Source organism: Rhagoletis zephyria, unplaced genomic scaffold (genome assembly GCF_001687245.7).
Source record: "Rhagoletis zephyria isolate East Lansing unplaced genomic scaffold, Rhagoletis_zephyria_1.1 Rzeph_scaffold_00439, whole genome shotgun sequence".
Classification (NCBI taxonomy): domain Eukaryota; kingdom Metazoa; phylum Arthropoda; class Insecta; order Diptera; family Tephritidae; genus Rhagoletis; species Rhagoletis zephyria.
Genome location: NW_016157523.1, coordinates 67,888 through 139,976, shown reverse-complemented (window position 1 = coordinate 139,976; position 72,089 = coordinate 67,888). Strand labels below are relative to the sequence as shown.

Here is a 72,089-nt window from a genome sequence, read left to right as displayed (position 1 = left end):
CGTTGAGAGTGTTTTCCAGGAAATTTTACTGATAACTGGAAGCTGATATACATTTCTTCTCTCTCTTTAAAAGTGGTCTTAGAAACGACGTCTGCAATCATAGCCCCTTTTCGAAGCTCTCGGCTGTCTCCAAACTGTTTGGCAGCATTGTCAAAGAGATTTTTTTGCGACTAAGCGTCGCTTATTCAATATCTGTGTTTGGGGGCGACTGCTAACACCAGGCGCCTAAATGCATGCTATGTACTGCTGCATGTGCAAAAATTTCCTTCATTAAATTAATAAAAATTTTGCACATGCACTTCTCAACTGCCATGTAATTGAACTTTCTTAAGTTTTAATTATATGGCAGTTCAATTATGCTCGGCCTAGTCTGATGCATCCTCTGGACACTGCTTCCGGAGCGTTTTGCGGACTCTGCATGGCTTACAACCGTACAGAGGTGGTAAACGAACTTTACCAGTAGCCACCGTGCCTACCCACCATTTTTGAACCAATAAATATTTTTTTTTTTATAAATACATATGTATCTACATTCAAACATACTGGTCTCCCCTCTCACTGAGTTATTCAGTCAGGTTAACGCTAACTGCAGGTCAAACATCGTTATCGACTCCCTATTATATATCGATAACATGTTTAACCTGCAGTTAGTGTTAACCAGATAATGAGAAGAAAAAAATTGCCGAATGTAAAAATGCCAAAAACATCTTTTTCCAAATTATCTTGCAAAAATACTATAGACTCGGGCGAACTTTTTCTTTTGTTAGCTTGTAATATGGTACGGTCTAATGGACCTATATATGTACATATGTATAAGTATTTTAATAAATTTTTTTATTTTTATTTTTTTCATACAAAGAGAAAGCATCGAAAGCCTCAACCCGGTAGTGTGGAACTTTAGTCCGAACTTAAACTCCCTGTATGATGGCTGTACCGTATCTCCCGGTACCACCGTAAAGTATTTCGTCGGAGGGCGATTGAGCCTAAGCTTGATCGTACGTGGTATATATGTATGTATGTATGTAAATTCAGACCGATTTATCCACTCGCGCTACGTTAGAACCAATGCTTAAATATTTTAGCAAAATGTTATGATTCAGTTAAAAACTACGATTACGATTAATACTCTCTGGATTAAACACTCAAAAAACTTACCCGACAAAAGGACTCACGTGCGTGTACACTAATTTACCTACAAACATACATACATATACATATGTATACTCATATATTCACATTCACACCATTCAGCCGACTATTAAGTATAGAACTACATACCTTATTATTTATTTATATTGCCAACTAAGTGCTTGAATGTTTAGTTCTCCGAATATGGTCGTAAAATCCTTCGCATTTGCCGAAAATGTTCAAATCGTCACAATTACCAGGACCGTACAAATTGAGCCGTTTTCAGCCAAGAAAATTGATCCTACATACATACATACATATGTATACATTGAACTTAAGCGACAATAACTTCTACAAACAGAATGATCTTGACAAAAACTTACAGTTTATATCGAAAGGGATGCCATGCCGCCTGCCGAGCGATTGTCCACTGGCCATGCCGGTAGGAGAGCGGCTAGTAAATTTGAAGAATCACGCAACTAACATGCATAACGACTCATTTACGACACATCAAATCGACGATCAAACAGAAATATGCCCCAACTGCCGCAATGCAAACATAACACAAAATACAAAAACAACAACCATCGAGCAACGAAGTTGCATTTTTCGCCTAATTGAGTGGAGTAGTACAGCAGCCATTGGCCATACGACTTAGCGGCTTAAGGTCCCTTTACGACATACATATGTATGTATGTGTTTAGGGTTGTCAACATTTTCTAAGAAATGTATAGTACTTTTTAAAAAAAAATCTGAAAAAATATAGTACACTTCGAATATACTATATAGTACTTTTTTAAAGAAAAAGTAAAAATGCTTTTTAATTGTACATCTTTTTTCTTTCTTATGCATTTCTTCTATAAAAAGATATATTTCTTTGGAAGTAGTATATGCTTAATCGCAATAAATATTTAAATTAATATAAATCAAAAGTTAATGTTTTATTAGTGAGATAGTCGCTTTATTTCTCTCATCTCACCATTTCACAATCTCAATAGAAACAACTCTTTCTGTGAATGCCGAGGTTGCAGGAATAGAGAGCATAAGCGAAATAATTTTAAGTAAATTTGGTAAATCTTTCTAAGGGCCAAGTTCACAGTGCGTAGTTAACTGCAGATTTTTGTACTGAAAACTGCCGATTCTGAGTTAACTGCGCACTGTGAATTTGGCCCTAAGTATTTTTAAAAATGTTGCCATTTTTGATCTGTGTGCCCTTTGTTTTAAGGTATATTTCTTTTAGTATTGTTATTTCAGTATAAATATCATCCATTTTAAAACATTTCTTCCTTGAAAACTACTGAAATATATTTATATTTACATATAACTGAAGAAATATACTATTTTTGCATACTATATATTTTTCCAACAGTATATAGTACGCAGTCCCGAGAAATAGTACAATACTATATATTATAGTACGGTTGGCAACCCTAGATATGCACTCTGCCAGCCAACTGACAATCTTGCTGCTCTCAATCATTAGATGTGTCATAAAACGAAGAGGATAAATAAAACCTCTTAAAACCCTTTAAACTGCCGATAACAAAAACATCAAATGTGCTACTTACATACATACATATGTATGTACATATATATGTACATGCAAGCACTGGTATCCGCGCCCCTCTCTCTGTGGCCTCCACAACTGGTAACTGCAACTGCGTTCACATCGGACATGCTGCTGCTAACGATTTGTTTTTGTTTTTTTGTTTTATCACCGGACAGTGCAAATGGAATTTTAACTCCTTTTCATCGGCAGCGCTGATGTGGATTCCGATTCTATTCTATTTAGTGCGACTTATCCGCAGGGTTCTGCGGGCCGACACCGCATCTATGAGCTGACGGCGTTGCGATGCCACATTCGGCGACATGTTGTGCAAACATGCTACCGTATTTTCAATTTTACGACTCTCGCCGATCGGCAATCAAAGGAAAATGCCGCTCTGTTGCATGCCATGCCATGTTGCAAGAAGTGTTATATGTATGTATGTGCGCGCGTAGCTGCAACGAAGAGTGCAGCATCGCAGCCGGCCGGCTTGCTGCGACTCGGGGGGAAAGGATCGATTTCAAGGAAAAACATTGACACGAATAATTAACACATTTTCACCAAACGGGTCAAACACACACACAAGCAAACATACGGCACACCAACTCAGAAGAAATACAACCCTGCAAAAAATGGGACTAATCCGGGATGACTCCGGGATCAATCGCAAAGGAGCATGCGACTAATACCACTTTTGATCTCTTTATATGGAATGAACTGATCGCTTTTGTTCGAGCATGTCCTATGAAGAGACTAATTGTTCACCTTTATACTCGAACGGGTATAAAAAGCGACTAGTCACTTCTAAAAAATAAAAATAAAAATTTGCGCCAGCCGCGATTCGAACCGGGGTGCTCAGTTTTGTTAGGCGAATACTCTCTCTGTGTGCCAACGCCGCACATGAAATTTCATTGACTAAGTGCGCACATATCATTAAATCGTTAAAAAGTACCCCTTAGGGATGAGTCGGGGACTAATTGATCTCCAATTATACCCGCAAGGGATGAGTCGAGACTAATTGACCTCCAATAGTACCCGTATGAGACTAGTTGCGACTAATTAATGCCCAATTGTACCCGATTGAGAGGAATCTCGGAATACTCTCTTTAGAGATTAGTCGCACAATTTTTTGCAGGGAAATACAAGCACATATGTATGTATGTACGTACAGGCTCAGGCGGTAAAAAAGCGAGCCCAGAGTTGACATTTAGTCCTTGAGCATCAAGAATCTGTCGGCTTCGATGAGCGAAATTTTTGGTTGTTACGTAAACAAAAAAGACAAACAATATTTCTTAACTCCCAAAAAAGGGACCTGCATTTTACGGTGCTTCCAGAAGTTTTTGACAACCCCGCATAAAAATCGACTGGCCCTTCCTCGTTTGGGCATTCAATCCAGGGATCCAGGATTCCGGGATCCCGGACACTTTTCCATGTCCCGAAATCCCGGAATTACAGCTCCTGGAGCCCGAGAATTTTACTGAGTCATTTACGGAATAAAAGAGATGTTGAAAAGGAAAAAATTAGTTCATTTTACATGAAAAAGGAGATATACAGAACACCGAAATTTTGATGCAAAGTGAACTTGGGCCATTTGCTCTCGGACGTGAGTTTCAGAACCTGCCTGTACTTGTTCAAACATTTTTTGCAAGAACTGCGTAATAACGAAAAATCTGGTAGCAATTGAAAACACAACAAGATTTTATAGTTTGGAAGGGTTGTTCCCCATTTGATGTTGTTGGCGTTTTGTGGAAAATTAATTTCTGAAGATATTAGTAAGGGGTATTTACAATTAATATAGATATTTAAGAATACTATACAAATATTTAGACATTAAACTACGGACTCTTTAACTAAGGTGCATTATGCTTCTTTTAAGACCAAAAACGGTGACAATGAAACTGTGTGGTTTAAAAAGACGAAACTAATGCGATAGCGTTGAAAATTTAAATTTCTCAACGATATTAAAAATTATCAAAAAATATCAAAATTATATGCATGTCTGCCCGCCAAAAAAAAAGGCCAAGGCGATAATTAGTTATTTCCCATAAGGTCTCATCGTATGCAGAGATAAATAGTGCATACGTACTCAACATTTTGACTCCAAATATTCAATATGAACGATTGTGTTCTACAATAAAAAAAGCTCATTTCATTTAATAAGTTAAAGGTAATATTACGCCCACAACACTACAAAATAACTTGGAAATGGAAGAAATCGGCTAAACACTTCTGTGAGCACCATATATATGTATATATATATTTTTTTGTTTTATTGTTATCAATGGCTTCGTGCAAGACGAAAACTGTCGAAAAATATCCTGTAGCAGCTATACCAATGAATCGTGGGTAAACATGCACTTACGTACATATATGTATAGACATGCCACGTTTCCCATTTGCTGAGAACTTAGCAACTTAACAAACCCGTATTACTAGTTCTGATACTATTTCTACCTACTAATTTCACTACTGGGAATCCACAAAAAGGCAATTAGACCTGTAGTTAGGTGCTAATTTCTATGCAAGTTCCTTTGGTGTGCTCAATTTTGTGGCAGGCATTTGCTTTGCAGAGGGTATTTGACGAACACTTTGTCGGATTTTGTACAAATTTGTATAAAAATTCGTAAATATGTATGTATAGATATATGACGATACATGTTTTCATGTATAAGCATACTATCATAACTACATATGTACATATGTATGCATTTAACATCCATTTGTGTCTTTATAATAATTCATCTATCTGCAAACAGAATGAATACCGGTGACATTCCTTGCGTGGCTTTTTCAAAGAGTGCTTCTTTTACCATCGGTGTTGTTCGTAAAATTGTTTGGACCACAGAACAATCCATTGGAAACATCGTTTTTTCTTTCAAACAGATTGACGAGATAAAAGACTGTTGGTCTAGTACAGTGCCAAAATAGTTACATATCCCTATGAATTAGATAAAGTACGCATTTCTTAATGCTGGTATGATCCAAAACACTTAAGGGTCTGTAAAAATAGGTGATCCTCTTTCTTACTGTGACTTTCATAATTAAAAAGAAAAGGAAAAATTTCGCCCTATTCGTGGCTAGTTTCAAAGGATACTCGACTCTGGGAATTCGCGCTTTCGGGCTGGAACTGGAACTCAACAGCTCTTCCTGAATACATATCGAACATAGAAACTGGTACAAAAATGTCGGTGGATGTGCCAAGTTTGCCACTGAGGAATTTTCTTCGTTTGAACGACCAACTTTGATTGCGGGTGGAAGTACGTGGCAGCGTGGATTCTATATAAATTATCAACTCTAATCGCAGCAAAATCGACCATCGTAGTTGTTATTTATTACACTCTCCAGCCTCATTTCACTACAAAAGACTAAACAAAACAAAGCAAAGTAAACTTCCTGCAACGAAAACATCGAAATGTTCAAACATTTGTACCGATGTACATTTGTGAATGCAACGGTTTTCATGAAGCTATTAACTCTTTTACTGCAGGCGTTTCAAAAGCTTTTGTATACGAATTACAATGTAATGCTATATTTCAAGCAACAACTGCTAACATTTCAAAGACTGCCAACCCTAGGCCTCGCAGCCTAGAGACACCTTTATTTTCGATCGGCACATGGCTGCTAATTATTTACCTTAAGTATTTTGTTATAAGCATAAATTGTAATAATATTTCCTTTGCATAGAAAGCGAAAATTGTTTACATGCTCATCCTAACACACCTACATACATACACCTACATACATACATATGTAAAAAAACATACTTGGTAACTATAAATATATGTAAATAGCAAAAACAAAGCGCAAAGCACTTTTTAACAAACTCCATTTAGGCGCTGCTATTCGGTTGATATCCAACGATGCACGTTAACACAAAGTTATGTTACCACTCAATTATTCCCCGCTCATCGATGCAAATTTTTATGTTTTTTTTTTTTTGCCCAGACGAAATGCTGCCTATACCCACTTCCAGTGATTCAATTGATCAATCCGTAAATGCCTAATCACTTCGTTGATCAATAAAGTCTCAAACGTTGCATTTTGTTTGAACTTTTCCATCTCCATACGCGCCTCAACCGCCTGCGCTCCCGTCGTATACCGCCATTCAGTGTTACGACAGTGGCACTTAACGATTTCGTTTAGCTCATTAAGTTTTTAGCACATTAATACAAATTGAGCACAAAATGCTCACAACACCGCCAACACAATTCCAGCCCGCCGCCCGCCACCCCCGTCGCCCCGATAAACGCCATCCACCGCTCAATCCTCACTTGGCCGCATGCAATAGCGAATTATCCGCCAATAACGAGAATGGAGCCGAACCGCAAAAAAGGCTACCAAAGCCATAAACTATAAAGCCAGCCGCACAACAAAGAAAACAAACAAACAAACAAACAAACAGCAACTCGACCATCAACCGAACAGCAGCCAAACGGCCAAACAAACAGCAGCGAAATTGAATAAAAACAAAAAAAACTTAAAATCAAAATCAGCAAAGGCCACTACAAAAACTGGATGCCTCGTTGTTGTTGCAATTGTAGTTCGCACTGCTGTTGTTGTTGTTGTTGTTGTTGTTGATTTTGCTTTGCTGTATTGCGTGGGTGCCCTGACGTGCCTCAGTTCGTCCGACGCACCAGATTTCTAGTGGCCATTCAGATGCAGCAAAGCCGACAGCAGCGAAATAAAATCACAGGGAAATCTGCAAATCAAACTCGATTTCCGCACGCCTCAATTGATAAAGCGGCAACGTGGTGGTGGTGGCATAGAATCGATGCTGCAAACCAGCGAAAACGAAAACGAAAACAACCCGCATGCCCGCCCGCCAATACAAGCGGGTTCATTTAGTGCCTATTTGGCTGGGTAAATTGTTGCGTCGATACCTGAATGAACCTATATTGAGGAGCCTGATAGGCGGCGAGCAGCTGGTGGAGAGGAGTGGAAAAAGGTGTTATAATAAATTATGCCACAGCTTAACGCTGCTCCAGAAAGCGGAGATCGTTCCACGAATCCCTTTTTCTGCAACAAAGTTGACGCTGTTGCAGCATTGCTTAGGCGGTTTATTGTTGCGGAGCCTCGTCTTATTTACTTCGTTTGGTGTGTGGGAGCAAACACCACCTGCTTTTTTGCTGCTTTGCGTGCACTTTTTTAACTTGCGGTTAATAACTAAATCATGCGATTCCACCAAGCCGAATTTGGAGAGCTCGGAATGCGTTGAGACAGCTTGGCAAAGATGTATAAGGGGGGGAAAAATTTCATCAATTTGCGTTCATTTTGAGCGACTCACACTTTTTAAATGATCATTATTCGAATTTTTCCGAGCAGAGCGCAAGTGCATCGCCCACAGACCGCAACGGCAACGGCAACGACTATGGCAACGCCTCGGCTAATGTGTGCTCACCCAGACCAACAAAACGTTGTTAAAAAGCACTCGGCCATTGTCTCTAAGAAGGCGCTAATCACTGTCTTAAGTTTCATTTTCAGCCGACACTCGATCGTTCCGTTCACACCGATCCTGCCTATGAACATTGCCCACGCCGCACACACCACACACATGCACACTTTTATTGGCTAACAACTGCACTCGCATGAGCGGTGGTTGGTTTCCATGGTAGCTTTGCGTTTGTTTAGCGCCTCTGGGCTTTTCACAGCCTTGCTGGCCGCCTCTCTGCCTTCCGCCCATTCGCCGCGCACACAGCAAATATTTTCTACTTCTACGGAAAAATTGTGCACATGTCCGCCCGCTGTCCGCAGAGCAAATATGATGATATGTACATACATATGTATGTACGTACGTAGCGTTGGCCAGCTCATTTACGCATACGCGCATGCGCAAATCCTCGCATAAGTGTTTTGGTCATTTACTTGTGTAATTTATCTTACGCTTATTTTAATTTTAACACCAACTTTTTCATAGACCATTTTTTCCCGCCGCTTTTGCAGTTTTCGCCCTCTCTTGCAGTAGGGGCATCAATTCTTTCCACAAACCATCAACGAGCCGACGCGTCGTCGTCGTCTTGCCTGACTGCATTGCGCATTTGTGCTGCTGCTGTTGCTGCTGGTGTCCAAAGGGTCCAGCCGCTGCGCTGACTGGGGCTGTCCACGTCCAGTAGAGTCGCGTCAAGTAAAGTCATAGTTGGCATGGCACACCAGACCAGACCAATATCAAGTGTCATTCATTCATCCATTCACGTGTCGTTGTCCACGCCATAGTTGGTTGTTGGCGTTATTGTTGTTGTGCTCATAGTGTCGTTCGTCGTTGGCTTTGTTCGCAGACGTTGTTAATTAGTTTTTGTTGCCTGCTATTTGTTGGGAGTTGTTGTCATTTGTTGTTTTTATTAACAACCGCACAGCATATTTGTTGCCTAAGTTAACGAGTTAAAGAGGCGTGAATTAGACTTTCCGGCCCTTTTGCCATCGATAAGAAGTGCACTCTGACGAAGCGCAAATACATACATACATACATATGTATGTAAATATGTAGAAAAAAAATTCATTCTCATGAGATGATGGATATCTTGTACACTTTACTGCAAATGCCTGCAGAGGGGCACATTTCGAAGCAGTTTATTAAGGATAAGGTCGACAATTGAGAAGATATTCCTTAAAAGAATTATTATTTAATTGTCACCACCAACGGATCAGCAACGTTCTGAAAAGTTGATTCAAAAAGTTTGTGGATGAAAAACTACTCGAAGAAGGCCAATAAAATAAATTTAAAAAAATGAGCGGCAAAGTCAGATACCTATTCGACTATGAAACAAATGCAGAAGCTTGGTTCCAACTAAAGCTGATATGTAGAAGCCGAGCATTGGAAAAAACTTACAGCCTTATTATGTATCACGAACGATCGGCAACACGAACGATTCGTCTGCAAACGACAACGTCTCAGACTGCGATTTTATTACGTTGCGCCGTGCCGGTTGCCGGTTTAAACCGGCTAGAATGATGCCGCCGGACTAATTTTTGAAGCATTCCTTTGCAGACGAATCTTTCGTGTTGCCGATCGTTCGTGATACATAATAAGACTGTTAAAGAAAATATAAAACATTATTGATTCTTCAGCCTGGCAACTCTCGTCCAAATTTTTTATATGTTGTTTTTAAAAAACACTTATGTAAATTAAGCTTAGCCCAACATATTAACAATGAAATGTTCGATTATTATATTATATTTGATCATTCACCGCTACAGTATAAAGAGCTTAGTTTCCATATAAAAAAAAAAACGCTGAAAAAGCAAGAAATTCTTGTGTGTCAAATATTCTTCAGGCAGACTCTGTTAATCAATTTTCTCTGCTTTCTACTACGGTTTTCTAAAGTGTTTTGTGAAAAAAGTCCACAAGCCAATCCATATTTGCAACATAAATATATGCCTGTTCCATTATTTGGGGAGGAAATATTGAGACGACGGGCTGTGAAATATAAGATGTCAAAATTGCTTGGACACCACTTATTCATACAAAGGAAATAATGGCAATTTTTTCTGAACGGTTTCCTTAATGAAGAACAAAACTTTTGAGAAGAAATTAATAATTGAATAATATACTTCTAAGACTCGTGGCCAGTTACATGGCGTTTTAAAAGCACAAGTCGCAATTTAACCTAAGGAGAGGCAATGAGAAACGAGAAAAAAAGAGAATGAAATTAAGAAACCTCCCATTCCAATAGATCCATCCAGTGGAGCTCCGAAACTAACTAAGCTGGAAGTAATTTTTGGCTATCTAAAAAATAGCGATGTTTGCTTTGAGTCGATATGTAGGCGATTCTATTATACTTGTACATGCCTCGCCGATAAAAAATAACCTTAGGCTCGAAAACAATTGCTGAATCTGGAAACCGCATAGTTATAAAATCTTATATATGAAGGTCCCTCGAAAAGATTCCCGCTCCCACGCTGCAAATGTTTTTGAACAGTCCGTATAAATAGACATTCTGAGGCATTCAGCAAAACAGTGCCCTTCCTGTCCCTGTCCTCCCTGGAAGTCGAAGTGTGTATCGAAAGAAATGTTACTCAATATTGTACAGAAACCTTTCGTCTCAGAGGCTTACCGCCAACAGCGATCACTGTGCATAATCGGATGGATCGCCGCCTTGGCATGAATTAAGCGTAGGGTCTTCGGACGACTTATGCTAGGCTCACAGTTATATGCCCAAGAATTCAGCACTGCTGTTAGTACACAACCTAGAGGCCATCGAATCTTCGTAAACCAACTTTGCATTCGAATACTCAAAAACGCCCGCTCACGAAGAAGCAACATTTAAAAGCGCAGTTAAGGCAGCGTTCAAAGTGTTAATAAATATTAAATTATCAACAGCTTACAAACTTATTTATTAGGTAATTGTTCGCTTGTTTAGGGCCTTGCAACACCAACTCACACACGCACACGCACGAGTGCAGTACGCGATGTTGCACGCCCTTGCTACAAATGGCTGGAACAGTAACCGACAACGGCTTTAATTTTTCTCCATTCATCCGACATCACCGCTCAAACAGTCAATCATTGATTGTGGCATGCAACATGGACCACTAGTTTGCGAACACGTTCATGTGTGCGCACATGAGTGCACGAGAGGCCTACCAACAAGTAGGAGGTAGGCGAAATAACAACACTTTATAAATCAAATGGCTGTGTTGCAAGCACCTTATTCATAATGCGGGAACAGCAAAAGCAACTGCATAACAACAGCAACAACAGCAGGCTGGCACAATGTCAGTAAGGTGCGCGGTGCGCGGCAAAGGGCCATGGCAAGATGCTCATCGCAGGGAGCACATGTTTGAGCGCACCTACTGCAGACACACACAGATGCCTGCGCTTCTTGAAGCGCACATCGAGAGGCCTAGTGGCTGCGCAAGAACAAAACAAGTGCATCTGGAAGGCCATAAAAGACGTGGCCGGCCAGCTGAAGCGCATTGCGTCGAAGACTCAGCGCAGCGAACATAACTCACAGCTGCAGGGAATAGTTGGGTGGCGCGGGCCATTGCGACGGGTGCGGCGGCCTCGTCAAAGTCTGCGGGCGTACAAGGCGAAAGAGGCGAGCGCAAAGCATAGGCACTTGGCGCTGAAAGAGGGCCTTTGACAGAAGTTGTTCGCCTGGTTCGCCTTTGAAGCATGGCAAATGGGGGTTGCTTTCGCTTTGAGTGAGCTACAGATTCCAAACACAAGCACAATCGCAGGCACTTGCTGGAAAATCAATTTCAATCATACGAGCTTGATTTAGTGCCTGAGTGAATTCGAAAACCCTTTATTGCCAATGGAGCAAAGCGAACCCCTCACTGCTGCCGCTCCACACCGCACTTCACTTTGTCCGCTCTCGACTAAGCGTCTTCCACTTACTTACTCTCGCTTGACTTCACTAAAACGCACCTGAGGCGAGCGATTCTTCAAACACACAATTATGCATATAAACATCGTATGTATGTATTTCTATGTACGTTCGGGTGACCCCTCCCGCTTGGCTAAATATCAAGCATTAAGCTCATTAGCTAATGTCAACTTCGGCTGCGTGCAATTATCCGTTTCCTCAAAGGACTCCACCACCATCGCTTTAATGTAACAAATAAGCGCCAGCGGCTACTGTCACCATCAAATCTAACCCTTTCCCAACTGGCGTTGTTCCTTGCCGCTCGCTGCCTGTTTGAGCCAGCCACCGCTGACCGTTATGGGTAAGTAAGTAAGTCGCATTCCGCTTGAGTAAATTTGCACAATAAATTGCAAATAAATGCAATTAACTAAAGTAAATAAGCGGACGGTAACCGCAACCGTAAATTTAATGAGGAAATTTCCAATTTGCCTAAAACGAAAAATCTATTAAATGTTAGCCTCCTACCATTTTCATGGGCGAGTGGTGCCCCACTAAGCGCGGCAACATCAAAGTGCCCAAAGAGGAAAAATCAGAAAAAAAGCAATGATACACAAAAAATATTTGCAAAAAATGTAAAACATGGAAAAATCCCTGTGTCGTCCTTCCTGCGAAAAAAAGGAACTTTGAAAAACATCAATAGTGCGTTCGAGTCATAAAGCTCAAACAAATGTATGTAGAAATGTACCTTTGTTAACAAACATCAGCTCAACATCGCCAGCCATCCATGCGAATAAGGTGGCCACTTCCCATTTCCCGTCGCAGCTCACCTTTTCGCATTTTTATGCGAACTTTCTGTTTTAGCAAATTTCCCTCCACTCTTTTTTCTGCTTTAAATATCAATTGCAATTACAATAAAGCGAACGGCTTGCACATTGAACAAATTTAATCAGCCTAATCGTTGCAAACGGTACTTTGAAAAAAGAGAATATCCTAAAAAAAAATATCCAACGGTGTGGGTTGGGGAGCTGAGCGGTCATTCTTTTATACAATTCTATGCAAATGATAATTGCGCCACTTCGACAATCCGATTGGTTTTGGATTTCGAGAGTAGAATGGAAGGTATTTGCTGTTATCGAATCGGACTGGGTGTGTTTTTGATGGAAAGTAAAGTCTAATCATTAACGCTTTGCCACAATACGGAGAAAAAATGCAAGATCAATTTAATTTAACTTCCAAGTTCTTAACCTTCACTCTGTGCAAGGTTTTTACAATTCGTCTTCGTACTTAGCGCTGTAGGCGCTTCAGCGATTTTGAACGACTTCAACAAAGAACGCCAGTATTTTCTATTCTAGATAAGCCCCGTCTTGGTCTTTCCATCGCAGAAGATGCCTCCCTCTGCCGCCATCAGCGGTTGCCGATTTGAATACTTTCAGGGCTGAAGCGTAATTGCTTACTCAGTCCGATGTAGCACTTGAAGGCAATGAGGCTAATGGAAAAGTAGTAGACGCGAGAGATTTTATAAAAATTTATCGAGTTATTGCTATTTTTCAAAAGTGAGATGTGCCGCGGCATACAGAATGCCTCAACCCATAACGCTATTTCCATATTCCTCCATCCGAATTTTTAATAAGGGGTTCAGAAGCGTTTTGCCAACTGTGCTACGCGAAAAGATTTCCAGTGGAGTAAAAAACCAGAGACAAGCACAATTAATTTCAATTACTTCATTTATTTTACTGATCATAGCCTCCCTCTATCCGACGGCGTTGTTACCTTACCCTAATCTCAGTCATTGTCAAAGCTTTTACATCGTTTCCATTTGCGAAAAAATAAGGGCATGTAAATAATATATGCTCGGCAGTTTCCGGTACACTTCCACATGAACCACATGCCATTGTGTCATCATGACCATACACTCACAAGTACAGTCTGAAACAACCATATTAACTCAGAAGTTGGGTCATATAAAAATCTACTTCCCCATGTGATCTGTTTAACTAGGCTTCAATGCTCGGGATGAGTGCGCAAGTCACGACGAAGACGCGTCCCACCGTTGTTGCCATTGGGCGAGGCTGTTATGACGTTCGGCCGTGATCTTGTGCTTAGAGAGGGCTCTGCCCGTGGATCGGTAGGTCAAATAGGTGCGCAGGATCTCGCTAGTAGTTAGATCAAAAAGCATTATATCAACAATCACACAGGCCGATCATGCGAAACTGTCCGGAAAGCACTACACATACATACGAAAATCGAGTTTAATTTATTAGCGTACGATTTATGTTTGAGTGTAGACCCCCAAACTGTGGCCACATACATAACTACCGATTGTGGCACCTTACTCAAGAGTTTCGTGCAATTCTGGCTAGGACCTCCCTCCTACTTTTGCCATTAATCTAACTGAAGCACTATTAACTGTAGCCGTATTTTTACTAAATATTTCCATGTGTATTTTGTATGATAACCTAGCCTCTATTACATCTAGGTGGCTTACTGTTGGGATGGTGTCAAATACACTCAAAGTCGTACTTTATTTCTTCTTCCTGCTTGCTATAAGCACACCTTTAGTTTTCTCGATAGCTAGCTGCAAACCTTTATCCTTAAACTATTCGTCAACCAAATTAGCAGCACTTCAGGTGGCCGTCTGCATGCTTATAATATCCTTCGCTACGACAACTGGCGCAATATCAGCCGTATAGCCAATTATTTGAACACCTCTTGGAACAGGCAGGCGTAAGACTCCATGAAAAGCAATGATCCACAGGAACGGACCGAAGACGGACCGAGGACGGAACCTTGAGGAACACCTCTGGTAAAGACATATTCCTTCATGCCTTCAGCAATACTATAAGAAAGTTTTTAATTACATAGATCGATTTCACTGCACTAATAAGCCAACCTAGTGAGTTGATCGCCGTTTTTCGAACGTTTACTTTGTATTGATTCTTAGACGTTCAGTGGCTCTGCGTATTGCGTCGACTGTTTACCTACCTTTTCGAAAACCATACTGTGCATCAGACAAACAATGAGTAGAGTGAATATGCTCCCATCGACGGACACAGATGATACTCTGCAACAACTACCTAAAGCATCAATCAAAGACAGGGGTCTGTAAGAACTTGTTTGCCCCTGTGGTTTGCCAAACCTTGGGAGTAGCACCAGCCTCTGCCTTTTCCATCTACTCGAGAATTACCGTCTTGAAGAAATATATTAAACACTTTTGAAAATGCTGATGGGCTTGTATCCACTGCCGCTTGAACTGGGGTTGCCAACTTTTTCGAAGATATGTATAGTACTTTTTCAAAATAATTTGGAAAAAATATAGTACACTTCGAATATATATAGTATTTTATTGAAAAGAAACAGTAAAAACGATTTTTAAGTGATGGAAAAGGTTCCCCTGTGAATGCCCAAGTTGTTGGAATAGAGAGTAGAAATTAAATAATTTTAAGTTAATTTTTTAATTCTTTCTCAGTGTTTTTAAAAATATGGTACCTTTTTTGATTATAAACTCACAATGACCTCTTACTTTAAAGAATATTTCATTTAATATTGTTATTTCAAAATTAAGGTCATCCATTTTAATACACATTTTTCGTGCAAATTACTGAAATATATTTATATTTATATTTATATTTATATTTATATTTATATTTATATTTAAAATTATAATTATATTTATATTTATATTTGAAGAAATATAGTATTATTGCGTACTATATTTTTTTCCAACAGTATATAGTTAGTACGCCGACCGGAAAAATAGTACAATACTATATGTATATTATAGTACGGTTGGCAACCCTAGCTTGAATGTCTATATTTGGGATAGCATCTGTACCGGGCGCCTTGAAGTTTTTTAAACGTTTGGACGCACTTTCAATTTCTTCTTGCTTTACAGGAGGATAACAGGCATTTGCCAGAGCATCTAATGGAGAACGCCTATGGAGAAAGAGCCTCTACCACTTCTTAAGCAACGTATGTATGTATGTATTTAGCCTTCTGCATTTACATATGTACATAAGTAGATATGTAGATTTGTATGCATGTAAATTTGTACCTTCATATCAAATTTAAATGTCGTCTTTCATCTATGAAATATGACACAACCTCTTCGCAACAAAGGATACCCACAATAGACGCAAGAGTAAAAAATTCAAAATTCAAAATTGCAAACACAAAAAGAGCGTAACGGACCGATCAAACAACGTCTACTAAATACTTGACAATGCCACTGACAACTTCACAAAACGTGCAAAACTGTCAAATTTTGCGCCATTTCAATTGAAACGAGCGTGAACGACATGCAATGGCATCCGAAATGAGGACAATGATGGTGGCAGCGGCGACGAACTGCCATAAGCCACACGAAAATGGGAAGCGCCGCGCCGCGCTGCGGTCACAAAAGATGTGGCAAATAGAATTTTATAATCCAATTTTTCATGGCAGTTTCATGAACTTGTTGTGCTCTTGAGTGGCAGAAATGTTTGCAACCACACACACGCATACATGCATGCATAATCGTTTATGCACATACATATAAATGTGGATAGATACTCTTGCACGAATTTAGCTTGTTTTTGGCGTAAAACCGCAAACTGCAAGATGCCAGACACGACAAAGGCAGCGTGGAAATGTCAAGTGATGTGATGCGTTGTTTGGCTGTTGACTAGCAAGCAAGAGTAGGGGGAGCAAGACAACAACACTAAACGAGCAAGGATATGAGTGCCCATACATACATATACATACATACAAACACACACGTGACAATTTGTGTGCTCAGAGGCGCTCTCTGGCGCATATCATAACGTGTCATGCATTATGAAATTATCCTTTATGCCGCTTTGTGTGTCATGCGAGACAATCGACTCCCGTGGGATCTATTTGGTTTTGTAATTTTTATTATGGGCTCAAACGGCTTACTGCCTCAGACTGTCAGGCAGTTACTTACATGTGTACGTATGTATGTACATTGCCACCAACGCTAGGCGAATTGGATGAAATGCCTGCGGGCTTGCAATTTTCAAAATTTCAATTGAAAATTTTCCTCTGCCGCTAGAGTGAAATTTTGGGAACTTGAAGTGTCGTGGCTACATGTGTATATACATACATATATATGTATGTACGTATGAATGTATGCACATAAATTTGCATGTATGGGTAGTGCTTGTGAAAGGCTTTCTCAACTAGAAAAATAAGAATTGATATGCACTTGAGTGCGTTTGACAGACACAGCCACTAGCGCCTGACAAGTGAAGTGGCGCAGTAAATGCCACATGTACGTACGTATGTATGTATGTATGTGGCAATGTTGCCGCACTGCCTCATTGGGGCTTAGTTTGACAATTTAATCTACATATGTGGAGATCCGCATATCTACGTAAATGTGCATGGTTTCAAATGAACCTTGGTTTACTTGCATTATGCGCTGCAAGACGCTTGCATTTGTAAGTGTTTTCAAATATAGCTGCCACTCCTCCAACTAACGCTGAATGTAAGAAATAAATATCTATGTATGGAAATTCCGCACATTATAAACAAAGTAAATACATACATATATGAGGTTAGATATATACTACATGCATACATACTTATCACTACTTATCTTTCATTGAGGAAATGTTATTGATAACGCTTGAATTTTTAAAAGAAACTAAGATATGAACACCAAAACCGGTTTGTCTTCAAACCAAACTTGATAAGAGATGACGGAAATTCGCCCCGAAATAAATCATATGAAAGTTCCTAACTGCACACTTATGGACATGTCCACTTTCCTTGTAGGAGAAAACGTTAAATGACATCCAATTTTGTGAAATTTAGGGCAAGCATACATACTTGGAAAACTACCAATCCGAAAAATTTGGAAGAGTTGGTTTCTGGCCACGCCCAAAACCGTTTTCATTCGCAAAGTATGTATATACATAAAACGACAAAAATGTCCTTTGAAAGAAAGATTGATTTTATATGGATTACATACAAATATAAAAGTATTAATATTTAAGATTAAAGGTAATACTAATCAGCTATTTCGATAGTGCGATTGATAGCAGAAAAATATTTTGAGATTTTTCTTACAGAAACGCCGACAATGAAGAGTCAAGCTGAACAGTTTTTCGCATACATGTAGGCTGACTTAAAAATCACTCCTCCTGTATTTCTGCTAAAAAGGTGGTTGCTGTTGAAGACATCGACACGTTTTTCTAGCGATTTCCTCGAACCAATGACGATGCATTTAAAATGTTCGACAAATGTTATATCGTTGTCAAGCCTTTGGATAAATCTTGTGGATCAGTGTGGATTCTACACACATACTTATCAGTGTTGCCACCCACATATTTTTCCCCTACCAAAAAACGTACCAAAACGCTTTTGAGAGTAGCAAAAAGATTTTTTAGCAGTAATAACAAATGTCTTCTTCTCATTTAGATAATATTGAAGAAAAAATCTATAAAAAAAATTAAACATAAATTAACTTCACTAAAGGAATGGTTGACTTAAAAAAAATTAAACATAAATTAACTTCACTAAATGAATATTTGACAAATTTATTTAAAAACTAAAGCTTTAAATCACAAAAGCTAAGAGAAATACATCCATGACACACCATGTCGATGTGCAAAATTTTTTATTTAAATTTTGTATAAAATTTTAGTTCATACGATAACAAACAAGCATACTTTCTAAACACTGTTCACAAGTAAGAAAAATTCAATAAATTCTCACGCAAATTTAAAATTGTTTAATAAGATTTTTTAGATGCAGTTTAGTAGTTCTCTGGGGCATTATTGCAAGCCTCACCAAAGGCTGAACCATCCTTGGAAAGCTATGCAAAATTGGTGTGCCACCAGCTCTAAACATTCTTTTGTTTTTAACACTGAATAATATGTACATATGTATGTACATAGTTCAAAATAGAAAATTGCAGATATTTAAAAAAAAAGAAAACATTTACGTCTCTGTCACGCCTTCTTCGTTTGGGGTTTCTAGAGTTGAATTAATGTAATTCGCCCTTTTTTTTGTTAGGAAATCTGCAAACAACTACAAATTTACTAAATTTATTGCCCTTCAAATTAGTTTAACTTTCTTACTTTTCCATCACTCCAGAATTGTAGGAATCTGCACTGTTAGATCGACGGCTTTGCGATAACTTTCACGTATTGGCGATTTAATTGTAATGAAGATCGTTTAACTTATTGAATTTTTAATTGGCGAATTAGATGAATCTAGAAAATTTAAAAAAAATATATATATGGAAATAAATAAATATTATTTTTATGGAAAAAATACCAAAATCAAAATCATCGTACCAAAGTACCAAATCATTTTCAAAGTACCAGTTTTGGTACGAAAGTTCCGAAATTGGCAACACTGATACTAATCTCCTTCAGTGACATTCAGAGACTTGAGCTACCGAAGTAGCAACTAATTAAACAACATAAAATTTTTATGGCGGCTTTACAAAATGTTGCGCCAGAACGTTGAAGCTAAGAATGGAGCAAAATTCATCAAAAATAAACGGGCCATCCTTTTGTGTAATTCTATACAGCAACAACGTACTGATGTTGCGTCCTCTCTTCCTCAGGCATTATTCAGATGCGCCAGCGGACATTAGCGAGCAACGTGGATGCTTGATATGAATTTATCAAATGTGTTCACACTTCGTAGCAGATCACACCTTTGATTTCTTAAGCTGTTTGTTGTTTTTATTGCTTTTCGATGAAATCGAAATCGTTTTATTTTTTCACGAAACGAACACAAAAACATTAATAGCGGATGAATAAAAAAAAAATCATTAAAAACTACGAATTCAAATGTGTTCACATGAACATATGTAAATGCATGCACACACATACACACATACATATGTACATGTGTACCAGAAATAGAAAAGTTATAAAATACGTCCCATATGTACATACATCCGATAGTTCGCTTAGCACTTTTTAGTGAAATCACTTTAAAGCGAAAAGCATTAAAAATCAAAGAATTAAAAATAAACAGTAGAAAGATAGACAAATAATAAGACAAACACACTGTGGAGATTGTGATACGCACATTGCCAACTGCATACGAAGCGTCAGAGTGGTAAACGGCTAACAGAAGCCAAAAGGATTTTTTAATGATGGATAAATACACTAAATCAACAACGTCAACTAAGAACGTCCAAAAAGAACACCGGGTACGCGCGCGATAGCTATGTATTTACATACAGGGTACTCGATTTTTTTTTTTTCGTTTTTTATTTAGGACGCCAGCCGGTGGCACTTTAGGTGTACCCCGAACTCGCGCCCATATGTATGTATGTACCTGCATATATACTACCTGTGTCTGTTTTCATCTATACATACATACGCTTTGCTTAGAAATCTTTAAAAAGTTTTGATAACGACGCGCGGACCGTCGAGAAAAAAACGCATCGAATTTCATAGACCTTACAAAAGTGTGGTCGCTAAGAGGAAAACAAATTAAACGCAAAGCTGATACGATCGCTAATCAGTAGTCTATCGGGCGGTGTCACATTGGAACAGCTTCTACTATCTAAAACATAGCTAAATAACACACAGCCTAGTAGACTCAGAGGTAAGTTTGAATAGAATTCGTGTCGGTAGCAGAAGCAGAAACAAGTTTGCCACCGAATTTCATCGACTGCTGGCCGTGGGGCCGACCAACCGACCAACCGCCTGATCGGCGACCACCAATGCACGGCGACAAAGAGCTAACACGAACAAGAGAATGCTTAGTGCGGCAATTAATTTAAAGAGTTTTTAATCGAAAATAAATCAAGCGCGTCACGACCCGTCACATCATTGGGCGTTTTGTGTGTTGTTTGTATGGACACATCGCGGCAGAAGTTCGTCTCCCTCCTCCCTCGGCGGGCGGTGACGTCACCACGTCGTAAGCGTGTGAACATTTTGACAGTTTGACGATTTTTACTTTACTGCGTTTAATTTTATTTACAGAAAATATTTATTAATTAATAAATTTTTATTTTCAATATTTGGGATTGGCTGTGTAGCCGGCGTTTAGAGACAGCGATTTGGTGTATCGTCATGGTGATGTTCGATAATAGAAATGCTGGCTTCAAGTTGAGTTAACAATTTAGATACATAATTAAGACCAGCTTCATTTTTTTTTTTAATTCCAACTAAGAACCAGCATTAGAAAAGCTTCTACATCTCTCTCTTTTCATGTTTAGAGCTTTTCCTCATATCCACGAAAATTTTAAACTTTTGATTGGAAAATAATCCTTATTCAGGGTTTGCACGCTGAATTTCAAGGACAAGGCATATTTTGCTTATTTTAATCTATAAAGGATTGCTATTGTTACGATGATCATAGAACTCTCGACGATGCCCTACAACCTTCGCGCTCGTTTCACTGGATTATTAAATAAACACGCTCAAATGACTGAGTAGCTTTGCACAACATACAAATTTATAGCACAAAACTATAGCTTTACTCGTGGCTTCCTAATTCACAAAGGATCTCTCTGCACTTGGTTTGACTCAGCTGAATATTACTTATTACAATAAGTTTAATCAAACGCGAACAGGAATTATAAAACTCAGCGATGAAGATTCCGATGCTATAGCCACGTCAGAATGAGTACTTTGGAACGTGGCGTTCAAGTATGAAACTGGCAGGACGTAAGGAACGTAGAACGGCGCCATAATGGAGGTGTTGCGTTTGCAAACAAAAATCAGTTGTTATTTACTTGGGGGTTTTAATAATAATAAGGGCAATCAATACATCACACTTTTTTACTTATATATTCACACTTCTCTCATTGCCTTCGTCACTGTCTACAAATTTTCGAAGAGAGTTTATTGTCAGGATGCCTACTTTACTCAAACAATGTGCCAACTAATACATATCAACAACTACCAGCCTACCTAACGGACCTAAATACTTGCGCCAAAAGTTGAGCGTTGGCCAACGTAACCTCCTCCTTTTTGTGAAGTCGGTTAAAAACGAGAACTAAAAAAGTAAAGTATAAATAACATGGAATGCATTGCAGAAACAGTAAAAGGAATTGCCCAAAAGTGGCCGATGCCTAAGCCGACTAATCGATCGGACTCTACTACTGGGACGAACAAAAATTACGCTTCAAAAAACTTTCGTCCTGCCCGTCTTTTTACACTGAAACATGGACGAAGTCGACCAAAAAACAAGAAAGCTTTGGGAGCTTTCGAGAGAACTACTTAGGTAAAGAAGGAATTGGAATTACTAACTTCATGAGCTTTGTAATGGCATGGGTTTGTGTATTTGATTTCGGTGGCTCGCACCTGTCGTACATGGGAATGGACCTTTGACTCGGCACCCATATATATGGCTGTGTTTTCTATGTTTCCTTACAAAACTGAACCATTTTAGATTTCTTATAAAATTTGTTCTTTGTTTTAGTTTGAATTCGATGGCATTTAAATGATTCTGCAAATGAATTCTTATTTTAACTTTGATTTTATTCATAAAAAAAGGCGTTGCATACGGACATTCATATGTACAAATGCATGCTTAGATACATATGTATGTATGTGTGAGTGAGGGCCCATGTATCTCAGAAGGCCCATGAAATTCCATTGCTTTTTGCATCCCACTAAGGCGCCCCAACTCCTTCAGTCACACCAGCGCACGGAGGGCGTTAAAAGCGCAACGGATGCGTATGCAAATACACTTACAGGCTGTACACTTTTATGTACATATGTATATGTAAATATGTAACAATTTTTGTATGTAGCCATGTAGTATGTACCTGCTGTGCTGTGTAAATATTTACTTAATACATCCATACATGAATTGCGTAACGCCTGTTGTCATCAACATGATCGGCAACAAGCAATAATAATCGCACGCACACGCACGCATGTTTATATGCAAATACACAGCGCATTGTAACGCCAGCCGATGCGGTGGGAGATGCAGCCGCCAACTATGTATGTATGTATGTATGTAAAAACGCGTAGTGCGTGAGTGCGTGTGTATTCGCATGTGGCCAAACAGTGGCAACAACACGCAGTGGCAACATCGCCATTACCACGTCTCGCAATCAACAGCAGCAGGGCAGGAGATGAATACAAGCGCCGCAACACCAGCAAAAACAACAACTCCACCTTAACATCATCGTCATCCGAGCCGTAATAATAGCGTGAGCGTGTGTGTGTGTGTGTGCGTGTGTGTGTGTGTGTGTGTGTGCATGTGTATTGTATGTGCGTTTGGTGGGATAAGCATCATACGCAGAGCGTGCGTCATAGCCGCAGACAATTTACATATTTATTTCACCATTAATTAAATTACATTGTGCAAATTGCAGTGCGCAAAGGATGCCAAAGGATGCACAAGCATACTACGCTCACCAAGCCACAAATAGAAACACACACAAACATATGCCAGCATTTGCACCCACACGCACTTCGACGCAAGTCCGTGCCTGCAACCACTAGTGAGGCATATTGCAAGTTTGTTCGCCCAATGCATTTGCATGCAAATATGTACATATGTATGTGTGTATGTGTGAGCTCCTACATATGTATGAATGCATGTAGGTAGATACATTCGACCGGAATATGCATGCAGCACAGTCGAATAGTTTGAGTTGCTATGTTGCAAGGAAGCAGGATTATTAAAGGATTAAACTGTGTGCAGTGGAATGTTCAGCATAGACATGCAGGTGCTCAAATGCAAAACTGCATGCCTGGCTGTCAGTGTATGTATATATGTTTGTGTATGTAAATTTCTCTGTGAAGTTATTTGTGACATTTACGTGAAATTCCATTCAAATCAATGGCGTATGCATTTACGACAAAGCAGAATCAACAACAATGGCAATGAAATGCTTCACCACTGGAAAACTTATTGCCAAGGTACCGTACATACATATGTACATAGGTTTGTAGGTGTGTTTGCATGCTAGGGCTAGGGCTGTTTGGTGGCAAAAGTAGATAAATTGTCAAACAGGGCATTGCCTATCCAATTACAAATATATCAAATTCTGTATATCGATATCTGGGCACCCTGAAATTGTACATATGGAAACTGTGCATACGAAATAATGCGTATGAAAAAACCGAAATAATGCATATATGCACACTTTCGTTTGAAAACCGAAATAGTTTCGACTCAAAACCGAAATAGTGCATACATGAAAACGAACTTCGAATTTCTCTCGGCCGCGCTTAGCGATTATAACCTTTACTAAGTAGAAGTACTAATTCATATTAGAAAAAACGAAGTTGTCCATATGCACACTTTCGTTAGAAAACGGTTTTTTTCTTTTTACGGACGTTGGGATAGCGCACTATCCATCAAGTGGCCCGTATGAAACTCCGATGAAGCCACCTCCCCGGGACTGCTTTCGCATTTCATCAGAGAGGGGCCATGGCATACAGAATGCCTCACTCCATAACGCCATTTCCGTATTACCCCATTCACATTTGTGATAAGGGGTTCAGGAGCGTTTTGTCGTCTGTGCTTCGTGGAGATATTCCCTGCGGAGTAAAAAACAAGAGTGAAACACAATTAATGGTAATTACTTCATTTATTTCACTGATTAAAGCCTCTCTCTATCCGGCGGCGTTGTTCCCTTGCTCTAAGCTCAGTCATTATTTCTTTCCTGACAGATTTCACTCCGTCCCAGACCTTAATGTCATTTATCATGTATGATAGCAAGTTTTCAGGACTCGGACTAGTCAGATCCAAATCTTTTAATTTGTATCTTTTAGCGGAAAGGATGGGCATACAAAGAAACCGTAATAACGCATATGTGAAAAACGAAGAAATGCATACATGCACAGCTTCGGTTGAAAACCGAAATAATGTCTAAATTCACAGTTTCCACATGCCCAATTTCGGTGCCCCCGTTATCTTAATATAGAAAGACTTATAATTCGATCAAAGCATCAAAAAGGGAATTTTAGATTTTGACTTAGTTACGGCCTTTTGTATTTCAGCGACGATGTCAGATAGGGCCTTTCTATATTGAGGTAACTGGTCAGAAATGCGTCTTAACTCGCTGATGCATCTAGTTTTTGCGAACAAGCTCTAGATTTTGAAATATTGCGATATTTGTATATACATATTTCAGTTGCATAATGCTACAACGATATTAGCCGTCATCGATTCGCCATCAGTTAGCGAGTGGCGAAACGAACGAACTCAATGAGGTACAACCAAACTCGCTATCGTCTATCCGTGCTAGCTAACTTTGTTGTTGCTTTCCCATGCAAATTTCTTCTTTAAGCGACCGGAACTCAAACATAGCGAGCGAGAAGTGGCGAATCGATGACGGCTATTATACGGTTGACTAACGAGCTCGCTTATTTGCATAAACAGCCTTTATTTGTTTTAACTCATGCATTTTCCTCTTTCAAATGTGCATAAGCAGCCGAACAAGTGCACGAAATGTTTAGGAATTAACGGCCAGTTTTTGTCTTTTGTATATACAAGTAAGCAAACAAAGAAGCGAGCTTGGCGTCCGCGGTAGCCGAGTGGGGAGAGTTGCTTGATTTAAGCCTGTAAATGCCAGGTTCGATCCTCGGTTGGAGCGATTGCCTAAAAATTATTTGTTTTTACTATTTTTTTTATTTTTTTTTGATTTTTTTTTATTTATATATTTAATTTTACTTTATTTTATTTTAATTTGCTCTATTTTATATCACATTTTTTATTTTACTATTAGTTAATTTAAATTTTTAGAGTTGAGTTTTATTAAAAAGTCAACAACTAACTGAAAGCAAGGTTAGAAAAATGTAGAGCTTATAAAAAAACGAATAAAAATAAAATGAATGAAAATTCTACTGGCCGTGGACTCGGCTCGTTAATCCGTAATACTGCCGTCTGTTTGGGCAAAATTATTATGCGCATTAGTGTGCTAGTTTATCTGCATAAGCATCTCCGTCTATCTCGTGTTTTAGACGCTTTATGAGGGCTCTTTTCCGGTAAAAAATTTGGAGCATATTCGTCGATTTTGGCCGGGTTCTAAGAGCGTACACAGCATATGTTGACATCCATCTATGCTTCTGCTCCATACATCAGGTCGGATTTGATGAGCTGCAGAGAACTTTACTTCTCAATTGCTTGCTCAGTTCAAAGCATCACTTGTTACCAAGAGCGATTCCCCTTTGGATTTAAACGCTGCCATTATTATCGGTGTTAATTCTGGTTCCCAAGTTGACAAGGCACTCTATCACTTCGTCTTGTCCTGTTTCATCAACAGATCCATGCGCTTTGCTTTCGTATGCAGCTTGGAAAAGTCGGAACAAGCAGTGCGGTTTTGAAGCCGAATTCTACGCAACTTTTAATTCTGTCACTGAGCGATTCAGTTCTGCAGCTCCCCTTGTCTTCTCCAGCATTGTCGGAAACCTCGTTTGGATATCAAACGAGTCGCCGAGGTCCTTCCTAATTTTGACTGAACTGGTGATGTTGCTCAGGCTCATTTTCCACATAATTCATAATTCCAGACGTTGCGTATTTTTGAGTTCCAGGCCAGTATTTGCTTTTTCTTTGGCCAATATTTCGACTTCAATCTGAAGTCATCTTCAGGGACTTAAGTATGATTATGCTGAGTCCCAATCCGCAAAGTTACTTATATATCGATTTGCTAATATACTTTAATGGAATAATCTTTGTCTAATCTTATTCAATGTTCAGGGTTGTTGCTGCTTTGAGAAACAGCAACTTTATCCCAAAGTAATGTAGTCCCAAAATTTTTAATTAATAGTATACGAGTATGTAGTCATACTATAATCTTACTTGAAGCCGGGGAGCTCTCAGAAAAGCAATATGGCTTCGGAAAAGAACGTTCAACCATAGATGCAATCAATCGCGTAATTAACACAGCCGAGGCAGTACAGCAGGCCAATCACTATTCCAGAAAAGTCTCGCTGCTAGCGTTTAATTCGGCACGATGGAGCGACATACTGGCGGCTCCCAAACACAGATACAACATGCCAGCTTATTTATTGCGCATGATGGAGAGTTACTTGAGTGACCGCAAACTTGAGTGTGAAATCCAGAGGGACTACGATGGGCCGAAGAAACCTCGGCGGCTGCGCAAGGCTCAATACTCGGTCCTGACCTGTGGAAAATTCAGTACGACAGCCTACTAGGATTGAAAATTCTACAAGATGTTGAACTTGTATGCTATGCCGATGATGTATCAGTACCCAACATTAGCAGCTCGCGATCTCACGACGTCTCAGTGGAAGCTCAATCAGGCTAGGAAAAGAATTAAAACATGGATGGAGGACCACAGCCTCACATTAGCTTACTGGAAAACGTAGATGGTTCTGCTGACTAGGAGTAGGATAAAGAAAATCGTCCCAATATTTATCGAGCAAAAAGAAATCTCCACCTCGCCATGCATCAAATACCTCGGGCTTGTATTGGATAGTAAGCTCACATTATGGGACCACATCCAGAATGTGTCGAAAAGAGCGTAGAAAAAGACAACAATGCTGAGCAGACTAATGGCCCCAAGCCATGAATACGGCGCTTCTTGATGAAGACAACGGAGCCAAGTTTGCTTTACGGAGCAGAAATCTGGGCTGGAGTTTTAACGGTAGACAAATACCGCAGACGTCTCTCCAACATTCAACGACAAGGAGCTTTAAGAGGCAGCCGTACTCGTACTCGCGTCAACAGCGCCGATCGACCTTTTAGATAAAGAGTGGCAGTCGAAAGAACGGATTGGAAGAACGCAGGCAGCAGAGGAAGCCAAAAGCAGATTACTGAGCAGATGGCAGCAAAAATGGAGTGCTCAAATGAGGAGTTGGACAGGGAAACTAAACCCGCACCTGGACTGCTGGCTAGACCGCTCACACAGAGAGGTGAGCGTTTACTGCGTACATATAGATGATGCAGAACATAAATTATTTTTCTGCGACAAGCAGCGATTGGAGAGAAAACTCTGCCCCGTTACACCCGAAAATATCGTTCCTAAAATACTGACTGATCCAAAATTATGGGATACAGTCGCGACTCTCACCGAGATCATACTGTGGCGCAAGAAAATTGATCCGGACAATGGGGAGATTGAAAGCAGAGGAGCCCAAGACGATCACAATTTATAGTGGCTGATAAAGTAGAAAGCGGGACTTCAACTAGGAAAAGAGCAGACTAGCCAATAGCTGGATGCTGGCTTCAAATGTGGCAGCCCTGGACGCAGGGCGAGTTGAATCTTACCCCTCTGAGTCCCTCTTGGATTCCCTATCCCGAAGTAATGCCAAAGTGGTTCCAGGGTAGGGGAATATCCAGGCTAGGAGTAGGGATCGTTTTAGTGACTACACCACACACGTAGCAGTGACGGCTCCTATATGGGGTTTTAAACCCTATCCTCACCGCCAAAAAAAAAAAACTATAGTCTTACTCACGAAAATGTTTAATATGAATACTTAACTGCATATTTTGGTTTCTTAACTAATTTTCGAACAATTTTGAATTTTAATTTGCCAAACTTCCTTGCTGCTAGCAGAGAAAATTCAGTGGTAAATCCTCTTTGCTTTGTTTATAATTTGCTTCTAAACTCTTTGGCCAACAAGTCCGCATGGAATGCATCACATGGCAGCCCATTTTAGACATCACCGAAACGGATCATAGCGATCTCAGTGTAATCACACCGCATCACAGCAGTGGTCCGACGCCAAAGACACTTAGCTCTCAAAATTCTAATTTTGGAAAATGTTTCGAAAACAATTCAACAACAACAGGGCGCGTAAAGCCAAAGACTACGCCAGCGGAATAGGGTGGGTGAACGAAGGGGCTGTCGATGGCAGTGTAATTATTAAAATCAAACATTTGTTCGTGATAAAAGAAAAAAACAACAAATTTAATACAAGTGCGGAATTGCGTATTTGTGTGATTCGTACACAATGAAATGTTCACCAAAATTCATACTTATATGTATGTATGTATGTATGTGTGCGTGTGGCGTAGGTGGCATGTGTAGCGTATTTACCCATCGATTGGCCCACCGATTGTTCGTTTGTCGCAGGGAGGCGACGCTGGAGCCGCAGGCATTTTTGGACATGTGGAATTCATTTCATAATTTCGCTTGACATCGAAATGTGATGGAAACGATTTCTGGCATTTATTCAACGAACGCCCCTGTTGTTGCTGTACTTTTATCGATCTATAGATATTTTTCACAAAGACTTTCTTGGTGTTTTGATGGGATTGAAGCTGTGACGCTTCGGCTGTGAGTGGAGGGCCTCCGCTTTTGTTTACATGCGCACATTTGGCCGAATATTATTAGAAATAATAAATTAATTATTTATGAGCGTTTGGTTGAGAAATCCATGAAATGTTTGTGTGATTTACGACACAGTGTTGAATTAGCTTCCTTTGCTTGGCTGTGAGTTTTGAGTGAAATCGTTTGGCTTTGATGCCTGACACATCAAGGAAATATTAAGTTGTAATTAAATCGCACATAGCCGACTGCTGCAGAATTCAAAACAAAATATACATCGAGCCGATCTGAATGAGTTACGAGTAAATAAGTGTCTAAAGGCGATTTTTCAAAAGTGAGTAGTAAAATTCATCGGTTATTTGCTTACAATTGCGTGCAGTGCAGTACGGGCATACGTAGTTACGGGCTGGACGGCGGACGCTTTCTTCCTAAACATAAAATAAATTGTAACAGAAAATGTTATGATTTTTACTCAATCATATCGGTCGTTACTTCAAGAAAATGGTAAAATAATTATTATCTTTTAATATTTTCTACTTAGTTTGTACTTGTAATTTAGGTTTACGTATGCTTAGCGTTTATAGAGGCTTTGTAGAAAAAAAACAAAAATGAAATCATCACAAAACAATTTATTGACTTGCAGAAGACCCTCGAAGACTATTGTTTAGCAAAAACACAACCGACTTCAATTATCACATAAAACTATAGAAGTACCGTTAATTTCTTCATGATCCAATGATCGGCTCTAAATCAAATTAGTATGGGATCAGCCATACATAAAATATATTCCGTTGAATTGATAACCTCCTCCTTCGTTGAAGTCGGTTAAAAAGAGAAAAATTATATTATAAATTTTTTAATAGCCTTATTTTAACATTTGTAATTAAATTTACATAACAAATAATCTCAGGCCCCCCGCCCCTCCCAAAATTATGCTCTGCGTACGCCCATGCTGCAGTGAGAAAAAATGTGTTATTTAATAATGTTTAGAAAGCTATGTATTTCTGTACTAGAAACTGATAGCCTGTTACATATGTATGTATTGACAATGTACGGTACGCAATGATATCGGTGCAAATACTGCGGGGCATGGTATATATATATCTATGCGGTTTTGTTGAAATCCAAACTGTATAAGGCACTCACCATGCCCGACTTAGAATATAGCACAAAATCATGGACAATGACAGCATCCGAAGAGGCGGCCTTTGGACTGTCCAAGAGAAAGAGGGAGAAATTCGAAAAATTAAGATGGTCGAAAATTACATACATATATTTGCAAAGTCGCATTCTCAAAAACATGCGGCTATAGCAGGACCTGACGAACCGGTGTTCTCACACTGTTTTTCTAATAATCTTTAGCATCTACATTTCCGAGTAAATTGTTTGATAAAAAAAGGAAAATACCAAATAAGTGATAAAAAAAGCTTCACCTGGCACTTAAGGAATTGGTTACAGTTGGCAAAGAAACATTTGCTTCATTTAATGCGTCCAGCGTCAAAGTCAGCTAAACTGATTACTCGGTATCGCTCAGAATTTTTTTTTTTGGAAATGTACCGTTCCTAGAGAGCTCACCTTCTCTGATGTGAAATTTTATTTTTATTTATAACTTTTACTTTTCCCTCTCTAAGTCCAACCGTATTTTTTTTTATCGACTATCACCAGGACATTTTCTATTCCAAATGCTCATATCGATCATATTCGTTGTCGATCAGCCGACCAATTAAAGCACTAAAATTAGATAATTGTCTTTAAATGAAAAATATACAGCAAATATGAATGATATTACATTTCTTTTACAACTTTTGCTTTAATTTGTCCACTTTTCTAAAACAAATTGCACTTCGGTGTCCATTGTAACCGAAAAATGCAACTCGAGCACAATTGTGACCTTCAGTTCTACCGTTACTTCAAACATGTTTCGTGTTTTCGCAATTTGTTCAGACCACTGGCGACATACGTAATTTGTGTTCGTACCCGATTCGAGCGCTGAGCTCTATCGCTCGTAGCTCGATTTGCAATCATTAAAAGCTTGCAGCATTTTCCTACGTTTTTAGAGGTAAATAGCTCAAGGAAAGTGTACAGTCGAGCTATCATAGTGCCGGATTTAGGACGTATGGGCCCCCTAGGCTCCTTCCGTGGTGCGGGCCCCCCTGGGAGTACTAAGACAAACGGCGGGCGCGGTGGTCCTCCAGATTTTAGTTTTTTAAATTTGTAAACATAACCTAACCTTATAGGTAAAATTACGATTCGGTTTTTCTATACAATTTAAAAACACATGTTTGCAATTTTTCACATATTTTCATGTGTATGTACAGTGCCGGACAAAGTGAAATGTCTGCAAAGTTTTTTATTCTAATTTCTTCTCGCCAATTTTACATATAAATATTGTTCATGCTAGAACAAAAAAAAAATTAGGAAAAATCTCTAAACTTTGTGCAGAACTCAGGAAAATTCAATAAATTTGCATACTATTTAGTTTGCAACTTTCAAATCAGATTTTCCAGAAAAATTCTAAATATGCAGTTTTATAGTCCATTCAATTTTAGTATAAAAAAGTGCAATTTTTTTGGGGTCGGTGTTATTAGCTAGGATTTTATGAAACTGCAGTAAAAAAAGCCAAAAAGATCAGCCCGTTTACCGTCATCGACGTCCGATGTCGCGGTTTTGTCAGCTTCAGTTTAGAAAATTACCTTTCTGGTGAACTTTTGGTGACCACGAGAGAAACGTACATTCTTAATGCAACTTCTACATTTGGAAAGCAATCTTTAACGTTTAAATTGTATTAGCTCGTTGCCTAAATTGTCATCCAAGTCGTTTTCGCATTTCTCAAACAATTTTGTACTCTCTGCAAACATTTCTTTATCACCGAGCGAGTCTTTTGAGCTTTTTGAGGAACCCAAAACGTCCATGGATAAGTTTGTAGGCCTCAATCCTTTTCCTTTTTCCCAGTTCACTCCCAAGTGTGCCTATTAGTGGTATGCAACTTTGGGTCCATAATGTAGTCGAAGGTCTTTAATGTCAACGAAAGTTTAAAAATATTTTTATTTAATTTATGTTTTATTTTTTTATTTCTAAAATTTCTTTTATTAGTTATTATTGTTTTAAAAATAAAAAAATATATATTGAGTTTATACTTTTCCAGGGCTCCGCACACACAAAATTTATTTTTTTTTATTTAACTTTATTTTTTTTTAATTATAGCTACAAGGCGGTTACTTATATTTAGGTTATGCTAGCGTGTATGTACATCTGCAAGTAACTCACTCTTTTAAAAATTTTAACCGAGCCTCTCCACTCGATTCGGGTGCGCATTACGAACTGTGATTTCCGATACTTCAAAACTTGATGGCGCACTTAAGCCTGCTTCCTCACATCAAATAAAAAGTCATGTTTGTATGTAGCGTTCATATAAATTTGCTCTTTATTTAATACTTTTTATTAATTTTGCTAAATTTACTTATTGAATTCAGCTTAAACTTAATAGACACTATGATATGTTACAAAATATTTGTATTAAAATCGGTTGTTCGCCTACTATTTATTAATTGCGATAACACGTTGTACTTAAATCAATTACAGTTACATTGAGTATTTTTATTTATTTTTGAGATATCCTTTAAGAAAAACGTATACTTTATTGTGATTACAAAGAAGTCCATTGAACATAAAATTATATAGTTAAAATTTAAAATAAATTTATTACACCAAAATTCTTCCAATGAAATGGTTGAAATTAAATTTTAATACTTTCGCAGGTAAAATGAAATAAATTTACAAAAATACGATTACGATTAATACAAATAAATACATATTTACATTTAATTTGAATTGATATTTAAAACCTTATTACCTATAGTACATAAATATGTGTGTATATCATTGCGTCCCAGTATTGGGCTAACGATTGACTCCGGCCGCAAGAGGCCGAGCCTGCATTACTAAAAATATATAACAAGGTAACGGTGTTTGAGATGACTACTTGGAAGGACGGTCGCAGCGTTAACAACTGACAATAGACGGGCTCTGACTCTACACCGAAATCGCGCTTGTCGACATTTCGTTGTACTGCGCCTGCGTCTGTGTCTGCTGCTTGATGCCGCCGCTCATGAGCATCGATCGGTAGACTTCGGAGAGCAGATTCCACATTGGTGGTGCTGGCGAGGACCCATCGGCTACAGCGTCTGTCGCTGGTAGCGCGGTGGGAGCGTAGGGCGCTTCGGAAGACTGTGCTGCGGCGGCGGCTGCGGCGGCTGCGAACATCTGTGATTGCAGGAGGCGCAGTTGGTGTGCCTCGGGCGAAAAGGATGACGGAGATGTGGCTGCATTTATGCATTTCGGGATCGTCTCCGCATTGAGCATTTGGTTTTGGGCCAATTGCGGCGTCAGGTCAAGGCCTTGCATGCAATCCGTTGTGGTTTCATCCTCCGCCTCCATTTTAACAACCACTGGCGGCGAGACTGGCTCCTCGACCACTTCGTTATTGTTGCTATTGTTGTTGTTGCGCTTACGCTTGCCCAGCAAGCAATCCACCGAGAATCCATTAGACTTTGCCATCACCGTTCGCTGGGGACTAGCGCTGGGGGTGGGGCTGTTGGTGGGATTTGCTGCTGCAACTGGGCTGGATAAAGGTGTCTCCACTGCAGCGATGCGACGCTTGTGTAGACTAAAATCCAGCGGTTCGTTAGAGTTCTCCATTTGTGCGAAATTCAACTCCGCTTCCTCGTCAATAGACACCGATATCAGTTCTTCATCCTCATCTCTAACTTCGGCGTCACGTGCTGCCTCGTCATCTACGTAGGTCGCATCGACTTCACGGCAGTAGTCGTCCACATCGCTATGACTATCACCGTGACTAGTATTGGAGATGGTTGTGTGTACGTCCAGGATGTAACTGTCATCTTCACCCTCTGCATCGGACGCTGAGGTAGAACCCGTGCCTGTAGAGCTGTATCGCAAGCCACCACTCACTCCCAGCCGCTCGTGACTGGCCAACATGCGCTGTAAGTTGGCAGGATTTGTGGGCGGTGGGAATTCACCAAACATGGTCGCTGGGTGCGCGCCATAACCACCAGCGGCTGCAGGTGGCATGAGGCCCGGAAATGCGGCCGAAGGCAACAGACCGGCAGGTGACAATGAAAACACGGGAAATTGTTGCGCCGTGCGGCCATCGTGCGGTGATATCTTGCGGCGGATGTGAGGCGAGTGCAGCTTCGGATTGGGGTTGGCGCTGTGACGGTTGCGGGAGCGACGCGAGCTGAACACCATGTTGCAACCCTCAACAGTGCATTTGTGCATCTCACGCAAGTGCACGGCAGAGAAGTGTATCTTCAGCGCGCCCTTGTCGCAGAAGGTCTTCAGGCAGATGGAGCACTGAACGCGCTTCTTGCCCGTCACAGGGTTGATAAACTGCGCGGCGAGATTGACGGGTGGAGAGCCCCAGCGCTTCGGCTTGGCCAATGCACCGGCGATGGGCGAGGTGGCAGGCGATGCGGCATTCGAAACGGACATTGAGCCAGGTGCGGCGGTGGGCGGATGGCCCAGCAGGTAGGCGGGCGGCATGAAGGCAGACATGAGGTGTTCCATTTTTGCTTTTACGCTTGTTTGCGAATTTTCGTTTATTAAAAACTGAAATGAGAGAAAATAAGAGTTTTTTATTGAAATTACTGAATTAATTTACTGTTTTTTTTTTTGTTAGCTATGAGTCACAAATTTTTGTTAGCTATAAAGTGGCAACAACAACTTAAAATAAAAACTAAGTTTCCGCTTTTCTGAATAATTGTGGCTCTTCTTAATACAGTTCTGGCTCATCCGCCACCACCATTATCTTGATTGACAGTCTGAAGTGGTAGTTTGCGGTTAGAGCAGCGCTTCACACTAGCAGCAACAAAAACCAAACGAAAACATGAATGGCTGCATTCATCTGCGATCATCTGTGCATAATTAGAAAGATGACATCTCCTACTCAGCTAAAAAAAAAATGCCCGCTCTACTAAATTCAATACAAACGAAATGATACGAAACGCTGATGGAAGTGGTGCGAAGCTGGGCAAAAAGAGAGAGAGGCACCGTCAAGTAGATTAAACTGGAATTAAGTTGAGTGGAGTGGAGTGGAGCCGAGTCGAGTGCTTCGAGATGGAGATTGCATCATTTCCTTGATGTCAAAGTGGATAAGCGAAGACGCACTTGAGTGCATTGATTCGCGAGATCGCATATGGCAGGCAACACTTGCCAGCGACATCAGCGACTCTGAGGAAGGGCAAAACTTCTTAATTTCTTTACATTTTTTACGAGCAACAAGCATCACAGGCGATCATTGCGCGCAAAAGATTTTTTCAAAAGAATGCGCTGAAGGGACAACCATAACGTCGCGAGAGACAACTGCCAATCAAGGACGCACAGAAATTACGCCATAAATGTCGCCAACAGCAATTCGCAGTAAGCGAAGCGAACGCGTGAGGATTATCATGGAGGATGTGGATGTAGTACCTATTTCACACACAGATCGTAAAATTACAGTGAGCGCACTCATACATACTAAATTATCTGCATGCATATGTATGTATGTATGTATGTATGTACACTTGAAGGTGTGAGCTTTTGTGCTAAAATCAACGAGAAATGGCACAAAACGCAAACGGTTGAATGGACAATAAACAGGCACATGCGTGCATATGTATGTATGTACATTAGACTGCCTCACCTTCCATACAATGAAAAATGAGGTTTCCCTAATCTAACGGAATATAAGTACCCGCGACATTTTATGAGTTTTATAACCACCAAAATATTTGGGTTTGCAATTCTATATTTTTCGTAGGCTGGGTTGCTTAGAAATCGCATATTTTCACAAAAAGTATTTGGGTAACGCATTACTTTTATCAAATAAATTACACAGTTATACCAGCATTCATGAAAACGGCATTGAAAAGTTGCCAAAAAAATTCCCCAATTTGTATCTAATAATTTCTTGTGAGCCACCCTAATGTACACTATATGTACGTAGATTTGTATGCTGCCAGGCAGGGACATAACTCAAATCATAAATTCAAGTGATCTTGAACGCCAAATTTATATTTTGGATGACAGCAGAAAAGAATGAAAAAAGAAGTACAGAATTGGAAAAAATGTCAGGTAAGCACTTTTGTATTCTCTGCTTGACGCTGGAGGAGACGGCACCGTGAATCAAGTGCGAGAATAAAGTGACAAAAAAAAAATATTTTGCGCTGCGTAAAAGACCATTGTAGTTGGGCTTTCGAAAATTAAGTTGATGTTCACAGAGAGTGCGGCTCGAAAGCGGAGTGCTCCTCGAAAGCGAAAAACTTTGGCTCTTTACACTTCCAGGCACGAATGCCACTGCAGAGGTCGAATGGGCTAAATTACTGCTGAACATTGGTGACAGAGCGATGAAGACCACCGCCCATCGGCAGGAAATTCTTTAGCTTTCTAATCTGTATTCATGCAAACTATTCACGGCATGGCATATAAAGTGTTCGGGAGCGGGGCTATTCCTTGTCAGCTAGCACATAAAATATGTATGTTTTACAACACTAACAGCAACAGTTTCTGCCATAACTCGCCGCGATTTGAGTTACTTGCCGAAATCGCCTTCAACTGCCGCCAAGAGCGCGCAAGGAATGAAGGAAGATGCCAAGTCATAAACTCCACACACATGTCCATACATATTTACATATGGAGGTACATAGGTATGTGTGTATGGACAAATAGAATATATCGGGTCCAGCATGTAAATCGTGTGAGAAATGAAGGCTTTTAATCGATCGTAAATAATTACGACTTACACGGGTGCAGCAGCAAATCAAGCTGCGAACGAAATTCGTTTACGACAATCAGCAGCATTCAATAAAACTGAAAAGAGTAATAAAATCACGAAAGACAACGGCCGTCAGGCAAAAAAAAATAAAAAATTAAATATGCATTAAGAAATAAAAAAAACGAATAGCCGACGAATTTCGTCGTAAGCGGCAAGTGACCTCGGCTGCACTGTGACCCTGCCTGCCTGCCTGCCTGTCACCACAAAGTATTCCAATTTGTTTTTACCAACTTTCAACATCGTCGACCGCCGCCGCTGCCGCACTAATTTACACGCGTAGTTCATGTAAGCGGCGCGCGTCGCCAGCCTTAAGGCCCAGTTGACACATTTTGGTTGCCATCTCAGTTTGACAAACATGCTCGCATACTCATACATACATACATACATAGATGGCTGTACATACATACATATGTAAATGATGTTCACAATAAGTCGCACTCATAAATTGACGCTTGCCGCTTGCCGCTTGCTGCAGCAACTGTCACTTGTCTGGAACAACAATGACCGAACATGACATAAAAACGACAGTAGTTTGTTAATGCGCACAACAACAGCAACAATAGTCGTGACAAAAAAATTCCAAAACACGCTCCTTTTATGTTAACTTACAGATTTTTTTTTATTTTTCTTCTTCATAAGTGTTTGTCAGTAAAAAAAAAAAAAAAAAAAAAAAAANAAAAAAAAAAAAAAAAAAAAAAAACTACAAAGCTGGCAATGCCCAGAAAGTTGCCAGCAGCGCCGAAAAACCATAGCAGCTTCCAACAACAACAAAAGCTGCTCGCTCGTCAAGCGTCAGCCATAATCGCCAGCGAGCGTCACCAGCCAAACGAAGATGACACTTTTATCACTGGTGGTAGCTCGTTGACGATCCGACTGCTGGCGCGTTTCCATTTTTTTTTTTTTTTTTTTACCAGCTTCAGCAGCGACTTTGGCCGGTACTGGTGAGCCTGAACTGCTGATGTTGGTTTGATGTTGATTTATTATCGGCGGCGATTGTGTGCGATGATCATTAACATTTAGATTGGATTTTCAGTTAGTGTTAACTTGTATGTATGAATTCGTGTTTTTGTGTTTTTGTGTTTTTTTGATTTTTTGTGTGTGTCTTTTTATCTCGTATTAGCCTCTTTTTAGCCGCTTAGCTTGTTTGGGTGTTGAGCTGCTGCTGCTGCTGCTGGCTTTATTTTTATGCTGTTTTCTAGGTAGCCCGGTTGTGACCGCTATAAAATCCTAATGAGCTTTCTTAGCGCTCAATTGCTCGCGCGCTAGCTACTAACCGTTTTTGGAATTCTTTGACAAAATCTTTAGTTGTCAAATTTTTGATGGGAAAAAGCGTATAAAAAGGCATTAACAAAATGCGACAGGCCATTAAAGGCAACACCGATTCGATCGTACATAGTTAGGTAATTATAAAGCCATAGTGCATAGAAATCGGTACCTACTACATACATAGATATAGGATTGACTTCACAAGCAGCCGGCTGCAGGGAACCTTTATTTCTGCCGCCATTGGTTTGAGTTTTCAATAAATTTTTTAGGATTATGTTTATTTTTATGAATAAATTCATAAATTTTTATGAATAAAAAGAAAGTCACGTCCGACTATATCGTAACTCACCTAACCCTCTTCTATTGCGGCTTTGTATGGCTCCTTCTTTACCACCTCGTTTGTTATGACAACTTAATAAATAGGCACTGTGAGTAGAGTGCTCACTGATCCCTCACCTTCTTTGCCTCGATAATGAGTGGCTGCTGAAGGTCTGATGTCCACTATTGATCTTTGATTTTCCTATCGAAAAGTGCAGGGACATACTCAACGTAGGTTTACAAATCCACTTGCAAGAAATGGAGGTCGTTGCGTTTGCCCCCCTTCGCCTCCGGAATGACTTAAACCCCCTTTAGTGAAGCTTCCAGGAGTTACTGGAGCTCCTAACTCCAATTCCGATTCCAGTTGTAGAGTGGACAGGCAGACGAGGGCGAGGGCTATTCGCGCAGCTCTTGTCAACATTGATGGCTCCAATGCCAATTTACAAGAGCCGGCAACATGCGACCCGTCGGGTGTTTACAGATTTTACGAGCCCATTAGAAAGATAAATTAACAAACGAACGCAGCAAATGAGAAGACAAAAAGTGGCTTAAAGTGATCGCAACGATCGCCACTACGGGCAAAAACAAACAACTGTGGACAAGTACATATCTGTATAGCGGTAGCTATGTATGTATGAACATATGTATCTATGTAAATAGTTATAAGCAGTAAAACACAGTAACGACATTAAAATCAACAAAATAGCGCAAAAGTAGTTGGGAGCAGAAGCAGAGAAGAAGCGATCTTGCTGCTTTGATTTTTGATTACTAAGATTCCGTGTATGTAGTTGTAAGTTGTTGCCACGTTCCCTCTTCCATCGGCGTATCCCCTCTCTTAAACGACAAGTTGTGAAATCTTAACAAAGGGGACGAAAATTTATTATTTCTGTCTTTCAGTGTTCTTTTTTTTTCTTCATTGTTCTTTTAATTTGCGTGCATAGAGCTGGGCGGACTTGGTCGCGGAGTTGGCCGCCTTTTGATGTCATAAAATTTGAAGACCAGTAGTTGTAAAAGCATATTACCGCGGCGAAGGCAACAGATCGGGGGGGAGGGTAGAGGGGAGAGAGCGCGACCTGCGATCGGCGGAAACTGTAGAGGACAAAAATCACAAAACATTTTTAATGACAGCCACAAATGTGAGACTGGCGGGATACGACAAGCACTAAAAGCTAAAGCGGTCAACGGTGTCGCGCGCGATGGGAGAGGGGTGCGGTTCGGTTTGCAGCCGTGGAAGTGGACGAGCAGGGGCTGGCGGCGACAGTTGCGCCACCAAGCTGTGGTATTGGTGTTACATTTTATTGACATCGTGTATAACAGATATACCAATAATTACTACATGCAAATGTATGTACATATGTGTGTCTGTAGTGTACGTATGTATGCATATATGTATGTATGTATGTATTGCCCAATCGGCCATGATTGTGTTGCCTTAATGGACTACTACACTTCGAATGAATTTTCTGGCAATTTGTGTCATACGAAGTTGTACATACATATTTACAAATGGATTTTAAGTACATACATACATACATACATACATGTGCACATGTAGTGGGCATCTGCATGCGGCAGTGATTGGTTTAATTGCGCCGCGCGCTGTCAATTGAGCTGCCATGACCTGGCCTTTCTTGGCCCCTTTCGATTGGCTGCCTTTTCGATTTGTTCGCCCCGATTGCGAGATTTCAATTAAAAATATGAACATCCGCGGCTATGTCCGCTTGTTCACTGCTGCAAGATGTCGTCTGTCATCTCGCTGCGCGAACAGTGGCGTCGGGCGCTTGGCCACTTGGCCATTTGGACGCCAGCGCTGCCACTGGCATTGTTGTCTAGTGCATATTTTCGTTATGGCTGCTTAATTTTCAGCATATTTCTGATTTATTGTGTTTGTATGTATGCATGTGTGTGTGTGTACATACAAATGTAAATATATTGTTCTTGTTTTTTTTGTTTCATCTTATGACCTCGCTCTTTGGTGCTTTTAATAAAGGCATTTAATGTCAGTTTTTCTCACAGTTAAACTAAATTAATAATAATAATAATAAACGCCGAAAACAAGATGATAAAACGTCTGCACGCCAACATTCATGTATATAACACAATCAAAGCTGCGCTTTTTAGTTTTAAATTGGCTTTTATGGGCCCCAGCTTCGTCCCCCCCTATTCCACTCGCAGCGCTTAGTCTGTTACAGTTTCACCTTTTTCTATGTCATTTTTTTGGCTTTTTTTCTATGCATAGTTGCTTGAAGTTATTAGTATAACAAGGCCTCTGAGTGCTCTGGCTTGTCAAGTTGTTAATTATGGTCTTTAAGTGGCCTTTCTTGAACGCGTTTAACCCGCAGCGCCCGCAGCGAACGTTAAATGGCCACACAACGCTTTGACCGGAGCAGCGAATGCCCCTGATTTGCTCTTCTCACAATTATCCGCTTTGTTTTTTTTTAAAGTTATTAAAATTTACTTTCACTGGCATTTAGCGACTTTATTAGTACATTTTCGGATTATTCATTTGTTAAAATGTGTTTGAGGGATGGAGTAAGAAAAACTCACTGAGCTCATATATGTAAATAATAAACTACGCTTAGCACAAACTACCTTACAAAATAGTTCTATAGTAAGAAGATATGTATGTTTCAATAGTGTAGGATTTTTCTGCAATAAGACAATCTTCCTAATCTAAAAGAATAAAAAACAATGGATTCATATCATTAATGAATATATTTAATACTTCTATATTGTCAGTAAGCTAACTTCTCAATGTGTAAGCATTCCGAAATCAAAGCGAGACAGTCTAGTACCGTTTTTGTGTATGTGTTGTGTACATGTTTTTTTTTTAAACGTACGTGTTCCTTTTCTTTCGTACGTGTTTATTGATATATCTGTACTGTAATGTTTTCGGACGGTACTAGCTCTTACTGCCAATATAGGAGTATTACATAGGTATATGGATATAAGAACATTTATCTTTAGTCCACTACTGCATTTTTAAAGTGAAAATATATAATTCTGAATTTCTTTAGCTTCTTAAATGGAGGAGTTATATTATAAGACCTCATATCTGAACAATGAGATGTACTTATATTTAGAATTTCCTTATAACAAGGAATTATAAACTGACAGAAATGCACTTTTAATTAAAAGTCAAGTTGGCTCAAAAAAATTCCAAAAATATTTCTAGCGCTACTTACAAAAATTGGGTACCATTGAGAAGTTAATGAATCAAGCTTTATCTATTTAAAAGCCTAAATACAAAAGTTTGTCTCGGTCGAGATCAAATGCAAATGAAGTGCTCAAAGAAAATAAATTAGTAGGCCTGAAAAAAAAATGTCATCAAAACCAGCACTTTCCAGCAGCTAAAGTTGTGCTGTTTAAAGTCTAAGGGGAGTGGCAAACAAACTGAGATACAAACTTTATCGAATAATCGCGGATAACGAGTTTGCGGTTCTAATGAAATTAATAATTTTTTTTTTTAGATTGGCCGAGCTTCTCCTCCGACTTGTGGCGTGCGCCTTGATGTTGTCACACAAAGCGAAGGGACCTACTGTTTTACGCCGACTCCGAACGGCGATTTTATTTTTATGAGAAGCGGTTTTTCATGGCAGAAATACATCCGGAGGTTTGCCCTTGCCTGCCGAGGGACGACCACGGTTAAGAAAAAAATTTTTTTCTAAATTTTTTTGCGATGTTGCTTTGACGAGGGCCTGAACCCAGGTGCTGCGGAGTGGAAGCGCGCACTGCTGACCACTACACCATAGCGGCCGAAATTAATAAATTGCTAAAATTAAATTTAAGCTAACATCGTTTTACTTTAAATGAAATGCTCAGTCCTAGTTTACTAAAATCCCAAAAATGTATGTTCATTAAAAAGAATACATATATCTAAAAAATAAGACCGAAATGGTATTTTAGCGGTTGTTGCATAAATAACATAACACCAACAACTTAAACATTTAGTTTCAGTTTCAAATATGTATACAAGTTTAAATATTATTGCGCTTGGTAATCTGCCAAATCAAATCCCGTCCCGCCCTCTACTTTGATTTAAATGTTGTTGTTGTTGTTATTTCGTTTTTATCAGGCTTTTCTAAAAACATTTTTGACGTTATTTTGAAATTTGCCGATATGAAATAATTTAATTAACATTTTCTAGAATATGGAAATAATACACTGTGCTTCGAAAGCCTCGAAAGATGGAAATTTTTCCTGCCTCGAAAAAGGACTGTACAAAATTTTGTGAAAGGCGAAAACTTTCGAGCCAAACTACTCGAAAAGTATTTCTTAAATTTTAGTGTCGCGTTTTCGTCAATTAATTCAGAGAATTTACATTTTTCATTTTTTTTTGTGGCATTTTGAATGTTGCGTTTTTGTATGTACTTCTGCTGATACAATATTTTATTCACACAAAGAAACTCAGACTGAACTTCTAAAATTCTGAATTTCACCACTGTTAACTTCCGAGTTTTTTGAGTTGTTTACTCTTCGCGTTTAAGCGAATCCCATAGATCAGAGATGGACAAAGTGGCTCCCACGAGCCTTTTGCACTTTGGAGCCGGCTTGGCTCATTTAGGTGCTAGATGAGGGGTGACTTCAAGAGCCCAGCATGAACGGGGTAGACGAGTGTAATATAACTTCGTGTACTCCGACTCTCATTACTAATACATAAAATGTATGTGTAAAAATTTGCCCATCCCTGCCCTAGATAACAATTCTCCTTCATAAAAGGTATACAAAAAGTGTATAGATCTTGCACTAATCAGGCTACGATTGATCTTATCTTATCTTTTATCTTATCTTTTTTTTAATCCTCAAAATGTTTTATAAAAAAGCGGTTGTCTGGTAACTATTCAATGAGACGATCTTTTAAATGTTAAAAGCCATATTTTTTCTGTGCAAAAATTTCAGTTGGGTTTGTTTTTTGGTAGGTAAGACATGAAATATTTGGCCGACAATTTTTAAAGTTGCGTTTTTCTTATATCTATCTACATATTTATGTGCAAGTTCCATTTAAAATTTTTTCACGCATAAGCGGAACCACCAGGCAAGAATTTCTCAATTGTGATTTGAAGATTTATGGCGTCTTCTTTTCTCGGAAAAAATTTCACCTTGTTTTAGGGCAACATTATCAGAGTGCAATATTTTAAAGAAAGGGCAGGCAAACTTCGCAGCCGCGACGTAGGGCAGAATAAATGCCACATTATTTCTGGAAAAGAAAACGCTAATAGAAATTAATTTTCTAATTGAAGAATCTAAGCAAGTATATGTACGTACTCAGAAATAAAACAAGAATTTCATGCTTAGACACAAATCAAGAATTTTGGGCGCAAAGGTATTGTAACTAAAAAAATTCTTAGGCATACGGTACCTACATATATTAACCGCTTATTTCAAGATTTTTTTCTAGAGCGCAAATTTAAGTTTGATATTGTTGATATTTAACATTTGTACATAATTTAAATGCGGTGTATGTGCGCACATATGTATATACATATCGTCCCGTTTCTGCCTTAACCTGGTATCTGCAATAGATGTATTTTAGAGAGTGTAAGAAAAAATGCTTAATTTCTTCCCCTAGGATACAATAAACGCATTTTTTACGTAATATTTCTGTTTCCACTAACAGTAGTGAGCATCCTCATTAAGACTTTGTTCTATTTTCAAATAGTGTGACGCTTAAACAGCTGTTATAAGTGGTAATATTAGTTTTCCCAAAAATTGTAGATACGTGGTTAAGGCAGAAACGGGACGATATGTATGAATGTAGCACCACCGCAAATCATAAATGCCGACGGCTTGCAAATGACGTCCATAAGACTTACCTTTTGGAAAAACGAAATTATGCGTTTTCAAAATTCTTGTCGAATCAGCTTCTTAGTTAACTGTCCCTGGTGAATTTTAACACTGCGATAAGTAGTATTTCGATGAGTTCCAATATTTAGTTCAAAATACAAATTCGAAAACCTCAGCTTCGGGTAAATGGAAATTGTTTGTGTTCTCGCTATTTTTTTTTTCTATTTTTTCGTTGCGTCAAAAGAGTTATGTGATATAATTTAGCTTTATTTACATAATACAAATTTTCAGGCTCTCACTTATTGCGTGACTAGGTACATATTCACTAGTTTTATTGCAATGCACACAACTTTTTTCTTAATTATGTTATCACTCTCAGTACTTTTGTTTTTTTTAGTAGTTGGACACTGTGGCATGCGTTTTATGTTCTTTTGCTTTTTTTTCATTCGCCAATCAGCGTACAAATTCTAGTTCTTATCCAACTTGTACCCGTCGAACTTCTTATTCTACTTTTCCACTTCACTCCTGCACATAGTATGTCCACTTCCTACAAAGTCGTGGGTGACACTGACTGGCTGTGGCACTTTTTGTCGCTGTGAGAATTCAACTTCTGCTGTGTGCTGTCGCCGCTTCTACAACGACAACTTCTTGCTTGCAGCGGCGACTCACACCAGCTCAATCAAGCACCACCATCGGCGGCAATGACACTATCAACTACCAACACCGAAGCAAACCACACACGCACAGCTGTGCTGCCACAGGCAACACCAAAATGTGCGCTCTTAGCTGGGGCGTAATGTTCTTGACTGTCAGTGCTCTGCTCTGGCGTCGCTGCTTGGGGACACTTTGCTGCTTCACTCTCTGCGACAACACCTATGTAAGTATGTATGTATGTACGTATGTACGTAATCGAAGTGACGAGGATAAGGACAACTGCGTCTATCGCTGGTTGGGCTGGCAACAGCAGACACACACGCACAACACGACAAATTCAGCCCAACTGTCCGTGGGTACGTCTGTCGCATCGCAGTCATCCGAATCAGGCCCAGCGAAGCAAGCAGCGCAGCGTTACGAGAGCGCACAGCACGTATTTTGTTGGGAGCGACTTGGGTATCTTTAAGAATGACAAAAGAGACTGCCACATGCACATACTCGTCGTAGCACATTTGTATCTATCTGTCAGATTGTTTTCGACTAAATTTAATGCACTGTCGTGGCTGCGTTTGGGTTTGCTTGTGTGCGTACGTATGTATGTATGTACATGCGAGTTTTTGCGTGCTCAGTGACACTCAGCCGGCCACTTTGACTTTTGTTTTGTTGTTTTTCACATTTGTTTGATTGCGTATTATCATAATCACCGTCCGCTATGAAACTGGTCGGCGGAGCCTTGGGTGCTCGCTCACCTTGCGACGAAGCACAGCACGTGGTGGAAGTCGAGACCATGTCTGCCAGAGAAGAACGTCATGGTCTGGCAGTGGTAAGATACTCAATTCAGAGCGCACAATGCGATCAATGCCGCAAACTGTTTCGCTTCAACCACCACACGCGTTATGGCGCATTCACTCACTCCTATGGCTATAAAATACTGAGTGGCTTTATTGAAAGAGCAAATGGAAAGGCGCAAACAAGCACAAATGTATGTATGTATTGTATGTACGTACATGCATGCTTACATACATACACATGTGTGTAGATGCGAAAATGTGACCGATTGAAATTTAAAAATGTCGATAAAGCAGTTTTCGATTTAATATTGTTCAAAAAGAGTATCTTTCGATTAAAAATTTCCACACACATATCCACATACCTACATGCTTATATATATACATATGTATGTAGATATGTATGTAAATAGGAGCCAATGTAGGTATGTAATCGCAAATACCCATAAGCGAGTAGATAAGTATACCTTACTACATAAATATTATCTACAATCAAAGAATAAATATTTGGTTTGATGACAGTAAGAAATCTTTGAATTACGGCCAGAGAAAAAGCGCTGCAGGAGTTCATAAGCTGATAGCGGCAGAGATTTAATGGCTCTCTTATTACTCTACAAAAAAAAAAAACAAAGCTGCTGTTTACATAGGTATTCCTGTATCTTATATCCTAAGTTCGCATGCTTGCAAACATTAACTTTTATTTGCCAGTATTTACCACATTGCATGTATGTATGTATGGGCATACATATTTTAATGTCACACACACACCTGCCTACATAGATTTGTAAATAATATATTCATGCAAAAAATACCTACTCATGTATGTATGTAGATATGTATTTATGTACCAACATATGTATGTCCGGGAATTAAGAAAATGTGTCCACTAAAGTCATTGCACACTCTGCTCGACGAAAGCCATTTTCGTTTTACCTTTCCTATTTGTTTACGTTGTGTCCTATGTTTATGTGCGCTTATGTGTGTGTAACCATACTATATGTAGTATTGCTACGTCGTTTACATACATATCTATTTACACATGTATGTACTGTACATATATGTATGTATGCAGCTTTGTGGGACGACCAAATTTCCAGCGACGCACTAGCTTATCTGGCCAGTCCAAATAAGTACGTGTGTATGTATGTATGTATGCACAAGTCATTTACCAACCAGCCCCGCCGCCAGCCAACAACAACCGCAACGGCATCAGCAGTAGTGTCCACATACGCAACCGCTATCTTTCTGCCTCTCTTTCACATATGCGCCAACAGCAGCGCCTACCATCGCACCTTCTCGTTCGCACAGTGTCGCACGTTTCCGCACTGGACCATATTCGGTTGACATGCGACGCTGGTGACCGTCGCATTGTACCATTAGTGTTGTTGGTGCTTTACTATTGCTACAGGCTCCCAGCCCCAACCCGGAATGGGACAAACACATAAACATTCACTCGCGTTTTGTTGCTCTACGCTTGCTCTCAAGCAGCTCATTCGTTCGGAATATTCATAGTTCGTAGGAGAACGACTCTCTTCTTCAGTTGTGTCCATTAGGTTTTTTACTTGTTATTGTTGCTGTATGTGTACTTATATTGAGCAGCATAGAGTGTCCACCATTTACGCCTTTGCGTGTGACAGAGGTGAAGCGAGTTGACTTGCACGTTTTCACATTCGTACGAATGAAACGTCGGTTCCCATCCATTCTCCTCACACTACCACGTCGCCGTCAACGTCGCTGCTGCCAACTACTGAGTTGCTGTTGTGAATTTCGCTCTCTGTGACATACGGCAATTCATGGTAAGACGTCGGTGGTGCTGCCTCAGTTGACGTCGTTGTAAGTGTATTGTGGCTGTTATTGTCGCTTGCTGAATGGTTTTATTTGGCTCGACTTATTTTTTGTCTTCTTCGCTGGTTGTTGTTGTTGCTGCTGGTTAGTACAGTGTTGTATGTATGCCTTCGTTACCTTTTGCTTTTGCTTTTGGCTTTGGCTTTGCCTTTGCCATTGCCATAGATGTTTTCGTTGTCGTTGGCGTTGAGTTGTTGTTTTTGTTCTTTGCTCGAACTTCGTAAACACATAGGGTTATTGTTGTTGGTGGTGATTTTTTCCTCTCGTTTAAATTTTGTCATTTGTTGTGTCTCCTTAGCTTGAATGTCTCTTTCACTCGAAGGCATATTCGAATGGCTGCCACTCGCTACTTCTCCCTCTGCCGCAAGTGAGCCTTGGCTTTTGCTTTGATTTCAGGCGACATTTTAATATGGGGGCGAGCACCAATGCACCAATGACATTGCAGATCTGGTGACAAAGGCATTATTGCTATTCGTGACCGACCGATGCGGGTAAGAGAATGGTAGCAATGCTTAACGCGGGAGGGTAGTTAGGTTCTTAGTCCATTTACAATGGATTGCGTTATGTATTTACATACCTACTTCGTTGAATGCATCATTTGAACATTTGTATAAATACATACATACATAGATACATATGTACATACACATGTAAGCATATGCACCCAGTCGGACCGTGCAGACCGTGGTTCCGAAAAGAATGCCTCTTTAAGTACTAATTTCTTCATGCGATATTTGAAGTTCATTTAATTTCTGTATGAAAAGTTAGTAAATACCTATCTGCATGGAAAAGTAATCGCACCCTTTTTTCACCTTAATGGAAGGCTTAGAATCTGTAGGTCATGGAAACTTCACTGCTAAAAATAGCATTTTTTGACGCCTTGACTTCGGCAAATAAGTCCGAATGAGAAAAAAAAACTCTACAGAGCTCTCCAATCCAACAACAACCACCTCATGCAAAATTGCCTTCTTAAATAACCGTTCTTGCTGTGTTTTACGCCTTTATAAACCCGAATTAAAGACTTTATGTTTTTGTACTTCTGAGTGGAAAAAGAACCGTGCTTATGTATATTTTGGAAGCAATCTAGTTCGACTGGGCATTTGTATATGTGCGTGTGTGTGTGTGTGTGTTTATACATATGTAGATGTATATGCAATACATACTGCATGCGTTGAATTGGGAGGGATTAATATGGGACGTTGCTCACAAATGCTCTGGATACAAAGTGTATTCGCTTACAATTTAGATTCGATTGGTATAGCTGAAGCTCGAAATTTAAATTGAAGGCGCTTTATTAATTTGATTTTCATACACATACATACATACATACATATGTACATATATATCATGCTCGCAGGACAGAAATCCGAGGCCGTCCTGATATGAAGTAGGAAAAAATCAGAAGACGTAACGTTTAGAATTAGCGAACACGAAATTTCAACAAAACCAGCTATAAAGTGTTTGGGAATCCTGATCGATAAGAGGTTGACGTTCAAAGCGCACTTAAAATATATACAAAAAAAAGCGGCTGTGACAGTGTCAGCACTATCACGAATAATGATAAATGCCCGAGTCCCTAGTAGGAAGCTTCTGGCAGGAGTCGTATAAAGTCAGATTATGTATGGTGCTCCTGTATGGCATCAAGCGGTACTCCACTGTTCATATTAACGTGGTCTAAATGCGACCTACCGTTTATGTGCACTACGTGTTTGCAGCGCGTTTAAAACGGTTTCAGACGACGCGGCGTTCGTGATATCCGGTCTGCTTCCAATTGATATCTTGGCCAAAGAATCGGTTATGTTGTTTTCAAGCCAAAGAGACGAGCTCCGGAGAACCCATGCACGGCAAAACAGCCTGTTAGAATGGCAGCGCAAATGGAACAGCTCAACTAAGGGGCGATGGACGCATCGCTGTATTCCGGATATTGAACGATGGACAAAGAGGTCTCATGGAGAAGTAGAGTTCCATCTAACTCAATTTTTAAGCGGGCATGGCTGTTTCAAGGCGTACCTTTACAAATACAAACACGATAGTGATCCGTACTGTGACTCCTGCAGAAAAGGCACCATCGAAGACCCGGAGCACATACTTCTACTGTGCCCGAGCGAACAGAGACGTAGACTCCAACAGTATATCAATGCAGCACTGTCTCCAGAAGCGGTATTAAATTATATGCTGAGAGGTGGAGAGGAATGGAGTTTAGCCAGCAGTGAAATAGCGTCAATTATGAAATGTTTGAGATGTCTAGAGCGGCAACGACGTGCAATAGGTATGTAATGCAAAAGCGCGGATTGGAACCTAGCGCGTTCCAACCGCCAAGGCAATGCGGCTGTGAAATTCGCGAACCCGAAGAGCACGAGCGGATTGGAACCTAGCGCGTTCCAACCGCCAAGGCAGGCGGCTTAGAAACTATGCTTTCAAACCGTCTCCAGAACATAGCGTCGGCGCGGATTGGAACCTAGGCCGTTCCAACCGGCCTTGAAACCTATTCGTCCAAATCGTAGGGGCGGATTGGAACCTAGGTCGTTCCAACCGCCAAGGTTATGCGGCTTAGAAACTGNTTCCAACCGCCAAGGCAATGCGGCTGTGAAATTCGCGAACCCGCGCGTTCCAACCGCCAAGGCAGGCGGCTTAGAAACTATGCTTTCAAACCGTCTCCATAACATAGCGTCGGCGCGGATTGGAACCTAGGCCGTTCCAACCGGCCTTGAAACCTATTCGTCCAAATCGTAGGGGCAAATTGGAACCTAGGTCGTTCCAACCGCCAAGGTTGTGCGGCTTAGAAACTGGCGCTCTCAGTCCGCCTCCCCAACAATGAAGTTCATTTACCAACGCGTAGGGGTGGATTGGAACCTAGGCCGTTCCAACCGCCAAGGCAGTACACATAAACGTACATGGGTTATTTTTCTGAATGCCTGTTCAACGAAACTACCTGCGACGGGGCTGCTCAAAATCTGGCCCGACCGCTACAAGAAAATCATCTTAACATCATCTTACATAGTTAATATATAAGTACCGTATTTGTATATGGGTTTAACTTCAGGTAAAGATACTTAAATAAATACATAGTAGAAAAAGAAATGAGCTTCACTATCACTAAGACGTGGCAGAACCTATTAGGTACAGCCCAGGACTGAGTACATTTGACTGGAACGTACGTGCGAGCTTAGTGCTCAAACCGCCTCCCGACGGAATACTTGACGGTGGTACCGGGGGGATCGGTACATGGACAGTAGGAGGTTTAGTTCGGGTTAAAGTCCCACACTGACGGGTACAGGCTTTCGATGCTTCCTCCTCGTAAAAAAAAAAACCATACAAATTAATACCTCTGTGAAAAAAGTTGTATGCTCTTTTTAACTATTGCAGTGAGTTTTACCATTTACTTTAGATTTTTTATCATGAAATTATTTTTTGTAGTATCTACAAATCGATACCTAATTTATAGTTATATATGTATATGTAAATCTTAATAATATACATAAATACATAGTGAGAGAAAATATTGATAATACAATCAAAGATACCCTTGAAATGAAAACTGATAAGGAGTTGACGTGATTATACCTACAAGTACATTGAAATTATTAAAATTACATTAAGAAATTGGAAACTTATTTTAATGCCACTGACACAGCGCCATATAGGTATCGAGACTTAACCGCCAAAAAACGTAAGCGACCATTTTTCGAAATTTTCTTTTTGATGCAGAACTCCGTCTAGATGCTCTCCGGGCATTTCTGCATCAAATGAAAATTTTTGAAATATATGTCGCTTACGTTTTTTTTTTGCAATTAAAGCTCGATATGGTGTAATCAGCAAAGGCGCTGAAAGTATTTTACCCAAAGTTACTGCACGTTACCCACTTGTTTGGCACGCAATGCATCGAGTGGCCGAAGTTCTTTGTGCAAATTATAAACTTGTAATTAAATATGAAAAGTAAATAAAAAAAAAATAAAAAAGCAAAATAAGTCTTTTTGCATATTTTGTTTGTTTTTAGTGGATATTTTTGATTTTTTAGTGCATAAAAATCCGGGCCCTAATCATAGCATATTTATGTACATATTTTCATATCTGTGTTCGTATGGAATAGCAGCTTATGTTGGGAAGCTGGCTTTAGTATAATGCGGCATGCGCAACATAGAGTTGCGAATAACTCACTGGCGCCGAGCCGCTGAAGAACTTTTGGTTAATAAATCTGAAAGTATTCGTATTAAGCCCTATCAGAAAATTCTTTGTCGTTTAAAGAATAAAGGGAATGCCGCATTATACTAAAGCCAGCTTCCCAACATAAGCTACTATTCCATATGAACCCAGATAGGTATATACTTTACGTACGTGTTTTTAAGACCACTTAAATGAATCGATCTTCCTCAACCATACTATGCTAAGTTTGACTAAGTCTAAGGTGCCTTAGCATGGTATGGTTTGGAGGTGTCGATATGACTTTGGAACCAGATAAAAAATAAAATAAAGCAACAGAGCCGCAAACTTTGTTTCAGGAAAATATTGTTCAGTATCCTCACTAACAAAAGCAACCCAGGAGAACTTAGGAGAATCGTACGATTGCTCGGTGAGTACTCCCTGGGGAATGAATACATACTCCCTATTGCTCCCTATACTTCTGTGTATAAGCATGCAATTTTGTACACTCCCTTTAACATTGTATGTCCTTGGAGGGGGAGTAATCCCTTTTACCTCCCAAACGAGCAATCGGGGAGCACACACAGAAATATCATCCCACAAACGTCCTAAGGGAGCAATACGGGAGTACTCCCATAAAATACAACCCTATACCTCCCAAAAAGACAATAAGGGAGTGCACATAGAAAAACATCCCACATTCCTCCCGAACGAGCAATAAGAGACTGCTCCCATAAGAGGCATCCCGAAAGCCTCCTGTACGAGTAATAAAAGAAATTTTCATTGCCCCAAACAAAATTGTGGTACAAAGCTCAATAAAAATAAAAATATTAAAATAGAAAATGAGTATTATTAGAGAAATTTATCATGAGGAAAACTACAGAAAATATTTCATATACATAGAAACAATATAAGGAGGGTGCAATAATTAAATGTCGATAGCAAACATTTAAGTGCAGTTCGGTCGGTATGTATTGCAACTGTTGTGTAAATTTATTAAATATTGTATTATATAACGCTAAATACTTTTCAGATCGGGCGAATTAGTATCAGCACTTACGTATGACCCCCTAGTTTTAACGTTTATGTAATACCGGTCCAGAGCTTTTACTGAGTGACATAGATATCAGATCGGCAAAGTAACCTTCACATTGATCGTGGTAAAAAAACAAGAAAGTTTTATACACTCTCCCTATTTGCGTGAACTCCTGAACACCAAAGCATCCCTGACACGCCGGAAATCATGTAGTTATCTTTTCGTTTTATTATTATTCTTTTCTACTTTTATTATTATTATGTTCTACTTTGCATTTGTCCCCACTAGAATTCCAATATTAATCAATAATGTAATGAGTATTATTCATGTTTGATCTCGTACCTATAGGCATATGTTAAGATCTTTTAACATTGTATACATGCATGTGGTTAAGAAATTAAATAAATGGATTTCGATGGGGAATAACCCGAAAATCCTCGGAGTAACATTAGACAGTCTGCTCTGCTTCTCAGCGGATACAACAGCAATTGTCAATAAAGTACAGAGCCGCAACAAGGTCCTCAAGTCGCTAGCCTACAGTACAGTACTTAGGGCAAGGACAAAGAAACGTTGCTGGCAACAAACAAGGCAATTGGCCGGCCGGTTCTAAACTACGCAGCGCCAGTGTGGTCGCCGGCGACCAGTAGGACGCAGTGGATGAAGCTGAAGACGATTCCAAATACATACAGCTTTCCGCACGGCGACCGGGTGTCTTCTGATGTCGTCAGAACATCACCTGCATAACGACGCGCAAATGCTCCCCATAAAGAGACACAAAACAATGCTCTGCAAGCAATTCTTAGTAGGAAGCCACAGACGTGGACACCCGAACAGACACTTGCTTGCAGAGGAGCTCTCGCCAAGGCACGGCAGAAGGCATCTATACGACTAACAGGCGTAGTCCAGAGGTTTATAAGTTTTCTGATATAGGGCGTTTTCGAGCCGGATGCCGAGATAGCGCCGGTGGAACGCGGTCCAGCTCACAATTGGCGCCGATTTGAGACGAAATAGTTTGGTGAGAGCCATAGAAATACCAAATATTATAATTCGCGTGGGAAAGCCGCCGGCACTTCTTTCCCCAGATTTGAAAGATTTTCGCCAAATACTTTGTCCTGCGCTGCCAACGTAAAAGCGTTCGCAACAGGAACTAATATCAAATTTAAATTTTTTTCAGCTGATATTATTAAAGCAGAACTGCTCATTTGAATGAAATTATAGAAAATAGGGAAACTCGCTACCACACACTTTTCCTAGCAACAACTCTGACTACTTCAAGTGGCCTTCAACAAAGCTCAGCTGCTTTGGAAGTAAAATTGGTCGTTCTACTTAAAAAATAATAATTGGAGATATATTTTTTCATATCTACAGCCATACGCGCATGCATACAGATGTATGTACATACAATTCATACAGACAGACATAAGTTGTAATTATGCGTTGGGCAGTTACTGCCAGCGTCATAAAAGAAGCTCCGCCACCACTCCCGGTATCCATCCGCACGCTGAGTTTCCAGGCATCTAGGTACATACATATGTATGTACATATGAAAACAGATGTAAATATGTATATACATATGTATGTAGGTAAGTATGTATATTCACTGTTCGTTGCAAAATTTAACTTGTGGCAGAACTTTGCCCGTCAAGTTGTCTGCTCAGCTCTTCAGTTGCAGCTTCGCTGTATTTAATTAAACTACTTTGCAGTTTCGTGCTAAATAAACGCCGTCCATTCAGCACAAAGTTACTCGCAGTCAGGAGGAAAGGAATGCCTAGCCGCGGTGAAGAGGCCACTTCCAGAAACATTTGTGAGTGTATGCGTGTGCATTTGTGTTGGACGTCGTGTCTGTTGAACTTTATGATGTTTTGTCCAGAAGTAAACACAAGCTTACTTATGTAAGTATGTATACAAACACTCACACTCCTCCAGAGATAAACCTCAGAAACTGGCTACCCACCCTGCTAGTCGTCGGCGGTAATGACGGATTTAAAGGGATTTACATACGTACGTACTCGCGGATGGATAATAAAACTTAAAGCTCACTTTCGTTTTCGTATGGCACTGCCCATTTACTATTAAAGGTCTACCATTTGCACCTTTAAGCCTTTATATGTTTATGTATGGCAACTGGCTGCCTTTGAGATATATGTATCGTGAACATCGAGAAATCCGCTCGCTCGCATGCATCCCTACATATCGGAGAGTGGAGTGTGCGCCTCTGTGTCTATTACTGTCCCATCATTTTGCTCCTCAATAATTTTAAATCTTTAGGCATACCCTTTCGCTTTGTTACAGATTTTATCATTAATCAAATATTATCGTTGCCTGCAACAACGCACCCACTTTCGCAACTCCCCTCGCAGCGCTGCTGGACATCAGTACCCTTATACATAAATATATGTATATATGTATACATACAGTGACGAGCAAAAGTATTGGCACAGTGATTTTATCGCAATATATGCAAAGTTTTTTATTCTAATTTATTTTCGATAATTTTTTATAAAAATATAGTTCAATTTACACAAAAAATATAAAAATAAAATCTCTAAACTTTGTGCAAAACTCAGGAAAATTCAATAAATTTGCACACTAATTTACAACTTTCTATTCAGATCTTTTAGAAAAATTATTCTAAGTATGCAGTTTTATAGTCCATTCAATTTTAGTATGACAAAATGCAAGTTTAAAGTAGATAGAAAATCGCGTTGATTTTTGGCAATTTTAGTGAAAGGTGTAGCTCATTTTCTCCATACAAACAATAATTGTCGAATATACTTTGTATGGAAGAACTTGTGTGAAAAAAATTACCAAAAATCAACGCGATTTTCTAGCGACTTCAAACTTGCATTTTTTTATACTAAATTCGAATGGACTATAAAACTGCATAATTAGAACTTTTCTAAATCGTCTGAATAAAAAGTTGCAAACTAGTGTGCAAATTTTATGAATTTTCCTGAGTTTTGCACAAAGTTTAGAGATTTTATTATTATGTTTTCTGGTGTAGAATGAACGATATTTTTATAAAAAAACTATCGAAAATAAATTAGAATAAAGAACTTTGCATATATTGCGAAAAATTCACTGTGCCAATACTTCTGTTCGGCACTGTACATACATATGTTTGTATGTAAATATGTAGTTCAACTCTGACCGAATTCACATTAAGTTGTGCATTTTTGTATGTTGCTTTATTATATCCTATGCGGTATATACGTATGTACATATGTATGTACATATGTAAGTATGTATGCTATCACTCACATTTTAAAGTATTCGTATTTGTTGTTTTGGTTTTCGATTTAAGACAATTTCAGATTTTGTGCCTCATTTTTTGGTGAAACTATTAATCATTTCTTTTGCGTTCAAATGCCAAAAAATGGCCTGCGGATTGGTGCTTTCATACCTACATACATTGGTACGTACATATGTATGTATGTATGCATGTACATATGTGTCGACCCGATTCGATGTCAATAAATTGTTTCACTTTGATGCCCTTTTCCCAAGTCAACTTCATAAACGCCAATCGAGCAGATAGATATTAAAAGTTCATTAATAAAAAGTAAAAAGTCAAGAAACACAATCAAAAATAAAAGATATATCAACGCGTATTGTGCGCTGCGATTGAATGCATTCACGCGATTCGAAACACCCTGAAAGATATGCGTCAATTTTCAACTGCAGAGATAATGTGTCCATTATAAAATTTTTACCGCCCGAACCTGCGAGCACAATCCCACGGACACAATACTTATGTATTTGGGAGATCATTAAGTGCACTGAATTGTTAAATGGTTGTTATCGCTGCTTATAAATATGTACATGCATACATACATACATATGTTTTTTTTGATTTTGAAAGAGAGTGGCTCAAATTTAATCACCTTTGGATTGGACCTGTTTCGGAATAAAAACGTGGTTGCTACATATTTTGCGTAATAAGACCGGCAATCCTAACACATACATATCTATTTATCTATATATTTTATGCATGTATGTACAACTGCATTTTTTAAGTTACTAACTAACTTTTTAAGGTACTAACAAAGTGGTCAATTTAATATGGGACATTTAATATATATGTGAATGGCACTTGATGTAGTTTTGCCCCCCCCCCCCCTTCCCCCCNTGCCTCCCAGTGTCAAATAGGGCTAACCTATTTTTAAACCTCCCCAGCTTTTAAAGTGATTGAGGTTTTTTCCACGTAAAGCTACAATTTTCTAGGAATTCAGAAGTTAAATTTTAGCCAAGTAAACTTAGATCAAATTGGTACAAAGAAAAAAAATTTGTAGTAGCGAACTTTTGATGCAGTTTACTTCTATTTGACACGTAGATAATGGATCCGCCCATAAGTTTCATACTTGAACTTTCCGTTATCTTGGATTTTAGTGTTTTTTTGGGTTTTTGTGATTTGCAAGCTTATTTTGAATTTTCCGTAAAAAACGGTTGTTCACAAATTTGTAGAGAACTTAATTTCCCAAATTTTTTATATACAAATAAAAAAAAAATATTTTTTATTTAAGTAATTAGCAAAAAGTGCACAAAAATTTTGCGTTGTCACGGTTTTCGCTATTTTTCAACAATTTCTGATAAAAATGCTTAGCACATTCAAATGCCAAAGCAGTAGGGAAATTTTCTCTTTTAGTGTTGGGTTCTCCAGTTCAGGAATCAAATTTAGATTTTTCTCAGTGTAGCAAGGGTTTTCCTTAACTTCGGCCGAAGTCACCTATGTATATGTGCATATCTACATATACATACATGTGTATAAACCCAAAAAAAAGTAGTTAGTATTTCTTGCTAAAACAATTATTTAAAATATAGCACTTTTTTCTTTTGTGCTAATGGAAACTCATTGACCGAGCGATACGCGAAAGGATAGTTGCCTAGTAAGGAACTATTAAACGAAAGGGTTAAATGGCTATTTGCTTAACGACAACAAATCATAGGTTGGTCGCGGGCCACAAACAAATAATGTCGTCTCAACCATACTTTTAAACAAATTTAACCCTTTCGTTCAGTTTGCGGTACAGCCAGATGACCATTTCGTCAATTAAAATAGGCACAAAGCAGCGACTACATTTAAGTAAAAAAAAAAAAACAATTAGAATAGGAAGACATCGAAATTACCGCCTTTGCTTTGATTCTCAAGGACGCGCCGAAAGGGTTAAGCGAACGTGTGACAGTTTTCGGTGAGTTATCGACGATCAGGTAATTATGTGTGTGTGTGTGTGTTAATACAAATAAATGCGACAGGCATTTGACCCTTTCATTTTGTAGCCTGCAACTTGTTCAAATTGCTGCAGATATTTAAAAATTTTTCAACATTTGCAGACACAGAGTCTAAAAACGTATTCCAGACACTGTTTACACTACTTGCACACAAAAACAATAAAGGACAATGGAAACGACCAGGACCCGCCACTAAGTTGGCAGGCCGCACAAATGGCTTCGGAATAGGGTAACACAAACAGGTACATAGACATGGATAGGTAAAATTTTTTAGTAGCAGCGACTATGAGCGCAACCAAACAATGGTCAAGTAATAAAAATAGTTCACATACGAAAGGCACTACAGAAAGGCGAGGCGGAACAATGAGAGGACGCGAATGCATACAACAAAAGCGCGTAAACACTTTTGAAGGTGAGAGGAGTGTCGTCGCGACTTGCGTGTCCTGCCACATGCGGCATGAGAAACCAAATACATAAATACATATGTAATTTAAAAGCAACCATAACGAATGGAAAAATATCATTGCATAACTAAAAGATTTACGCTGTTGCAATCAGTTGAAACCTAATTATGCGATAGAATTAATACGGTAGGTGGTGTCACCGTGTCAATCGTGTCCTTTCGTGCTGCATCCGCCCATCTGGTGTCGATTCCATGGAATAGGCGTCATAAATCGAATCTGCTCAGGGATCATCGGAGCGACGCGTTCCCTTTTGGGTATTTTGTGGCTGCATTGTCCTGCGGTTTTTGTTATCAAATTGCGTAAAATATTCTGATAGCGGCTTGCTTTGTGCAAAAGATAAAATGTGGCATATTAGAAGCGATAATGACATTTTCTCGTGACCGAATTGAATGGCGAAGGACCATAAATTCTCTTTTGGAGTTGAGTGGATAGGTGGGAGCGACATCAGTTTGTTTAGCAAATTTCATTAAAGAAGTTCAAATGACAATAAATATGTCAATATTCTGAAGAAGATATCTTTTAATAGAATAAATATCTTCATACATTGGAAAAGACGTTGACTAGTCTGTCAAAATGGCTCAGTGAAAAATGCTGGTAAAACATCTATAAAAACATTGAGAAACCTTGAGGGCAACCGATTACGAAAGGCTTTTTTCAGACTATGTTCATCTTTAATTCGGACGGCGAACTGAATTGATCTCGCAACGGAATGGTAGATATGTTCTTGAGTTGCATGTCAAATCAGTTGCATATATTTCTTTGGCTTCAAATATCTAAGTTACGCTGATAATTTTTCCTTTAACAGAAAAGCTTTTAAAAATGTCTATGTAAAAGCTGCTGTCAGGTGACTTATTCAAATGTGATCCATATATGCTACTTCAGAAAAGAACTACATATTTCTGTAAGATACTTTTAAGCCAACCTTTTCAAATGAAGTTAGGTGTAATTTTTAGCTGAGACTTGAACCGAAATCGGGGTATTGTGGAAAATTCGTAATTGAACAATAAGGGCCGGTTTCTCCATCTCTGGTTAACACTAACTCCCCGGTTAAACATTGTTATCGACGTTCTAACTCCATGCATATAACAGGGAGTCGATAAGGTCGGTAACGATGTTTACCGGGGGATTAGTGTTAACCGGAGATAGAGAGACCGGCCCTAAATGAAGTAGTGAGCTGTGGCGATGATTAGGGCAACCAAAATTTTGCTTTAAAAATGGCGTTTATGGCGCCAAAAAATTGCACTAAAAACAACAGTTTTGCACTATAACATTGCTAATAAAAATTGAATTAAGAAAAAACCGGTGACATTTATTTTATTTCAATTCATTGTTAATTCAAATTGATTTTATGTACATATGTATGTACTGCATATATCTGTGTTCGTATGGAAAAGTAGCTTATGTCGAAAGGCTGGCTTTAGTATAAATCGGCATTCGCAGCATACGAATGCGAATTACTCACTGGCGGTGAGACGTTGAGAACTTTTGGCAAATAAACGTGCAAGAAATAGCTCCGATACTTGCAAGTCAATATTCTTATTAAGTCTCATCAAAAAATTCTTTGTCGTTTAAAGAATAAAGGGAATGCCGCATTATACTAAAGCCAGCCTTTCGACATAAGCTACTTTTCCATACGAACACAGATATGTACTTAAAACTGAGATATGGGGGGTTTTATATCTCAGTTTTAAGTATTAAGTGTTGAGGAAAATATGCATACAAATTTGCCATCACTTAGATCACTTTACAGAGATAGTAGTCGAGGGATCTAGGCTCTAGGATCTAGAGCTTCTAAAATATTGCAAGAACCGCGATTTTGTGACACTTTAACTTCGTTTTTTCAAAATCTTGAGCCGATGGAAACTTTATGCTTACGGATTTATAATCAGCACAAATAAAAATATCAAGAACAGCTTTAACATTTGCCGTACCACATTTTTTTTATATTTTTGTTGGGCTGTGTTTTCCATTAAAAAACTAGCAAAAATACAGATTTCCATTTTTTTCTACAGAAATTTTTCCCTTTCGGTCTCCTATTTAGTTACAGTTTTGCGAAATAATTCAATGATTATCATCATGCATGTGCAGTAGCCTGCGCCTTATTTAGCGACTTTGTCCTACAAAGCAAAACTCCCTGCAGAAAAATTCATTTGTTCATAAGTTCAGCACATTATTGGAATTTTTCACAAAACGGCCAATATTTTGCCTATAGGTCAGTGGCAAATTTAATATATTTTAATGGCACTTGATGAAGTTTTATCCCCCGATGTCAAAAATAGCTATAGTATTTTAAAGTTATTGAGTTTTTTTTTGGGAAAAAGCTGTGAGGCCTTTCGAAAACTTCAACATGGCGTCTCAAATATGGCATCTAAACTAACCGTAAATTAGATTTTGTTTTACAAATTTTGTGCCACCGAAGAACCTAACACTAAAAGAGAAAAAGTTCCCAACAACTTTGGAATTTGAATATACTACGCAGTTTTATCAGAAATTGTTTACAATAAAAAAAGATTTTTTTTTTAAGTTTCTACAAATAAAAATTAGGGAATTAAAATTCTCTATAAATTTGTGCACAACCGTTTTTTACGAAAAATGCAAAATAAGCTTGCAAATCGCAAAAACCCAAAAAAAACTAAAATCGAAGATAGCGGAAAGTTCAGGTATGAAATTTAGGGGCGATACTGTGGATCCATGATCTACGTTAGGCATGGGTAACACTGCGCTGTGCGGCGCATTTGCGTTTACACCGTAGCCGAAGTTGCCGCGCCAACACCAAGATATGAATAGCGCTAGCGCCATTAACGCCAAGAAACACATGAGACAAACACACAATTCGCCTTAATTCTTTGTTTTTGCTTTTGAGTGGTGAGAACGCCAGAAAATTATGTATATTGGCAAATCTAAAGCTTTACTCAAGAAATTTGAGAATATTGTGGCATTTACTACATTCCTAGCAGCTAAATTCAGTTGGCGCTACAAGCGTAGCTCAGCGAAAATTAAAGAAACCATAGACATGACACCACTGTGTTGTGTTCAAATCAATGCACTGCGCTATTGCGCTGAGTTAGTGCGCTGACACCACAGGTGGCACCGGCGTTATTGAGCTAGCGCCATAATAATTGCGCTATTACCCAAGTCTAATCTACGTGTCGAATAGAAGTAAACTGCATCAAAAGTTCGCTACTACAAATTTTTTTCTTCGACCAATTTGATTTAAACTTACTTGGCTAAAATTTAACTTCTGAATTCATAGAAAATTGTAATTTTACGTGGAAAAGACCTCAATAACTTTGAAGTTGGGGTATTTTAGCTATATCTGACCTCGGGGGGCAAAACTACATCAAGTGCCATTAAAATATATTAAATTTCCCACTGATTTATATGCAATTTAAACCACTTTGCGAGAAATTGCATGAAAATGCTGAACTTTAGGGCCTTCCGAGGCACGTCTTTCCATTGTCCGATTTTAAAAATGTTTCGCAGGGCACGTTTTTATGAACAAAGGAACGTTTCTTGCTTTGTAGCTTAACAAAAAATTTTCTCCATACAACTAAGACGCAGTCCAGAGATGATCAACAAACTATTTGAAGCGATTTCGTTTGGTTGATGTACAAAAATAGCTTAACAAAATAATTTCGTATCATTTTAGAGCTGAATTAACGAAATAAAACTCAATTGTTAACGTTGAAATGAAATAAATCATCAATCGTTAACATCGAAACAAAAATTGCGTTCCCCAACTTTTCTGGATTAAAACCTGTAAAACTATCAAAAGCCAAAAGAAGTCAGAGAACCGAGTACGGGAATGCTTTCTGGTAGATTCCTGCAAATTCTTGCAACTTCTTGCGAGTTAGGAAATGCAACTAAAATAAATCAACGAAAAGGTGTTGTTGTATGCCATTGCCAGCTCACTATTAACACCTAGCACCAAAATGTATGCTAAAACTCCAGCATTAACTATTGAAATTCTTTTCTTAAAAAAAAACAAAATAGAATTATTTTGATAATTACCGAAACTATAAAAAACTGAATCGTTTCAACAGAGACGATTGATTTTTTTTTTTGGTAAACGCCAAATTTAACCTTGGCGTAGTCTAATGTGCAGGCATGGGCAGAGACCGAGCACACAATGGCCTAGCTTTTCTCAATATTCATCGCAATCTGGATGTTAATGTTGACTCAGTATGAAAATAATTTTTATCTATACCTCGGTAAATTGCATGGGACTTTTGCTAAATAATATCCACAATTAAATAAGTACAATATGTTGAATACTCTAAATAAAAAAATGATATTCTTAGTGGTTTTTCGAAAACACTTCAAACTATGAAATTGCAAATGCAAATTTTTTGGTTGCCCCAGCGATGATAGACCCGAGCCATGGGAGGACCAAGAAAATTCACTTTCATTTAGGGGATGAATCCATTAATCTCTCGCCTATATGCGCCACTATTAGTGGGACTCACTCTCAAGATCTTCCACTGGACCGCAGAACAGGGATCTCTGACCACTGTAGCGTCTGCCAGCCTAAGATAACAGCTACAGAGGAAGGAGCCGCATTCTAGCTTAGTAGTACCCCATTTTCTTAACAGGCTACTGCCATTTATTCTAACAGTGGGGTTGGTATTGGATCTTTATAATGCTGTGTACCTACATACATCAGCTGTGATGACAACGTCACCTTAATATTTTCTAAGCTACTCAAAAAAGTTTCGATTCAGTTTAAAGTAAGCGTTTATGGATTACAAGTTCAGCAAATTGTATGTAAAATTACAAAAAATTAAAAAAAAAATCTGTTTATAAGCATACGTTCGCAAGGGCGAGTAAGATTATTGAAGTTAAAATTCTGTTTATTGCTTGGCAACGTCTCTTATAGTTTTTCGTTTTGTTGTAGACTCACCACGCCTCAGGGGTAGACGCCATTTAAATCAGAGTTGAAGGGTTAGTTAACCGCACATAATGACTCGATCATATTCCCTTGCACATATGCATGTATGCAAACATGTACATATATGTATGTCTGTGTGAGGGCGCATTTATAATTTTTGGTAGTTTAAATTATTACCTACCCCAAATGACAGTAAATGAACCACAATCCAAATTAAGGGCGCGAGGCATAAGAGTACACATTACTACATACATTCTTATGTGCTTATGTACATATGCACGAACTAGTTAATGCTCGACTCGCATACAAAAATTGACATATATGTAAGTATGATTACTATAGATTTATATATACATACTAGCAGACCCGGCGAACTTCGTCCCGCCCAAAATTAATTTTTTGTTTTGTTTTCTGATCCAACATTTTCACCAACAGTTCACGTTCATGCGATTTCAGTAACGTATTTATCTTCTAATATTACGGTTTGGTGGTTGTCAGAAGGCCTATTTCCATTGCCATCTTAAATAACCTAGCAAAAGTGTATATGTATGCATACAAAGATACGTAATAGCTTCAGTGCAGTAGAAAGGCACCACGCCCCCTTATAAAAAAGCCGCAATTTTCTCTAAGAGTATGGCATTGATTTCATATATCTCCATACCAAATTCCAATACTCTACCATGAACACTTCCAGAGATATGCAGTGTGAAAAATTCGGTTTGTATGGGAGATGCCACGCCCCCTGCACCTGGCGGTATGAAATATACTTTACATCCGATTCTCATACCTAACATATATGCATATGCAAAATTTCATAAAGATCGGTCAAGCCGTTTAGGCAGAGTTCGACCACTAACACCGTGACACGAGATTTTTATATATTAGATGATTTGCCAACGTGTATGCATAAATGCATATGCTTTTGTTTATAAGTAGTACATGCACATACATATGTAAATTCAAAAGGGAAATACCTGAATATAACACCTACAACTACAAACAGTTTCGCTAACTGACAGAGTAGGTCTCTAAGTTGGCTTCATACATACATACACATACTATGTGTTCGATTATTCGACTTTTTTCGAAAACCCCTTTTCCAGTTCTTCGACAATTTGTAAAAACTCATTCCTTATTTTCAAATTGAGAGCAAACCGGATAAGCCGACTTTGTTTTACATATTTTCTATATATAGATATACATATGGAGTATTCCCAACGGAAGTGTCGCATTGTTGTATGTCACAAACTTTAAATGGCTTAACAGATATTAGGGGGCAGGGGCCCACCCAGGAATATATTTTAGGAGGGGTTTTATATTTCTGAAGATATATCACCGGAAAATACTGAAAATTTGCTTCAGATAATACCCTCTTTAAAATACATTTGGCAAGTTTTATGTACAGTATGTAATAAATAAATAAACGTTTTAAAATTCATAAACTGCACTTTATTTACAGATTAACAGAACTCAAACGCTTTTAACCGACTTCAAAAAATGGGAGGTTATCATCTCGCCGGAATACATAACTTTGGACCACGTGAACCGTTTTCAATAATCCTTTTTTTATTAGAAAGATAGTACCTCGAAGTTCGTCCCGTAATTTGTTTTAGAGATCCGATGATTGGATCATGAAGAAATTAACGGTACCCCTAAATTTGAATATGAGAATTGAAGTCGGTTGTGTTCTTTCCTTAAAAACTACTTGTTTAATAAAAAGTTCTATAAACTCAAGATGCGCTCAACTTTCAAAAGTACCTAATCAAAAATTTTAAAAAAGAGTCAGTAAAAATAAATTTATTGATTCCATGAATTTTTGCACTTCTATGTTCATTTTTTCGATTTCTGGTTTTCGATAGAGACGGTGATTTTTCACCCAACCCAAAACCCACCCCTTGTGTGCGCTAATGTTAGGGGGTTTGCACGGTACCAACCATAAAAGTCACATTATGAATTTTCAGTGTTAAAAATAGTTGATTGTGCTTTAAGGTCCTCAAAACATTTATTTTAGAAATGAAAAAGCGAAATAAGTTCGAAATACTTAAAGTTTGGATTACAATTAAAAAAAAATAAAAATAAATTGTCAAAAATTCCCACTCCACACTCTATTCTGGATATTATAGCAGATTAAAATGTTCAGTCCAATTTGAATAAGATGCCGCAACGAAACAAACCAACTTTTAGCATGTCCACTTGCATCGGATTCTCCTTTTTCCTAAGCCTCCCGGTAGATGGGAATGAAGGCATGTAATCGGTTAACTGAATTAGACGGAGTTTAGTAAGCCTTCGAGTTCTAACAAAACGAACAGTGAACGATGATCATTCGTTTTTCTTTTATTGTTTGAGTAATTTGCCAGTTCCATTTCCGATAGAATAAATATGTATTTAGAATTTTAAAATTTTGGCATATAAATAAACTAGGTAAAACTCCGGTTTATTTGAATGTAAAAATCCGGTCTGAACGGTATTCGAAAAAACCGTGTCAATCTCCCTAATGCATATGTATGTATGTATGCCTAACTATAGGTCGGCCATTTCAAGGCAACCAAAGCAAAAGAATCCTTACAAAAGACTAATTCTCAATTAAAAATAAATTTTTTCCACGTCGAAATCAATTAAAAAATTTATGTTTTAATGAGTGGGATGCTGCCACGCAACGGAAAGTACATACAAAAAGTTCATTAGCAAACGGAAGCTGGCTTCAGCAGCGGAAAATTTTTCGGCGACATATGGCAAAGGAGCCCGAAGCAAGAATTACAAACAGCGCCATAGAATCTCAAAGCGGCTGTAAAGGCGTGCAATGTAACGGCGGGGGATGCAAGGGGGGTGGGTGACAACGTTTTCATTGTTTAACAATTAAATTGCTGGAAAAGGCGAAAAGCAAAGATGAACATCATTAAAGGAGCAATTGCCATGCCTCATTATACCTACATACATACATACATACATATGTACATATCTATTTATGTACGCATCAACACACACACACACACAAAACTTTGTTTGCCAGCAAAATCGACGCCATAATTGCTTCTCCAGACTGTCTTCCTCCTTATTTCTGCGCTTAGGATGCTTTCTGCTGGGCTGACTTGGTTCGGTTTCTTGGCTAAAAATACGCGCAAATGACGCCCCATGGTAATAGGTCGCAGACAAATATAAACAGTTCAACGCCATAAAGCTGGCGCTGGCAACGACTACCACAACGACAGCAACAACGACCTCATGAACTTTGTAAACAACAACAAAAAACAACTCAAGAACAAAAACAAAAACAAAAACAAAAGGTAAACAGTTGCCAGAGTATGTGGTTGCTGGAGCTCGGAAGTTTTCAAACATTTGTGTTTCCACAACTTCCGTCCCTCCGCCCACCAATGCTCACCTCTTTGGAGGCAATCCTAAAGGGTTACGGTTAGGAGTACGATACGTCAGTAGTCTCTGATGTCTGTCTGTATCTACTACTACTGACAGTGGCCTGCTGGAGCTCATACTAATTAATTCCCAAAAGGGAATCGATGGCGATGAAGTTCTGTACGAAAGCGATGCCATTGTCTAACAATAACTGGTGAATAAAGCGAGCAGGCCATTGCGGAAGGCAACATTTAATTCATTTCACGTAGCTGCGACAATTTTCCTGAGCGGAGCGATGCTTCTGTTGTCCAATTTCGGAATATGGACTCTTACGATGTATGTGTGTACATACAAAGACCACTCTGATCGGGTAGGACATTTTGCTTTGCTGAGTCAGCAAAGTTTGGGCTATCCTTTCACTACGTTATAATTTTATTTAATATAAACGTAAATTTTGCACTCGTCGCCCTGAGGCCACTCTCATTTACTTGTTGTCTTTTAAATAACCCTTCCACCCCGTTGTGGATTGTCGGGTTTGAGTTTGCTCTCGTTATGCCATAGAATTCCTAGTGCAAATATTTTTTAACTTTCATTGTTTTCTTGCTGCCATCGTTACTTTCTTTGTGAGGTTTCGCATGTTTACGAGTATTTGCACATAAAAAGCATTAAGGTTGACCTTATTTGGCGGAATAGTTTTAATTACTGATAGTATTTTTATTTTTAAAATTTTTGCATTTGTATGCTTGTACGAGAGCCAAGCACACTCAAATATCATTCTAAGGTTGACAACGGAGTGTCCACTAGATGCGATGCGACGTGTAATAAAACAGCCTCTAATCAACGCCTCGGCGCTTAGATTGAAAAAGAACGCGCTATGGAAGGATCGGCGGTTTGGCCACGTTTGTATACTTCACACTCCGGGTAGTTATATAGTTATAACAGCCAAACCCACTGCAGGCAGACCAACATCCCGCCAAAAAGACTCCAAGACCACGGAGAAGGGAGAACTCAATTTCCAATCGGATGGATTCAAGCTAGCTAATAGAATCGGCTATGGAGTTTTCTCTAAGGAACTTGGACTCGAAGAAGTTCTAGCGGTAAAGGAGGTGGCTGTGTACTTAAATACAGCAAGGCGGCCATCAAATCAATGAATACGGTTATGCTGACATCAAAGGTTGCACAGGAATGCTAGGCAGCTCTAAACGATATTAGCGCCATCTTCAACGTCAGGCTAAAATGGGTATTGAAGGAAATTTCAAGGCCGATGAGTTAGTCGGAAAAGGTACCAATCTTCCACTGTGTGAAAACAGAGGCGATATTGGGATACCCATGGCAACCTGCAAGTTAAGGATTAGAAATACCATTATTCAGCAGGCCAATAGGTCATGGCGAGATGGAACAATGGTATGCCAACTAGGCTACTATGGCCGCAAATTGATAAGAAAAAGATAGTGGACATTTCGATGGTCATGGCTTGTGTAACCGGTCATTGGCCATTCGGTAGGGACGAGATTAGAAGCATTCTCCCATGAATATTGCAGAAGTTTCAGAGAAGAGGAAGAGGAAGAAACAGTTGAACACTTCTTTTTTAGCTGCCCAGCTTTAGTTAAGAGCAGAGCGGGCTCTCTTACGGGACTATCCAGTGAAGGTATAAAACCGATCCGATTTAAGTAAAATCAAAACAAAGACTTTCATCTCCCAGTTAAATAGAGAAACCCTTTAAGATAATTCTAGAATAGGCCTTTCGGGCCCCCACCTTAAAGTGGTGCTCACAGTTCCAAACTCATGGGGAAGTGCTCTAGGATCAACCGAACCGAGTTTTAGGCCATACATTTTTGTGAGGGGGTAAATCTGCACTCTTCATTTGCAGCCACAATCAGTGTGCACTAAAATGTGAAATATGTAAAATCACGCATGGCAAACTAGCAAAGAAAGCAACAGCTGTTCGGCCAATAGAAGCCTTCTTTGCAATAAGACCGCATATAATCAGTGACCAGTTAAGAAGAGAGGAGCGCCTGCTTACAAAAGCCCTTCGAGGAACCCACCTGGATTAGATTTAGTTACTGTCCCAAAGAAAAGTTTAGAGTATATAACAAGTACAGTAACGATTCATAGCAGGCAGGTCGTTAAGTCGGCTAAAAGCATTTCTTCAAAGAAGACATGGCTAACGTCGTAGAGTAATCCAGTGGTACTCACATTCCAGCAAATAAGCGATGTGTCAGTACCAGTGGCGGATCCACGGGGGGTGTTGTAATACATAGACGCCATATTATACATACATATGCGCCATATTAAAACACCCACCGTGGGTCCGCCACTGACTGACACGTAGTTTTACCCCCAAACCCCTCCCGCCGGATCCGCCTCTGGTCAGTACATATATGATTAATTTGAATTTGGCTAATTTTTTATTAACTCCATTCGCTTGCACTTGTGTAGAGATATTTAACACAATTTTCCTATAAGTAGATACTCGTAAAAGTTGGAGGCTTGTAATTTTAATTTCGAAATTCGAAAATAAACACAACCCTGATGCGCACATATGCAGCAATGTGTGAGTGTGCGTTGAGATGAAAAGTGAAAGGGTTGCGTTGCTCGCTCGAATACCCGTTGACGCTATAAAATTATGTATGAATCAATAAAAACATATTTTCCTCATTATGAAGGTTACTGCCTGCCATCTTGCTGTCCTGCTGCTGTGCATTTATTTATAAGCTTGTATCTGTATATACAACTACATAAGCGCACACACTTTCCCATCTAATAGACGAGCATGTTCAAGCCTCACGCCATTGTTGTCTTTCTTATTTGCGTTGTTGTTGCCAAAAATGGAAGGATGCCGTTACTAAATATGAAAAAAGGTATATTTAAATGGCGTCTATGTCTGGCCCAGCGGCGGAGTTGCCTTTAATTGGAATGCAGATCTGTGAATGGGCGTAGTGATCCACCTTGTTTGGAATTGGTGAAAGACGCTCGAAATTAGTGCGAATTTTACTATTTGCAGTGGAAATTATGGGCCATCAAAATGCTGCGATAGCAAGGGTTCATTAGTGAAAGAAAGGAGAGAAGCAAATGATTGGTAGCAGAAGAAGGTCACCGCAGTGAAAGAAATTGAGAGTTGCTTTGTAAGATATTGACTTTTATTTGCAATTATTTTGCTCCAACTCGGCCACCACTGACGGCTGTGATGTTGTCATCTTTTTGTCGCCGAGTTGATGCAAAATATTTTGGTTTATAAGCAAATGGGTTACTTTCCCCTATATTCCCGTAACGAATGAGTGGAAAGTGGCAGAATTTCTTAGCAAAGAATGTATCGAAGTTGAACATTAGAATTAGAGCAGGTCTTATATTAGCAACTTTTCGTCAAGGTCAAGTTTTGGCTTCCAGATTTCGGAAGGGTTTCAAGTAAATATTGTTCCCACTAGCAAAGACGCAACTGCTTGTTCGTATGAGAGACATATAAATACTTGTTTCCAAATGCCAAGAGAGAAGGTTATCTAAGCTACACTCGATCCTGACGGGAATCTTGATCAAGCGCTGCTAAGTAGGAATCCGTGCGTTAAGGCTTAGTGTTATTGCCAGTCCTCATTACCTATTTATTTATATATTTATTATATATCCTCGTTTAAAGTACAAAACCGCGTAACTGACATTGGCTGCAAAAACTTGAATTTGCTCACACAAGCTGTTGGCTCAATCCTTATCCATTCGTCCTGAAGTATACTAGCCAGAAATGCGACTTATTTATAAAAAAGTCAACCATTTTGAAATATGAGTGTTTTTACTCTCTAGAAAATAATTTATGCAACCTCACATATCGATACCAACCCTGATTTTTGAGTAGTAGGAGATAATACGATGGGAATCAAAAGCAATTTTATATTTTAAATAAATTTCATTTAGTTATGACATTTCGCTCCTATTATTAAAGTAGGGGAGATCAAGAGTTAATTTGGGGATTTATTCGAGCGCGTTAATTCTGCCTTTGCAATTTAATAGCGTAAATTGTTCTGTCAAGCGTTATACAAGATCAGCATTAATATCACCGATGACAGTTAAGCTTAGGTGGATTTTTATATCAGAATCTCATTTTTGTGAAAAGGATATTGAATATAAGCCCTCGATATATACAAAAAAAAATTAGTTATGTATGCATAAATGGCGGCCGCGGTGGTGTTTTGGTTATCAGAGTACGCTACCATTCCATCGAGCCTCGGTCCAGTTTCCGATCAACATTAAAAAATAAAACATACAAAAGTTTTTTCTAAAAGCGGTCGCCTTTCGGCAGGCAATGGCAAACCTCCGAGTGTATTTCTGCCGTCAAAAACAGCTTCTCATAAAAATACTATCGCTTTTCGGAGTCGGGGCATAAAACTGTAGGTCCTCACCCTTGTGTGACAACATCAAGGCGAACGCCACAAATCGGAAGAGAAGCTCAGTCAAACACAGTAGGGAGGCAAAACTATCCCAGCTAAACGTCCAAACACATAAACTTAATTTTGGCCTCTAGATTACGATGCCGTTTTCAGAAAATCCGTATCACGTAAACATTTTGAAATATTTAGGAGGGAAGTTTTAGAGCTCTGAAAGTGAAATTTTCATCGTTTATAACACTGTGCTCAGGTGTTGAATTTTTTTTCTGAGAAAAGGTCTCGATAGCTGATCTCACTTATTCTTAAAGGATCTTCTTAATTGAATAGCGTCCCCCGTTTTGCCAGATTGGTTCCAGTTTTGTTAATAAATCCCACAGTTTTAAAGTTATTTAAATAAAATTTTGCACATGCCTGTTTTTTGGTATTGCCTTAACTATTTCTGAAAATCATCGAAATCGGTTCACTATAACATATAGCTCCTATACAACTGATTGTTCAGATACATACTGTTTAGACGCGACTGCTAACACCAGGCGCCTAAATGCATGCTATGTACTGCTGCATGTGCAAAAATTTCCTTCATTAAATTAATGAAATTTATGTACATGCACTTCTCAACTGCCATGTAATAAAACTTTCTTAAGTTATAATTTGATGGCAGTTCAAAGTATGCTCGGCCTAGTCTGATGCATCCTCCGGACACTGCTTCCGGAGTCTTCTGCGGACTCTGCACGGCTTACAACCATGCGGAGGTGGTAATAGTTGATTACTATTGGCCACAATGCCTACCCACTACTTTTTGGTCCAATAAATATTTTTTTATATACATACATGCAACCATACTGGTCTCCCCTCTCACTGAGTTATTCACATACATATGTGCTTTTAGCGTTATAAGTCATATTATATTTCGTCATATTTTTTAATTTGTTAGGTTGTACACTATTTGGACCTGAATTTGGGTTCTTTT

General features: G+C 39.1%; 1 protein-coding gene across 2 annotated transcripts; it reads right to left on the bottom strand.

The window, feature by feature from the left end:
• Window positions 1-32,962: 32,962 nt before the first annotated feature.
• LOC108359704 (protein disconnected-like) lies at window positions 32,963-45,504 on the bottom strand. Of its 2 annotated transcripts, none has more exons than XM_017611677.1 (2): window positions 45,497-45,504; window positions 32,963-34,780 (listed from the first exon to the last, which is right to left on the bottom strand). In XM_017611677.1, exon 2 carries the CDS (start codon window positions 34,736-34,738, stop codon window positions 33,185-33,187), a length of 1,554 nt encoding a protein of 517 aa, XP_017467166.1. In that variant the 5' UTR covers window positions 34,739-34,780; window positions 45,497-45,504; the 3' UTR covers window positions 32,963-33,184. The 2 variants fall into 2 exon arrangements, with proteins under 2 accessions (XP_017467166.1, XP_017467165.1); XM_017611676.1 differs by lacking the exon at window positions 45,497-45,504 and adding an exon at window positions 44,384-45,462.
• Between the last annotated feature and the right edge of the window lie 26,585 nt (window positions 45,505-72,089).

Coding starts and splice junctions, on each gene's coding strand:
- LOC108359704 (XM_017611677.1), bottom strand. CDS start 34,738: ATGGAACACCTCATGTCTGCCTTCATGCCGCCCGCCTACCTGCTGGGC.